This window comes from Artemia franciscana, chromosome 14, assembly GCF_032884065.1.
Source record: "Artemia franciscana chromosome 14, ASM3288406v1, whole genome shotgun sequence".
NCBI classification, from domain to species: domain Eukaryota; kingdom Metazoa; phylum Arthropoda; class Branchiopoda; order Anostraca; family Artemiidae; genus Artemia; species Artemia franciscana.
The window spans coordinates 5,327,740-5,387,054 of NC_088876.1; the positions used below are offsets into that span (position 1 = coordinate 5,327,740).

The 59,315-nt window shown below is 34.0% G+C and overlaps 2 protein-coding genes across 9 annotated transcripts; both read left to right on the top strand.

The window, feature by feature from the left end:
- The first annotated feature begins 2,314 nt into the window (after window positions 1-2,314).
- LOC136035220 (adenine DNA glycosylase-like) lies at window positions 2,315-36,782 on the top strand. 4 transcript variants are annotated; one of them, XM_065716835.1, is made up of 11 exons: window positions 2,315-2,369; window positions 7,140-7,325; window positions 10,720-10,907; window positions 16,319-16,507; window positions 21,991-22,100; window positions 22,614-22,729; window positions 25,369-25,417; window positions 27,584-27,705; window positions 31,514-31,683; window positions 34,855-34,968; window positions 36,612-36,782. In XM_065716835.1, exons 2-11 carry the CDS (start codon window positions 7,145-7,147, stop codon window positions 36,738-36,740), a joined length of 1,368 nt encoding a protein of 455 aa, XP_065572907.1. In that variant the 5' UTR covers window positions 2,315-2,369; window positions 7,140-7,144; the 3' UTR covers window positions 36,741-36,782. The 4 variants fall into 4 exon arrangements, with proteins under 4 accessions (XP_065572907.1, XP_065572905.1, XP_065572906.1 ...); XM_065716833.1 differs by having other exon boundaries at window positions 2,347-2,382; XM_065716834.1 differs by having other exon boundaries at window positions 2,351-2,484.
- A 1,209-nt stretch (window positions 36,783-37,991) lies between these two features.
- Window positions 37,992-58,391, top strand: LOC136035221 (ras-related protein Rab-7L1-like). Of its 5 annotated transcripts, none has more exons than XM_065716840.1 (6): window positions 37,992-38,012; window positions 45,442-45,527; window positions 46,907-47,107; window positions 50,860-51,032; window positions 57,331-57,455; window positions 58,228-58,391. In XM_065716840.1, exons 2-6 carry the CDS (start codon window positions 45,497-45,499, stop codon window positions 58,358-58,360), a joined length of 663 nt encoding a protein of 220 aa, XP_065572912.1. In that variant the 5' UTR covers window positions 37,992-38,012; window positions 45,442-45,496; the 3' UTR covers window positions 58,361-58,391. The 5 variants fall into 5 exon arrangements, with proteins under 5 accessions (XP_065572912.1, XP_065572910.1, XP_065572908.1 ...); XM_065716838.1 differs by lacking the exon at window positions 37,992-38,012 and adding an exon at window positions 39,801-39,978; XM_065716836.1 differs by lacking the exon at window positions 37,992-38,012 and adding an exon at window positions 41,378-41,495.
- Window positions 58,392-59,315: the final 924 nt, after the last annotated feature.

Below are 59,315 nucleotides of genomic sequence, written 5' to 3' on the forward strand. Positions count from 1 at the left end.
AAACGATCCCCATTTCACTATAGTTTATTGTTTAATATATAGTCAGTCAAACGAATACCTAAGATTATGCTTAGACAAGTCTTTAGGAAAATTTTTTAGCAAATATTCAATAGCCTTCGAAGCACCCGCGTTTCACAATCATAACTGGTCACTGTCACTACAGTGTTTTCAACTGTGAAAAAAAAGCAATACATTGCGCTTTTGCCCTTTTTAGTTGTTTTTTTAAGTATGGTAGGTTGCCCTAAATTGTGCTTCCTTACAATCCAGCTGGGACCGAGAAAAAGCAGTAGGTTTTTAGTATTGGCTGAGGGAATGAGGTCACAAGAAAACGTTTACAAGAAATGGGAAATCCGCGGTAGGAAGTAAAGAATAATATTCTAAATAAAAAAGATAAGGGAGGGATGTACACAGATGTGCTTGCCCATGTCAATTAGTATCAATCGGAGGAAATTTTTGTCGTTTTGTCAATAAAAATCCCCCCCCCCCCCAAAAAAAAGGGTATTTTCAATGAAAGTCTTCTGAAAAACAGATTTTCATAATATTGGGCAGGAGGATGGAGTTTCCAAGGAATATACCATTACTTTTTATTCCCCCTGCCTGATTGTGTCCACTAATACAGGATGCAGATAGAGGTAAAACAGCTTTGTACCATGTATAACCCATGGAAGAGAACAATAGGCCATTTAAAAGTCTCTTTTTTTCATTATAGTAATTCAACAGCTGCATTTTAACAGTCGCATCACTTTATGGATATGTGTCACCAATGTCGGTACCAGAGTCAATCTGGAAACCAAAAACACATCTGGTAGATTAGCCAAGCGATTCATGTCAGCTGACACCATCATCTGTTTTATATAGACCTTACCAAAAAAATCCGAACAGAAGATTTACACCAGTAGCAAAATATATACTTTTATCTTTCAATAATGATCCATCTACAACTTGTATAAAGCTCTTCTCATTCCTCTGCCACTTACAATTTTCAGCATTTTCCTTTTCCTCAGCTATAAACAAAAATACCTGAAAATGAGATGTTGATGGTATCGAGTAAAAAAAAAGTATTCTACCTCGTTTGAAACTATTTTTGTGTTTGAATACTTCAAAAAGTATCTAATTAGTATATACAAGTATTTTTGGGGAAAAGCATTCCCGCATATTTTTGAATTTTTTCGGATAGTATTAAATACGTAATTACAGACTTTTACAAAAAAATTGTAGGCCTTGACTAGTCTGGAGAAATCTTGACAGAATAAAAAAATTAGATACCTTTATATTGGAAAGTAGCAAGATTTAGGATTCTTAAATATCTCTTTAATTTTTTTTAATGGATTTAAAAATGGCTGAAGATTGATTCTTCATATTTGATTTGAGAGTTAAATAATGAACGCAAAATCTGACATTATGGTGGTTTTGGAATCGTCAGTATAATAGAGACGGTATAAACTTGAAAACAGATTACTTAAGCTACGTAGTGTAATTTTTTTCAGCATAGGTGATAAAGTAGCGCTGTTATACCGCTATTATACACAGGACTTCATTATTCGCAGTGATGTCTGGTCGTGTTTGATAGTTAAAACAGAGTTTGTCTATTTTTAATCATTCTTGAAAAGCCCTTTTAGGTAATATTAAATTGTTCACGATCTTTTCATTTATCCCAAGAACTCATACTGTCCAAATTAGGTCTGCCTAGGCAAGCAGCTCTCGTACCTCAAAGGAAAGGAGAGAGTAAGAAGTAGTAGCAGCAAGTGACATTTGATCCCCAGAACCAGCACTAGTAAGAAACATTTTTATCTTACCTCAGATCGTTTCTTAAGGGATCTATTGTTACGCAAAGATCGGTGCTTATTGTTTCCATAAGGATTGACTATTGAATGTAAGTTCCGCAGTCCCAATTAATATTTACGTGTGAATATAATTTTTGCAGTCATTACCACCTTTGGTATATCCGAACTCGAAAGCAAACATGTCTCAGAAAATCCACAAGAAATAACCACTAATTCCAAAAATTGAAAGCGTAATATTGCTTTACAGCCAGGTTTCCTAATAAACAATATGCAGAGCAAAATCAGTAGAAAAGGTCTAGAGAGCCAAAATTCTGTACCGGGCTGGACCACTATTTAATTCGATTTAGCTATGGCTCATATTTACCTAAGCCCAAAAGTTGTCCAAGATATTTTAGCTAGCATTAGACCTATTCAAATTAGGATTTATTTTATTGACCAATCCAGGACTAGAAAACTTGAATTTTCGCCCAAAAAATAAACGCCAAGTAAATTGGTGATTTTTCGACGATAGTGCCATTTCCGCACCAGCACAAAGGTTGAGCAGAAATTTTAAATATACAAGACATGGGCAAGAGCGTGTTTGGGGTAATTGTTTGGGGTAAATTTTGAATGGGATGGAATTGTATAGAGGATATTTCCTATGGAGGAGAAGCAAGGCTTTCTGGTATTATTTAAAAAACAATCAGAAATTAAATAAAAAGTAAGTTTTTTCAACTGAAAGTAAGGAGCAACATTAAAACTTAAAGAAACAGAAATTCTTTGTATATGAGGGGCTTTTCCCCCTCCTCAGCCCCCTTATGCTAATGTTTGAATTTATTCTGAATTCTTTGAGAACAACTCTTGAAACGCAAGGGCCATTTAATTAGAACAATAAGAAGCTTTTTTAAAAGTAGGCTAGCCTATAATCCTAAGCAATAAATCCAAAGACAATGCTTAGAATGCTAAATTCTTACTTGATAATGTGCAGTATGTTTCTTTTAATCAGGCTAGCTTATCATGTTTCCTTCCATTGCTATAACAGTTTTGAATAATATTTTTATGAAACAATTGTATATTAATGGAATATCTTGATATAAGCTATATATATATATATATATATATATATATATATATATATAATATATATATATATATATATATATATATATATATATATATATATATATATATATATATATATATATATATATATATATATATATGGTAAAATTCTAGTTAATTGACTTCTTGCTATCTCAGAAAGGGTTTAGGTTAGGAAAATGAAACTTTTAGGGATGAATCTACAGACTAAAGTATGTCCCAGGAAGGTATTTTGAAGCAACTACCTCCACTCCTTCTCCCTCTAGAGGGCCCTGACCTTTGATGACCTTTAAAAATATGTGTGCTATGAAAATGAAACCTTGCAATATAAATCTTCTGCTTAATTGAAATACAACAAAATTGTTTTAAGCTTCATAACTTTGCTCAATTCCATTTTATAAGGTTTTAAAGATATGCAAATACATTTCCTAAATTTTGAGAAAAAAAAACATTGATATGGCTCAAAATTCTGCTCAAATAACAGGAATTGCATTTTCAGAACTAAAGGCAGAGAAAAAGCAACTAGTAACTGAAAATTAAGGTAAAATGTTCTTTTGTCAAAGTTTCAATAGGTATAGACCTGTCATGTAGGCAAAGTTCAGGGCCCTCTAGAGGGAGAAGAAGTGGAAGTGGGTACTTTGAAATACTTTCCCATGACATACTTTAGCCTGTAAACTCATCCCTGAAAGTTTTATTTTCCTAAACTAAACCCTTTCTGAGATAGAAAGAAGTATATATATATATATATATATATATATATATATATATATATATATATATATATATATATATATATATATATATATATATATATATATATATATATATATATATATATATATATATATATATATATATATATATATATATATATATATATATTCAGGGAACATTTATCATTATTGCTATATCTAGAATAATTAGGAGAAAGAAGAAGGGGAGACACCTTCTCAGAAAAGAAGCAGGATCTACCACCTTATCTTGCTGTCAAATCCAATTTAAGGTAATGATATTTAGAAAGAGCATAAGATATAGAATCTAATAGGCCTAGTAATAATTTTATTTATTTAATAACTTTCCTTTAGAAGTAGGCCTTTTCAGCCCCTAACAGAGCATCTCTTCCAATGGAAACACTATAAAAAAGAGAAGTGCCCTTTAATTCCTCATTTTATTTTTACAATATGATAGTTGTATTTTTTACAATGCCCACCTCCCTAATGGTCTCTAATAAAGCCTTAGGATACATTCAAAGCTAAAAGAAAACAGTTAACTAAGGTAATTTTTACCTTATATTATACAACATGATACTGTAAATTGTAACTGCCCCATTTGTTTGCTTCATCTAGGTGTTAATATCTTAGATATAAGATTGTACTTCTTTCTGCTCAGATTATTGTTTTCTACTTCATTAAAGTTCTAAAATCTTACAGCTCACTGATTTTAGCAAAAAGTAAAATGTTTATGCCTAACAGAACATTAAAGAGAAAGCTTAGATGATAATCTCATCAAAGTCCTTAAACTGCTGATCAGAGACCTGTCAAAAAAACTTAAGATCTTAGCATGAGGATTTGCGAAAAATAGAGCTAACATTCTGTTTCCTTCTGTTCTTACCCACATTTAAAAAAAAATGTTTTATCCAAAACTTCTACTGAAAGCCCACAGACATAGTGGTTTTCACAGGCAAAGAATATATCAGACCTATTTCAATGAAGAAGATATGACACATCAAAGGATGATAAACAGCAAAGATGCTATTTATGACTATATCTGGATCATTGGGCAATGGGGTGCAATATCACAAATGGAGCAGTTGAATAGTAATATTAAAGTACCATTCAGCACTATCTCTATGCATAATCTCCTTTACCATGACATTTGTCCCCTGTGTCCCCCTCCCAACAGGAACATATATAGCTCTAGGCTGCATGCAAAGATTTTAAAGAAAACATTATAATGAATAAAATTCTTGCTTAATGTTTAACAGAAAATTAGGCTACTATTAAAATGACAAGGACAGTGAAATGTAATTGGATGAGTTGAATTGATTTTGCAAGTTACACCATAATATAGAGCCTATGTTAAAGAAAATAAGAAAAACAAGAATTTCAATGTCTAATAAAAAAAAGCCTCCATACCCAAATACACATTTTTCATTAAAATAGACACTAAATTAAAAAAAAAATATGGACAGAAAATCAGGAAAAATAATTTGGAAACAACCAAAAGGAAAATCTTAAAAAAATATAGTTTCAACCTTAAAGAAAACTATTTTCATTTTGATGTCTTAGTAGGCTGTATGATTATATTTTTGTCATGGTTCTTTGAAGCCCTAGGCTATATACAAAATTTCACTGATCTTTTTTCTTTTGAAAGTTTGCTTTAATTGGCATTATGAACCAAATTTTTGAGAAAGAAAAGCCCCAAGACTAATGATAATTAAATCTTAAAGACTAAAGTAATTATATTCATATTATGGTTCTTTCAAAGTGCTGTGAAGTCCTAGGCTATATACAAAAATTTTACTGATTTCTTTTTTTTTAAAGATGGCTATGTTGGGCATTGTTAACCAAATTGATGAGAAAAAAAACCCAAGACTAATAATAAGCTAAAAAGTCATCAATCTTTTGTATGTACAACATCCATTCCCATAGTAGGAAGGGGAAGAAGCTCTAATAAAGAATTTAATAGTGTATTTCTTTTTTTCATGTGTAATTTCAGTCCTATAGGTAACTTCCACCCTAATAAGGCCACTATAGCCCCTGGCTATATATGAACCTTTGCCTTTTTGTGGACTTACCATTATTTGTTGTGTTTTTTTCTCATCAGTAATGGGTTTGTAATATCAATCACAGCTAATTGGAAAAAAATGTACAAACCTTTTCTATAGGCTAGGGCTATATCTGGTCCAACTAGGGGCTAGGATGCAATTGTAATGGCAATGATAATTCTATTTAAAAATAGGGTTGATTAGGGAATATGATGGGTACATTTTTCTCTATTTGATCTCTGTCCTAGAAGCAACATTGAACAATTGTAATGTAAGACATGAGTTATATGGAAAAACAAAGAAGTGCACCATTCAATTGTGTTAACAAATACATTAATCACTACCATTGCTGATTACATCTCAACCCAGTCCACTAATGCACAAAAGTGCAAGGTTTAATATGCAATAGAAACCAAAGCTGCCCTATAAAACTGACTGTTGCCTATGTTTACTAGAAAAGTGAGTATTTTGAAAATTGACTGTCCTGATAATGCCCTTGTCAGCTCATATTTATAAACTAACATAATGAACTGTGTATAAATTACAATTCATAATTACTCTTCATTTAATGAAGATGTTTATAATCAAAATAAATAAAAAGGAGGAATTTGAATGTTATTACAATCCTTTGAGTATAATAGTCTGAATTCAAGACTAGAACCAATGATCAGACTTTCTCTCTTCTTTTAACCTGGATTCCTGGGCTAGAATTTTAGAGAAATTCTGATTTTTTTTACAAGTAGAGACCTATTTTGTATTGGACCTATAGCCAAAATGTAGACTTGGTGGTCCAACCTAACAGACTGCCTTCAATATTTCTCTGCTGGTAAGGTTTAAAAGGCTAGGCCTAAGGTTGAATAAAATTTTGATTAGCCAACACCATACTTGTTCATGATAAATGTTGCTAAGTTTCAGTGTTGGTTAGAGACTCTTCAAAAGTTCAATTAATTTTAATATTTAGTTAGTGATAGCTTGTTGAAAAGTTCCGTTTGGTTTTAACTTTTAGTTAACAATAGCCAAGCAGAGCTTTATTTTCAGTTTTTAGCTGTATAGAAAAGCATAGTAGGCTTAGGAATTTAAATTTAAACACTGATCAATGCCATACACCCTTTCTATCATCTTAAACAAGAGAGTATATTGTGAAAATCTTTGAAGACTACAAATATAACCTAAGCAGATATTTTGGCTATGTATGAAACAACTGCCATTAGCAAAATACACTACAAAACAAATAAAAAGAAAAAAAATTGATAAATTGTGAAATAGTCTCAGCCCCCTCATCTTACACAGGTTTAGCCAAGACTCTTGGCTGAACATATACAAGGTCAGAATTGCCAAGACTCTTTAAAAATTCATTGTATGACTTTAGTTTAAAATTGTATTCTATAATAAGATCTTTTATTATTTTTTCTTTATTTGTTTGATATTACATTTTTACTGATAATGGCTGTTGCATCAGGCTGTTGTGTATCAGCTACAAATATGTGTCTTTCATTACCATTTTTCAGGTACAATGACAAGAAAGACTGTAAAAATAGCAAAAGGTTGCACCCATGAATTGCATTATTTCAGTACTGAAGAAATCAACATCTTTCAAACTTGTCTTCTTGCATGGTATAGTAAAAACAAGAGAAGGTTACCCTGGAGAGAAATAGCTGAGGTGGAAGAAGATGAAAATAAACGTGGATATTGTGGTATGTCTGTGTCCCTGCAATTCTATTCAATATTGTTTATTTTTACCTTAAACCTTAGTTCCTCCAGAGCCATCAGTGGCGTATAGGGCATCAACAAAGCCTCTCCATTTGCCCCGCATTGATGCTGAAGTGATGACGTCTTCCCATTCAGGTACTAGTGAGGTACCAGCCATCCTCTTCCATGCAAAGAACATGTCCCAGGTATATCCGCCGCCTTCTTTTCAGCAGCTCAGTGACTGGAGGTTGACCTGTTTTTCTGTTTATTTCTGCATTTGTAATTTTTTGTTGCCAGCTTGTATTTGAGATTCTTCTGAGGCTCATATTTTCAAATGCAATGATCCTTTTTCAAGCTAGGTGTTTATTTTCCAACATTCACTTGCATAAAGGAGAATTGAGAGTACATTGCTGTTGAAGAGTCAAAGCTTCAGTTGCATTGAATGTTTGTTACTTCTCCAAATAGGCTTCAATCTATTGAAGGCATCTGTAGCTTGTTCAAATATACGTTTAATCTCGATCGAAATCCCTTTGTCACAGTCAATCCAGCTACCCAGGTACTTGAACACCTGGACTTGTTCTAGATCCTTGTTTTTGCAATGGAGAGCAAGTGGCAAGCTTGTGATGGCTATGCTCTTTGATTTGTCCATGTTTATCTTTAGCCTGACATTCTATGCTTTTTTGGTGATAGTGTCAAGTAGCTGCTGCAACCATTCTTTAGACTCTTTGAGAAGGACAACATTGTCCACAGAGTCCAGATTGAACAGTTGCTTGTTGCTTACTTTTACCCTGTAGCCTAATGCGAATCTCATGGCATAATCCATTATAATTATAAAGAGCATGGGAGAAAGTACACACCCTTGACGAAAACCAGACGTGATCTTGAAAAATCTGGTTGTAGTGTTTTTGGTCTTTATTCAACAACCTGATTCTTCACAAAATACTATCATCATATCTTCTATTTTCTTGGGAATTCTATAGTGTTTCAGAACTCTCCACAAGCAGTCTTGGTCAACTGAGTCAAATGCCTTTTGAAAGTCAATGAATAGGAGGTAGAACAACTTGTTTCATTCTTTTGGTTCTTCAACAAGCATTCTCAGTACAAATATTAGATCAGAACATGATCTCCCAGTCCTTAAACCATGCTTCTCTTCTTGTAGAGTTGTGTCTAGTGCTTTATAGTTTGGATGAAATGGGGTTAAGATTTATGCCTCTCCAGTTATGACAGTTCATCAAGTCTCCCTTTTTGAAGAGTTTAACTCTAATGCCTCTTCTCCAATCTCTTGGGACCTTCCCTAAGGTCCATATTTTGATAAAGAGGGAGAGCCAAATGGGTGTGCAGGTACTAATTGAGGACTTCACCATTTCTGCTGGAATTCCATCAATACCCAGGGCTCATCCATTTTTTAACTTCTTTGATGCATGCGGGATCTCTTCAGAACTTCGAGGACTTGCATTGGTGTCTAAATTCATAATCAGGTATATTCGCTTGGTCACAGGTTCTTGCTCTGTTAAAAAAATTCTCGAAATGGGAAGCCCATCTCTTGTGAATTTTTTATGGATCAGATATGATTAATCCATTTTCGTCCTTGACAAGGGTGATTCGGCTGCTATGTTTTCCAACCATATCATTTGTCAATCGATAGACAGTCTTGGAGTCACCCTTCCTAGCAGCTTCTTCAGCTAAAGCTGCTTTCTTTTCAAGGAACTATCTTTTGTCCTTTCTTGCACTCTTTTTTACCTCTTTATCTTTTTCTTTCTATAATTATTTTGTTGCTAGCTCTGAACTCCTTGCAGTAGCTATGAACGTGGCCTGCTTGAGTGCCTTTTGTTTGTCAATCAGTTTCCGTGTTATGTCAGAGGTCCACCTTTCCTTTGGTTTCTTTCAGAAACCTAGCTTTTCTTCGGCAATTGTTGTGTGTACACTTTTTATTTTCTCCCATTTCTCTTCGACGCTTTCTGAGTCTTTTGCTTCAAAGCCAAGGCTTCGAATTTGTTCCATAATGATATACAGAAATCTCTGCGGACTTTTTGATCCTGCAGCTTGTCTGTGTCATACAGTTTCTTCGGATCTTGCTGTGTCTTCTTTTGGGAACGTAGTTTGATCTGTATGTTGGTGACCTTGAGGATGTGATCCGACTAGGCGTCTGGTCCTCTCTACCCACGCACGTCTAACAGGCTTGTGCCCCACCTTCTGGTGATCAAGAAATGGTCAATCTGGTTTCGTGTTGAACCATCTGGAGATGTCATTGTGTACTTGTGCACAATTTTATGTTCGAAGATTGATTCACCAACAACAGGGTCATTATTTTAGTGTGAAGTGTACTAGAAATGTACTATTTTCGTTAATCTGGCCCAGTCCATGCAGTCCTAGGACTTCGGGACAGCACTTGTGATCACCTCCTACTTTGGCATTCAGATCACCAACAACACGCAGAACGCCATGTTTGGGGATGTCTTTGATGGCAGCCTGTAAGGTTTTATATAAGCTATCTTTGACGTCAGCCTCATTGGTGGGAGCGCAACATACAATGATAGAAAGTTTAGTGTGTGGTATAGCTAACTGTGCAAACAAGATCCTTTCGTTTATTGGAGTCCATTTGAACATTGTTTGGTATGCTGCAGGGGACATTATTAGTCCTACACCTGCACAATGATGGTTGTCCTCTCCACTGTACAACAGCACATATCCATCATCTAGTGTTTCTTGGCCTACACCTTTCCAACATATTTTGCTTAATGCCCGGATGTCAATATGATATTGCATTTTCTCTCTGAGAACTTGCTAGGTTTTTGATAACTGACTCATGGTTCTTACGTTCCAGAAGCTAACTTTTGGTGGTTATTTCCCAGTCAATAATCGTGTCCTGGGGCGTGCTGGGTTCGTTGTCAGGGGGAAGATAATTCGTTCAAGGCATTTATTGACGTTTCTGTTGCTGGGACTTTTTACAGGGACAGGTAGCAAACTTGTCGCCCAACCCTCCTCCTTTATCCTGGCTTGGGACAGGCTAAAATTATCTAAGACAATGAGAGGGGGAGTTTAAACCGATCTTTTTTGTTGGCGAAATAGGAAAAAAAAGTTTTTATTTTACTTTTTGACTGATGCAGACTTCGTTGCCTAGTTTGAAATTAATCGAAAAAAGTCTTTTATATTATAAAATTGAAACAGTTTCATCATGATTCATGGGATTAACTTTCCCTCTATTTTGGTATTCAACCTCTCCTCCCACTCAAAATTGTCTTTGAAGTTTGCTATTCTTTCCATTTTTCCTCTTCAGCATAAAGTAAAGTTTTCTTATTTCAGCAATTGTGAATTTTGTGTTTTTCTCATTTATGTATTAACGATTAAGCTTCGCATTTTGATTCTCACAGTTATATTTAATTATGGAAAAACTTTTAGTTTGGGTGTCAGAAATCATGCTTCAGCAGACTCAAGTGGCAACAGTGATAAGCTACTATAACAGGTGGATGGAAAAATTTCCAACTGTCAAGACATTATCTCAGGGAACACTGGAAGACGTGCATAAACTATGGGCTGGCCTAGGCTATTATTCAAGAGGAACCAGGCTTCTTGAAGGGGCTAAAAAGGTTTGCTTTAGATGCTTCTGAATACTTTGTTTGATTAATGAACCTACAATATACGCTATTTCAAAATGCAAAAAAAGTTCATTGATGAAAAAAAACTATAACTGATTCTCCTGCAAAAAAAACATTTATTTTTGGTGCTCTTTTATTCAATTATTTTTCCATTTCATTTAATTCGTCCTACGTTAATTACAGGCAGCTTTTCCTTATAGTATCGACAATATCTCTTTTGCCACATGTTATTTGTAATATTTTAAAGTTATTAAAATCTATAGTATTTTACTGGTATTGGTCATAACTAATTATGGGTTTCAGTTCTGAAAAAGGACAGAAAACCGTGTCAGGATCAGAAACATATAAATGGATTGCAGACTTAATTTACAAATTATTCATTATTTATTAGAATTTCTTTGACCATATATTACAATTGTCATCTCCTTTCCAATATCACTACATGTATATTTCTATACATTGTGATTGCTAAGAATATTTTCTGCTGATAATCCACTCATCTTACTAATTCTCATGGATAAGAACATTGATAAGAGTTAGGTTCAATGGTGTCAATTGACAAAAATGTAGCAGTGGGGGCAAAATATATTTTTTCAATCTAGGATAGTGGACTATGTTTTTTCTATTTTCAACGAAAAATACTCAAAAAATTTTTTAATAAAAATACCAATTTTTTTTCTAATTCAGGATATGGGAAATCTAAAACGGCAAATGCCTTCGCTCCCACCCCCATTGACACCACTGGTTACCTCTATTTGGTAAAATGGTTTTAAATTCTTAATTCCCATGTTAACTTCAGGAATGTTCAAGAGTGAATTGAGACTTAATCTGAATTGTAGTGGGAACACAAACTTTATATTCATGAAAGCAAAAAGCTTAGCAACTGAAGACACTTTTATGATGTAGGAAATTAGGTTGGTGCAAAATCGTTCTATTTGTATGAAGAGAAAATAGTTCTAGGCACCTTCAGGTACTGTTAATATTAAGCTGATTTTCTAGTAAATAGATTCAAAGTAATGAAACCCACATAAATGTTTCCAGTTTAGAGACATTTTTTTGTCCAATTGATGGACAAATTTTTATAAGCCTGTTATATCAAATAATCCAATAACAGTTGGATATCTTGTTATCCAATTGTTATCAATTGTTTAATAACTACCCCCCCCCCCCCAGGGGGGGAGTAGTTTAAAGGGTTTTTTCTCCTTTCCCTTACTGTTACTAATTACTAAAGAAGATTCCTAGGGGAGGTAAAAAATCTTTCCCACAAAAATTCAAAATTGGGGTATCATATATCAGTCGTTTCGTAATCTTTATAATTAATTAGGCAAAAGGGCCCAATTCGTGGTATTTTGTTCTCCCCTCTTCCTGATTTGGTTTCTTCACATGGGCCTTCTGTTCTTGCAAAGGGTACTTGCTTTGCTCTAGCGAGTTTTGGACCTTCGGCCCATGTATTGCTAACGCTGGAAACAGGTCCTCAACCCTTGTGATTGCGACTTTGTTTAGTCACGCCTTTGGCACCCACTGAAATGCTTCACCTCTATACTAGCTTTAGCTGCTCATTACAGTTGAAAGGATGTTCTTTTGGCCCTAGTAATAATCCCAACTTTTATTGGGCCTTCCTTAGACTATATAACAAATCTTATTCAAGACATCTAAGTTAAGTAGGCCAACAGCAGAAGATATCTGAGATACTAAATTTTCAAACTGTAAAAACATGGATTTTTCAAAAAGTGTTTTTTTATGTTTTATTTCGGCCAAGCATTTTCTTTGTTTTGGTGAATTTTTCAGTAGATTTTTTTGTTTCTGTAACCAACTTCTTTAATGGTTTTAAAGGGGTTTGCACACCATTTGTGATGGCTATTGACACAATGTAAAACCTTTTGTAGGGTATAGTCACAGCAGTACACATCACATATAGTAGGACTTACGAAAGAAATAAAGTTTGCCTCTTACTCACCGTTTTCCTATTATATATACTTCCAAATTATGTATCATTTATTTAGGATATATATTAATCAAACATACGCATGCATCTTATACACATATTATATGTTTGTCTGCTTAGTGTGTTCAACGATTCACTGCTCAACTAAATTTGAATTGAAGTCAGTAAATTTGAAGTATTTAACAAGTAATCCTGGAAATATGAGAATGCAGATATGTATCTCTGTTTAAATAAATCAGAAGAAAATGTATCTAAACTCGAAATGTAACGTCAGGAAAAAATAGTAGCGTGAGAATGCAATTTAGGTTTAAAAAATAATTGTTTTCAAAAAATGGCAAATACATCAATATTTTCATATATTATAATGAGAAGAAAATATAGTAGTGAAGCTATTGTTTTAAGAAAAATAGCCGTTAAATATGCAAATATGCAATAAATCTAAATGTTTTGCTTATACAGATTAACCAAGGGAAATATTTGTTATATATTTTACTCCAAATATATAGTAGGCTTTATAAATTTACAAATGCAGGGAACCAAAAATTCCTAAAAAAGGTAAAAAAGAAATCTTAAAACCAAATAAATTAATGCTTTTGGGCTATGTATGTTAGCTAATTTGGTTTTAAAGATAAATCTATATTTTTAATTTTAAAAATGTGTAATATATTTTAAAAATTAGAAGGTTCAGAATTGACATGTGTTTTCAGGACTGAAATGTATTTTCCGAAAAGATGGATCTATATTGTAGAAAAACTAAAATGCTACAATAGAATCTTTCACGTTATAGCTAGACAAAACTAGACAATATGTGTAAGACCGTATATGTAGGCTCCAAGTCTATATTACATAAGCTTGTGAAACCGAAAATAAAAAAATGAGTGGATTTAATTCTACAGTTATGTTCTTTTTTAGCCCTTCAGGAACGTTTCGTTTGTTTTTTTTTTATTTTCAGAGAAACCTAAAGAGATTGCCTCAGTATTCTCCTGGCTGTTGTAGAACCACTATTTAAAAAGCAATAGTAGTATATAACAACACTTAACAACGTCAAACCATAAGTAGATTTTTTTCTCCATATTCCAGCCGGCAAAATCTCATAAGAGGAAACTATTTTGACGCTGCCGCTGAAACGTATTCAACAGCTGCATGAATGTCCAGGATTACTCTGAAATGTACAGGTTTTCAGCCATGTCGCAGTATTGACATTTTATTGTATAAAAATATTTCTAAAATATTGAAAAAGTATTGATGATTAAAAAATTGTATGCTTAAAGTACACTTCATTGTCTATTACTGAACCTTTTTGCTACTACTTGTATCAATAATTTATTGAAAATATAAATTTGAATCTGAAATTCGAACTGAAAACTTTGATGATTATGCTGAATATATCATCATATAAGGAAATGCTCATTACTGATGTGCCCAACGATATTAAAGGTTGTAGATATGCTCTTATCTTTTTTCTGTGATTATGTTTGTTGTAAGGTTGTCAGTCCCAAACAGAAGAAAAGCTCAAACCAAGGTTAAAAAAAAACAATTAAAAGAAACATCAACTTGAAACAACAAGAACCGCCAAATAATTCAAATAATCCTTAAATTGTAAGATTCAACGGGAGTAAGGGGGAGGGTGGAGGGATTCCTTTAAGGCTTCTTTTTGGAACATACTCATGTTGCCAGGTTTTGCAAAAGGGGAACAGCATGCTACTAGGCCTAGTATTCTGGTTTGATCAGTCAAACTCGGGTCGGAGTAACCAACAAATACTTCTGACGCCCCTGTGAATTTAAAGGAGATAAACCAAGCTTTTGATGGTTTTCTGTGACAGTTAAAGTATTCATTTTGGTGGGAATTTCTTTCTAACGCCCTAAAGTTGCAACGACGCTTATGTATTTTCAGTTATTCAGTTTAGTCGTTGGGAAGTCTGTCAATAAGAGGGGTATGTCAGTAAGGAAGTCTATCAGTTTTGTATTTCAAAGTCGAATGCCTAACAAGTTTGAAATTCTCAATGTTAGGGATGGGGTGTACTAGGTACCAGGTCTTGGAGATCAAAGCTCTAGATGCTTTAATATTTGATGCATTGAAATGTTTCTCAATCGTTCAGCTGGGTTTATTTAGTCAAAAATAAGAGATGAACAAATTATCAGACACTGGTGTGTGCCAAAAGGCACATTGAGTCCCATAAACAAAAAATGTTCTTTACTAACATGCAGTACAGCCCCCTCTCTACTCTTTAACGTAACCAAACGCCTCCTCAATAATGAAAATGATAACCTTAACTCTAGGGATCCTTCTTTCTTCCATAGACGTACAACGACTTCACCTACATACAATAAAAACAAAAATATCCTAAGTGAAAGAAGATAATAATAATGTAAAAGTTCACCTAATTTGAATCAATGTTAATTTTGATAATTGACTAAATAGTTCCTTAAATATTTTTGAAAGACCCAAGGGAGTTTCTACATTTCAGCTGTTGTGGAAGTATGTTTCTCACTTTAACACATGCGAAATCGCAGGAAGTCAGAACGAACTATCAGAGCTTGTCTCGCAGGAAAGTTAAAAGCAGATTACATATATCGATTATTTTGTTCTGATATCAATTGAAACAGATTGTAGAAATGGGATGGTCGGAAAATTGCGCAAGACACGGTAGCAGAGCATAAAAACACAAGAAATATCTATATAAAAAGTTTTGTGATAAAAATGAAAGGCTAATGTAGTATTGTATACTGTTAAACCGAATCGCAATCGCATCGCATCGTTGTTCTTGCATAGATGGCACTTCGTAGGTTTCTTAATCAACGAAGTCAAGCGGCTCTCATTCGTGAAATAGCTGGCAGCTGATCTTGCAGTGTAGACCAAGCAAGTCTGGAAAAGCCTGATTCTCTGCTATAATTACACGTAATCAACCAGTGGTTTGGGTTTATAATTGTCAGGTTGACACTATATAAAATTGCAGGAAAATAACAACATCTAGTCTGAAATCCGATCCTCAACAGATGTCAGAAAACTTTAAAACGAGATTTCAACTTCAAAAGCGGAACACTGATCTAAATTCAAAGTCCTTAAGCTCAGATTTAAATTTGCATTTCGTTAAAATAAACAAATTGAGCGTTGAAACCATCGCTTGATGGTTGCCTCATTTAGAAATTATGTAAAATTTTTTATTAGAATGGAAAACTCGCTTTGTAATGTAAATTTTTTATCTTATTTAATTTGCTTTCGCCTTTAAATGGTTTGCCTTATTTTTAGAACTGAAGTTTTTTTTTCCGAATTGAGGACCAGTTAATTTGTTAAGTGTCCCAAAGCTCTTCTGAGCTAATTAAAATACCCGAATTGGTATCTCAAAATTTATATTAGAATACAGAACACGTTACGCTGCATATTAGTTTCTTTTTACTTAATTTGGTTACGGCCTTAAATGATTCACTGGATTTTGGAATTAAAGCTTTTTTACAGATTGAGGACCAGATGAATGGTCAAGTACCCCAAAGCTCTTCTGAGTTAATTAAAATACCAGGAATTGGTCGCTATACCGCATGCGCAGTGGCTTCTATTGCATATGGTGAAAGAAAAGGTGTCGTTGATGGTAACGTCCTAAGAGTCATGACAAGGCTGCGATTAATTGGATCTGATGTGACTAATCAGGTACTATTATACAGAATCTGTTCATTTACTTAAATAAGTAAATACGTCAATAATAGAAAGTAAGAACCAAAAGGCGCAGCTCAATTTTTTTTTTTTTTGAAGATAAGCCATTTTGTTCGTGAGATGTTTAGTGTGTTAGCTATGCAAAAAAAAAAACTATACAAAAAAAAACATGAAACCGCTCTGGGTAATAAACGGTAAGTAAAAAACAGCGTGAATCAGTTAGAATTGTAATTCTAAAAAAGATAGTTTACAAATAATATATATGATAAGATGTGATAAATATCATATGATAACATAAATATATTTGTGTTTTGTGTACAGGCATATTTATACACATTAATTTATATTTTGTATAAAGTGTTTTAATCGCCATCTTGACAACGGAGCCGAACAGATGCGATATTGAACCTTATTTCGCTCCGAAGTGCGAATTAAGGTAATAAAGCAAGGATAAGATTCTATTAATACCACAGAAACTAAACCTTCAACATGAATAATCAAATACCTTTGAACAAAAACTAATTAAAGACAAAAAAGGAGTAAAAAAAACACATACACACACAAACTAAAAAGGCAAAAAACAATCAGCCACCCACCACTGATAACTCACCAAAAATCAACTTAGAGCCAAGTGCCTCGCCGATTAAACAAGAAAAAACAAGCAATTCCAACTTGGTTAAGAGACATCAACCACATGTGGGTGTTAAAGGAAGAAACGAAACAACAAGTTAAGTTGAAAAAATAACCATAGATAAAAAGTGTTTTTACAATCTTTTAAAGGCACTAAAGGAATGACACTTTCTAAAAAACTCAAGTAAAGTATTCTAGACAGACTGACGCTAAAGGAGGGATGCTAAACAAGATCAGAACCCAGTTTCTTAAAGAGTTTTAATGGAAGTGTTTCAACCTCACCTGTGTCGTCAGAGGAACACTATGCTTATTTGCCTTCACTGAAAAGATTAGCAGTAAATTTTTCATAAATGCTTTCAATTGTTCAGGTTATTAATAGAAAGATAGTCACGGCATATAGCAACATTTGGCCTGTTTAAGGGAATTGAATACATTAAAATCATTTTTGAGCCTCAAAACGACTGACTGTCTAAAGGAAAAAGGGCCCATTGGTGATTTGTTCCAGGCGACTAGCCACTATTGAGAGTTATTACGAATCTTTGGTGTGACTGTGAAATTTGACAATAAAGCCAATGAAATTTTTAAGTTCCCTGTATCATCAAGGTTTTGAATCAAAGCGGGTGACACCCCATGGAACTCCCAAGGCTGCCAAATAGTTCAAATGATATGTCATTTGAGCTGATTATTTGTGTTTTCCTACCAGAGTGTGCTAGGGCAGTTTTAGAGACTAGTCTCTCTGAACTTCTAAAAGAAAATTCTACTCCGTTTAATCGAAAAAACTGAATTCACAATTATAATGGTGCAAATTTCATCAAACCTGAATATGGTTATCTCTGGCTCAAAACGGGATAAGTACATTTACTTTTCTAAGATTTCTGGTAAAGCAGGCGTCGGTTTTTAGTTTTCTGTCGTTTATTCGGATCTCTTACCCAAGCTCTGCAAGCTATTGCAAGACTCAGTCAGTTCGTGATCTTCTACGGTATCGAATTCCCTTAACGTGTACAAATATGCCATGTTTTATATGACTTGAATGCATAGAATTGACTTGAATGCAGTAGCTTTGAACCCTAAGGCTCAATAAATCTGAATATTATCTTGGAAAATGGAATGCATACACGGTTAATATTCGTACTCTTGTGACTTATATTGAACCATGCTTCGGATTTTTTTTTTTTTTTTTTTTTGTATTTTGGTGATTGTCCCTCGTTCTCTTAAACGGATCAATAGTTATTTTATTTCTGCTGGACTAAACATGCTTTCGGATGAGCCGAATATTTCACTAAATTTAAGGATGGTTAGGATCTGTTAATTTTTTTGCTAATCAGTATTTTTAGCCTAGGTTTTTTACTTTCATAAGGCTATTGCGGATATTGTATGCCTGTGACAAAGTCTTATTCGATATATTGCTCGGAAGCGGTCCTTCTGAAGTTGTCCGCACGTGGTAATAATCTTAATTTTAAGGAATCACACAAGAATTACAATAATTTGTAAAATGGAGTTCTTTGGAGAGAAAGCAAGACTACTATAAAAATAAATTTTATAATATTTAAGGAAATCCTAGTAAATCTTGGAAGGTAATTAAGTTGGTTATTAGCCTGAATTGCTAGTATTCCCTTAAATATCATTTAAGGTGTGTTTACACTTGATAAATCTTGAGGATCGTGTCTTTAGTCGGATATGATTGTTTTGCGAATATAGGCGGTAGTGTTTCTTGTATATGTCTGTATGCTTGCTAAATGTTATATCAAATTTTAAAATATACGAATGGTATTCTGCCGTTAAAATGAGACTAAAAGATTTTTTTTAAAGAAATGACATGGGGCTGATTAAAGAAATGTCTTATTTCTACCAGTTATTACAAAGGTATTCGAAAAGAAAAATAGATTTTAGTCAAGCTCATTAATCGTAGAATTGTAATGTTCCTGGTTGATACAGGTTTTTTAGTTTGGGTCAGTCTGGTTTTATAAGGGGTTTTTCGACATGGGGTTCTTCGTTTGTTGATGATGCTTCGGGCAAGGGAATGAATGGTGATGTTTCACTCGGTTGATAGTGATAATTTCATTTCGAAAGATTTTAACTAAAATTCAAGGAGGTTTTATAGATTTGAGCGTCCCTTCTGAATGAAGTGGAAGCTATTCAGATGTTTTTATTGTGCATAAAGTTATTTTTTTAGTGGTTGACTTTGGGTCTGTTTTTGTTTCTGGTGTATAAAAATTATCTTTCTAGTATAATAATAATAATATACTAGTGCCCTCTTTATACAAAAATGCACGCTTATGGTGCATTGCTTGAAGAGTAAAAAAAAGGAAGCAAGACAAGAATTACACAAGGCCAACAATAAGATTTTCACTTTGCAAAAACACGAAGTAAAAAAAAAATGATTTCACTCATAATCTAGTATATCTGGTACTGTACCTTCGGATTTAACTGATGATAGTAATAACGCTAGAACAATATTGTCGTGTTTCATATATCTCTTATCTGACTGCTGGTGCCAAATACGACGTTGAATTCTGAAATGTTATGTCATAGACAATTCATTGTGTTTAAGAGTGGATGTGGTTAAATAAATTAAAGATAATTAAATTTAGGGCTAATGCTCTTTATATGGGAGTTATTGTTGATGAATCACGAGTTACGATGATTGTATTGTATGTGTAAGTAGTGATTCAGCTAAGATTGTTGGAATCATAAGAAAACTGGAGCTTATTTTCCTTCGTAATATATTGAGAAGGTAATTTGTTTATGGCGCCCTGGATCTGCTGCATTGTTTTTTGTCTTTCTCAAACAACACGTCCGATTATTCCTCTTGGGAGTTCTGATTAGTAGTAACCGGAATTTATCAGCACAGTAAGACATCATTAGAGTAAACTTCATTTACTAGCTTTTGCTTTTTCATTGTCTCTTTACCGTTATCGAACTTGAACTTCTCATTTGATTCTAGGTCAATGAGTTGTATTCGGTTGTATTCGTATTCGTTTAATGAAATAGTAGCACTCAAAAATGAATGCTAAATTACGCTACTTTTACAATCACAAATGGTTTACTAGTTAGATACACTTCCGAAATATGGTGCAACTCTCAATTCTCTTTTTAATTGCACTTACGAAATATGGTACAAAGGAGTTTGCGAATCTGTCGTACGGCACTTGACTGGTTCTAGTTTGGTGTAATGTTGTGTATGTTTGCTGATTGATGCGTATAGTAGAAGTATGGATCGGTGCTTCTTGTTTGTTAATAGTGTCAGCCAAAACTATAAATTGTTGAAGTTCTACTGCTTTGAACCGTATGTCAAAATTATTATTTTTGATTTTAATTTTTTGGAACGGTTGTCAGTGTGTTTGTTCGGAGTTTTTTCTTTTGTGTAGCTTTCGTCACAGCTACCATTGGGACCCTGCGTTGCTAGAAATAATCAGCCCATACGTCCATGATCCAGCAAAGCGTGGCCTGGTTCAGGTAGAAGTAAATATGTAAGTCCAGGGACAGTCCAAAGTCCATGGTAGCTCAAGTTCATTTTGCCTCCAAAGAAAGTTGGATGCAGTCAGTTGAAATAATCCTCAGAAGTACTGAGAAAAGAAGCAAGAAAACTTTTTGTAGTTTATTTGAATATTCTCAATTAGGTGTCTGATCATTTGTGAGACGTTGATATCAAATAGAACAATAGCAATCAAGTGAACGTTCATCATTCGACAAATAAATGTTTTTTAAACTAGTTGTTGCAGTATTTAATTTTTCAAGTTGAGAAAAGGGTTTTAGCAAATAGGATTTTTGGACTATACCCATTAGGAGCGATAAATTGTAAATTAAGTCCAATATTGGTCATATGAGTTCATCAAGTATATTTTCAAACATTTAGTATTTGTTGGCTGATGGGAAAGGAGGCAGGCCTGAGGATCAACAAAACTTACGGCTGTGACAACAATAGCATTGCGGCCTAAAAGTGGCGTTGCTTTAGGGAAAAATATGTTTTCGCCACTCAAATTGCACTTCACTGAGACAAGTCCCTCTTTTTACGTATAAAAAGGGCACTAGAAACTAAATTTTCATTGAAATGAGCCTCTCCCAATGTCTTATGACTTTACTCAATATCACCACCACCAAGAACGGTAAAAGCAGATAAATACGCAATTTTACCTCAAAAGAAAATTTGAACTATTTGTTCCAGGATTTTTTTAACCATAGTGAATCTAACGGTGTAAATTACATAAAGATTGCACCCCGTTTTGAGGGTATTTAACGTTTTTTAAAGTGATGCAAAATGTCTTATTCTAGTTACAACTTTTGTTTGTTATAGAGTATTGGATTTTACATTTACGAATTTTATGCTTAACATGCATAAATTTTATACAAAACAGGTTCATGGGATGCACAATTTTATCAAGATTCACTTTTTAGAGTTTTGGCTACTATTGATGCGGTTACTCGTTCAGAATGTCATGTCTTCTTTTCTATTGGATGAATCTTTCCTAGTGGCGGTTCTAAGCCTGGGCAGGGGAAAACTGACACCCTCCCAGTTTTCTGATGTATGACATCAAATTCCTTTTATTTTATATTTTTACAGTCCTATAGTATACCTTGCCTCCCGCCCCACACAATGAGGCCTAAAACTGCTACTGGTCTTCCCTTAGCCAGGAAGAAATTATTATCTTAAGTATTTCATTTAATGAACGTTTCTTATCTTGGTGCAACAGCATTATAATAAAACATATTGACCATTTTATAGCATTTAATTGAAATAAATTGGGAAATGTTGTTTAGTAGTATTCAAATTTTACTACTCGAAAATCCCCAATTAGTAATGCTTAATGACGCTGTTAAGCTAATGTATTATAGGTTCTTATATCTTATAGGAAACAGTAGAGCATATATGGAGTCTGGCAGACCAGGTCGTTGACCAAGATAGACCAGGGGATTTTAATCAAGCTGTAATGGAGCTGGGAGCCGCGGTATGCTTGCCAAGGTAAAAAAAATAAATTATGTATATTTTTGATAAATTCTTTTGAGAACCCAACTTTTTCCGAAAATTGTTGGTTGCTGGATTAGTTTAAGCTACCACAGCACCGGTGTTATTTCACGATAATATAGGGAGAGAACAGTGTTTTTTTTCTATTTTTCAGTGAAAATACCAGAAAATAGTTGTTTTTAAGGAAAATACCAAAACGAAGGTATTTTTTGATATATGGATGGAAGCAAAAAATTAAAAAAAAAATATATGAAGGGGAGTAAACGCCCCTCTTAAAAGAGAAAATGAAAAGTAGAAATCCGCTCGTATTCCTGAAAAAAATTACAAATTTTGAATGAAAAGTCGATTACGTATAATTGATATTTTTTATAGTAAAAAGTTATTATAGCCATTTATGAATTATTTAGCTCTGAAATTTAGCCTCCAGAAAGCAATTACTAAATTTACATCACCCTGTTTATTTCAGCTTCTTTTAGTTTCCTGATTTTATTATATTTTTTTTTCTTTTAGGAACCCTCTCTGTGCTGCATGTCCAATCTCTAGTATTTGCAAAGCTTTTGAGAGGACCAGAATTCCAAAACCGAAGAACAAAAACAGAAAAGAAAAGGCCAGTTCTTTGTACGACAGTAAGGAATTTTAGAGACAATTAGAAAAAGTTTTCTGTGGCTCAGTATTGCCTGCTTATTCTTGGAAAGTGTTTTCTTTAATCCTCTAATGCGAAGCATGTTAATTGTCATTAAGAAACAATGCTTCTTCATGTCGAAATATTGTAAATATAAGATCCTAAATTACTATTCAGTGACAGGAATTGAAATTTTTGTAAAAAATCTTAAATTCAAGTAAAGTGCTAGAGAGAGAGAGAAAGAAAAAAAGAACAGGTGGGGGAGGGGGAAGACAAGGCTAGAGGGGATGGCGAGGGTGGATAATGATAGACCACTTATGTTTATCCTTTGGTCAGGATTTTTTTTTTCTTTTTTGGGTACATAGAACGTAATGAGCCTTGGTGAGGAAGGGTGGTGTTATGGCACCATTGTCTCCTCCTAACGATCTGAAATACCTATTTATTTTCTTTCCCTTGTACGTTGGTAAACTCAATAGTTTAGTAAAGTTGTTTTTTCAAGACACTCTCAAATTCAAGAAACTCGGCTTAAGCTTGAGCTTGTAAGTATCCAGCGCAATTTTACAATTTTTGAGCTTAAAAGTACCCAGCGCAACTTTACAATTTTTGAGCTTTTAGATACCCAGCGTAATTTTATAATTTTTGAGCTTGAGTAAGTACCCAGTGCAAAACACATGACGTGAACACAAACAAGCACTACCAACCATCTTGGTTGACATTTTGTTAGTGGGATTTTATTGATGGCTCTGTGTATACTGTGGCCCAAAAGTTGCTTTATTTTCATCATATAGACTATTTACAAGGTTTAGAATGAAGTTACTTACTTTATAAGAAGGTTTATAATGCATTATAAATTTCAGTAACATAAGTTATTTTTGTAAACAGTTTCAACTATTTAAAAGATAGTTTAATAGCTGTAAACCTACTTTCGGGTCACCCTTTCTATAGAAGCTGAATTTAGTATGATTTTATTGTTTGAAATCAGTAATACGACATAATTTATAGTTTTTCTGATTTGAAATGTCAAATTTTTCTTAGGACTAAGTAGTTTTTCAAAGTTCAGTTTGCAATAATTTAAAGACAAAATATGCCTAGCTAACGAAAAGCAAATCTTTGAGAATTTTTTATCATTCAACTATTTTCTACTTATAGTTCTGAATTGAATGTGTTTTAAATTTTCGTTTTTTTCTTCTTTTTTTTTGTCAACATACAAGCATCTTGCTATAGAAAAAAAACAACAAACAAACAAACAATTAGGCAAGTGTGATCGAGTTACATTTGGTTTGTGTGTAATGATCTCTACTTTTTTTTCAGTTCAACTGTTCACCCCTGCACATTTTTGGCACTAGTAGGTTTTAAAATAGGTTAGGTTGCCATAGATTAAATTTCCTTCAGGTTGTTATTTTGCTATTAGTTTCATCTAAGCGTATATTTTGAAACTTCACAATTAGTGAGGGCTATTGTTTTTACTCAAATAGTTTTCGCTGGATAATTTTCAAAGATAGTCCTATAAAAACAAAATAAAACTCGTACATGATTTACACGTTAACAATTTTAATTGTTTTCACTTTATCAAATATACGTTGATGAACTCTGTTTGATTTCACTATATTAGTAAAGCAGTGGAAATATCTAAAAACTCTACTGGATTAATTACTCCTTGGGTAATGAGTTTTTTAAGGTTAAAACAAAACTGTTATCTTAACTTTTTATTCCTTAGTTATTGCCTTGGAAGCCCTCCTCCAAAAAAAAACTTTGTAAGATACTTAAAACACACCTGTCTTACAAGGTGCATATTTGTTGAAAGGAAAAAAAAATATATTAAAAACTGTTAACCTTTGTAGCACCTGTTTGGTAGAACGCTAGAATTCATTGATTCGGTCGAACCTAGAGATATGTATTGAAATATCATATGATCCTCTCACAAAGGACACACACAGAGGGAAGAAGACGTCTGTAATCAGCCCCCCCCCCCCATAAAAATCAAAATGTATACGGTCTTGTTCATGACTTGCTCGTTTATCCGAAATAAGGTGGTTACCCTATATGGTTGTATCATAGTTGTAGTAAAGCCGTGGAATTATTGAAATAAAATTTAAAGAACTTCTAGAGGTAAAGACGTTTTAAGATAGAAAAATGGAGGCCTATGGAGCTAAATGCAAAATGCCTAAATAATGCTTTGTTATAAGTGGCTAAATTATTTGCTAAATATGAAACAAAGCAAACCTAGTTGTATCTGTTTTGTCAAAATGCCAGAATTTATAGATTTGGCTGGACTTATCAGATATTATTCCTGAAGTGTTGTGGGCCTCTCTAACCATAGATACAAAAATATATGTACAATGCTGAATTTTACAACGTTTGATTTTTAAAGAAAATATTTTAACCTTGGCCTCCTCCTTAAAATGCTGTGCATGCTTCACCCTTCCCAAGAGTTGGATTCCCAAGGAGACTCGTCAAGGTATCTTTTTTACTAGGAAATCCTGTGTATTATATCGAATTGTTATCTTCAAATGACGTCCCAAATATGTAAAATACATGGGATATCTTTTAATTTTTTTTTATTTATGTGAGTGACCTAGTTGGTATTTTTTTTATTTTTTTTTTTTTTTTTTTTTTTTTTTTTTTTTTTTTTTTTTTTTGCAGTTGAAGATTGCCATTTATGCCTTCCAAAAGAAAATCCATTTGTGACCGCGTGAGTACAAACCATTAATTAATATGTATGTAGCAAGGATCTGGTGTATTTGTAGAGACTATACGGACCAGGAGGAGGGACGTCAGATCTTTTTTTTACCAGTGTCCGTCAAAAGCGTAAAAACAGATTTTTTTTTTTTTTTTTTGATTTTTTTTTGCAGTTGAAGATTGCCATTTATGCCTTCCAAAAGAAAATCCATTTGTGACCGCGTGAGTACAAACCATTGATTAATATGTATGTAGCAAGGATCTGGTGTATTTGTAGAGACTATACGGACCAGGAGGAGGGACGTCAGATCTTTTTTTTTACCAGTGTCCGTCAAAAGCGTAAAAACAGATGGTTTTTTTTTTTTTTTTTTTTTTTTTTTTTTTTTTTTTTTTTTTTTTTTTTTTTTTTTTTTTTTTTTTTTTTTTTTTTTTTTTTTTTTTTTTTTTTTACTTATAAAGGAACTAGCCAAAGAGTCTGTCTAAGGATATAAAAAGAAAAGTAAATAGTCGTAAATTGAACCTGAAATCGATAAAAAAATTAAAATTTTCTATATTCACTTGTTTCAAACACATTTTCAATGTATTTTTCAATAAAAAAAATGTAGAGCAAGTTTTAAAAATTCTATTCTGTAAAGAATAAAGCTGAGTCTCAGATTTTGAACTGCAGCAAAATTGTCGTCTTATGTTGAACAATAATATTTGAAGTCTTACACAAGAAACTTAAACGAAAAATAAAGTTTGCTAAAAATTCTCGCATAGCTAAGATATATAAGATTCAGTTATCTTTTGCTCATTGAGAAGCAGTTTTCTCTCTATACTTCCTTTATTTTATTTTGTTTTTGTGGAGTTTCTAAATTTTATTGTTCGTTTATTCTTTAGAATCCTCATTATACAAGCAGATTTCTCTCCAGCCAGATTCTCTTTTTTCTCTTTCTTGTGAATTTGTCTTTTCTTTAAGTGTCTCTTGTTAAATTGAACAAAAAACAAGTTTTTCGGCTGAAAGTACGGAGGTAAAACTTAAAAACAAACAGAAATTATTACTTATAGGAGGGTTGTTGCTCCCTTCTTAATGTCTCGCTCTTCACGCTAAAGTTTTGTAGTACCTTGGGAAAAGCTGCTTATTGTTCTAATTAAATGGCTCTTGTTTTTCATGAGTCATTTATAGAAAATTGGAACAAAATTCAAAATTTAGCGTTTGAAAAGTTTGGAAAGTTTTTTTTCTATGAAGAACTCCTCGAGGAAGGTAAAATGAAATTGCTCTTGTAATTGTGTAAACTTGTTAGACAGCCCCAGGAACAAAATCTAAAAAATGCTGACGTGAATATTTGAAAAATTAAGTTATGATAGTATGTATTTCAGGAGGGTGTTCATTCATATCTGCTTTCAATTTTGAGATTCATCATTATCTCACATATTTTCAAGCTTTTCATGGAGTTTCTAGCCTTTATTTCTTTAATCGCTAGGTTATTAGTTTTTTTTTTTGTTTTTTTTTTACCGTCTTTTTTCAGTGCTTGAGATAACAACCATTTCTTTGAATACTATTGTCCTTATTCTTTTGCTATATGTTTAAAAATCTTGGAGGTTCCTCATGTTCGATTTTTCTTTTTCAGTTTTCAGTTTTAGCCATGATTCGCCAGTTCAGTCTTAAAAGTGCTGCTGATTGCTAAAAAAGAAAAAAAAAGAAAAAGAAATTGAAAAACTGAATGGGACTTTTAGCCCACCTTCAAATTCCTTCTTAAGACTATGTATTTGTGGCTCTTTAGGCAAAGTAGTTTCATGAAATTATTTGTATGCCTTAGGTTATAAAAACAATTTAGCATCGCCAATCTATATTTTCTGTCTGATGAAATTTTTTACTACCGAAACGTTTGAATTTTTTTCCAACCCACCTTGATGGTGTAGGTTATTTCTGCATCAAATAGGAAATTTTAAGCTGACCTTTTATCGAATTTGCCCTACCCCTTTAAAGAAAAATTGGAAAAGGTCTTGGCTCAAGCAGACTCCTTTTAAGTTAACTTGACTTCGTCCTCAGGCCCATCAGATGACGTTAATGGCGTCGTCGTCAGTTGCCTATACTATGCGTTGTCAAGCTAGGGGTGCCCTATTGTAATGTTTATCTGGTCAAGGCTGTAATGTCTATTTAAGGCTGCATTTGTCTGACTTTTTTTTACGATTGCAGTGATGGTGTTCAAAACTACCCTCGGAAGAAGAAAAAAACTGCTGCAAGAGAACAAAAATATTTCGTCTACATTGTGCACAAAAAAGAAAAGGAATTTTTGGTGTTCCAGCGCCCTTCTGAAGGTGCATAGTTTCTTTATTTTACTATTTAATGGCTGATCATTATTAAAAAAAAAGTATTACGAGAGTAATTTTATCTTTTGGCCGTGTTAAGTACTGGACCTGAGTCTTCCCTCTAGATATAAGAGGCGTCTGCTCTGCTTGCCCCATTTGAACGTTCCTTTAGAGATTGCCAATTTTTTACTGTAAGTCTTGTAATTAGGAGAGGATTCAATTGATTACATCTGTTTTACCAAAAATGAACAGATATTGATGAGATGGCTAAGAAAGGATGAGACGACTAGGACTGATTCTGCAATGAAGGATGGCAGATTGCCCAAGATTGTCCATGTCTGTCAATCTTCTAGGACCAAACGAAAAGCAAGTCGTCTCTGAATGGAGCGGGAGGATGTCGTGAGGAAAGATTGAAGGGTAATGGGAACTTTGTTTTTGGGGGGTGGGGTATAAAGAGAGAGGTCTTGAACAGATTGCGACGGATGAGGAGCTTACGTAGCTTTGCTGACCTCAGGTGGCTTGTTATTGCAGTGAGTTATTTGTAGCAGTTGTTGTAGCAGGTAGACTATAGATCCGAGCTTATACACTCATAATAATACTTTCTGATATGACTTATGTCATGGCATGTGCGCAAGGAATGTCTAGTTGTCTACAATGGGAGGTGTCGTGATTTTGTGCAATAAATCCTTTTGTGTGTGATTTATTCGATACCTTAAATCATTTTACCAGCCTCAGCGACGGCTGACTGTCTCACAGACAAAGGTTCCACTAGGAAATTCTCCCTGGGGACTAGCCACAATTGAGAGCTATTGAGAGTTTGACTGTGAAATTCGTTTGAAAAGACAATGAAGCTTTACGTCCCCTGAATCGGCAAGGTTTTTTTCTCCCTAGTGATCTCTCTTTTTTTTTTTCTTTTTCTCTTTTTTTCGTGGGTGGTATTCAGAGAAAGGGAATTGTTCAGGCTATTTCCTTTAGTATCATTCAAGTTCAGTGAGGTCGACCATGCTATTTTTCTTTTTCTCCTCCTTTTTTTCTCCTTCTTCTTCTTCCTTCTTTTTCTGGTTGACAGCAGTGTAATTATTAGATATTTTTCTTTGAAAGGTTGTTAAGCCTAAATCAGGTTGCTTTGGTGACTGATAAATTTGTTTGTTTAATTTAAATATAGCCCTTATTTATTAGTATATTAAAGCTTGTAGCACCACGGGGAACTCCAGAAGCCGCCAAATTGTGTTAATGATATTATCAGCTATTTTTAATATTTTCCTTGAAAGTAACATTTTTAGCGACTCCCATTTCCTGAATTCCCCAAAAAAAATTCTGCTCCGTTTACTTGAACAACATAATTCACAGTTTTTAACGAGGTAACTTTTGTTAAAACTGAATTTGTCTATCTCCTGAAAACAGAAGACGTTAAACGGTTTTTCTAAGATTTTTGGGAAAGTAGGTGTTGACTTTAGTTGTGTGTCATTTTTTCGAATCTTCAAGCTCTAAAAGCTATGTCAAGTCCGCCCAATATATTCCATATAGCTTGGCCAAACAAATTTAAAAAGTTTAGAATACACGAGATTGAGTGATTTTTTAAGGTACAGAATCGCCCTAAAGCTTAACATAATAAGAGAATAAGGGGGCAAGATTTACTTGTCCGATAAGCTGAACGCTACTCTGTTTAAATAAGTGATTATAAGCTTGGAAATCCTCTTCAGTAATAGCATAGGCCATTAAGTGGTCATCAATAATTATCCCCTACAATGATGATCATTTCAATTATATTCCATTTTATTCATTATAGTCGTTATTATGATAATAGTCACAATGCACCGACAATACAGCAGAAGATTTGGCTAAAAATGCTGGAACCAAAATATACAATTCACCATTATACATCTTTTACCTTCGTTTACCATCGCTCCGCCTCCCCCATAAGGTTAAAAGTTACACAAAATGCAGGGGTGAAACATATAGCAATGGGGAACCCCCCTCTCTAAAACTAAAATTCTTTATCCTCCCTGCCTGTATCTGTGTTGAATGACGATTCTTTATATTTTGAAAGTTTATTTGAAAACATGTTTTTAGTTTCTAGTTACCATAGGCTATGGTTTGGTCGTTACTAGGTAATACCTTTTGCCATGAAAAGCAGAACAATAAACGCTGTCTAATATTGCGTAAATTTTACACTTTACGGGCAGCTGTAGTAGATGGCGGTAGATAGCAGCTGTAGTAGATAGTAGCTTCATTTGTTTTTTTTTGTTTTTTTGTAGGCTTTTTCTTTTTTTTTCGTTTCTGCTTTTTACTGCTATGTTACTATACATGTGGTACCAATAGTTTTCAAATAATAATTTATGTCAGGTTTTTAAAGATGAGCTAACATTCAGCTTCCTTTTGTCTCTTTTTTAGCTATTAAAAATAGGTATGCTTCGATTTTTTTTTTACTTTTTAGACTGTTATGTCAGGTTTTTAAAGATGAGCTAACATTCAGTTTCCTTTTGTCTCTTTTTATCTATTAAAAATAGGTAGCTTCGATTTTTTTTTTTTTCTCATGGCTCTGACTATTTCCCCAAAAATTCCTAAGCTTCTATGATTATATTGTGATTTGTGTTCGTTTTGCCCCTGATCTATTTGTTGACTTCATTTCCGTTCGTCGTAGGTTTAATAACTTCTTTTAAATAGTTCCTTTTGTGAAAAAAGTCTTTAAAATTAATTAGTAAAAATATAATTAGTCACAATGCAGCAGATGAATTTGCTAGAATGTCCAGAATTAAAATTTTCGGAGTCAAAGAATGTGCAGAGTCATTCATCTTTTATGCTCATTGCTAGTACTTCCAATATTTCTGAATTTTTTGGGATTTTCCTGAAAGAAAATTGGGTGCTCTGAAACATTCCCGAAAGTTAAATAAATAAAATAAATATAAATAAATATGTTCGCAAATTTGATGGCAGGCCGTTAAGCCTCTACAAAACAAAATCTTAATTTGCATTTCTTCTAAATTTGCATAAGGAGAAAATGTCACTTGAATAATATTCGTCAACTTCCTTCTTGAATGTCCGTAGGTTTGTGGAGCAGATTACTCTTTCTGGTAAGTTGTTCCAATGCTGAACAACTCGATTGCCGAAAGTCCATCGGCCCATGTCCTTGTAAAAACGTTCCATAGTCACTTTGTACTGATGTCCTCGGAGATGATTTTTATTGAACTGCACGATTCTCTGGGCTGGTACGTTATCATAGGCTCCATTGCAGAGCTTGTACATTTCAATAAGATCACCACGATGGAATCTATAGGCGAGGGTTGGGATTTCAAGCTTTCTAAGCCGCTCTTCGTAGGGAAGGAAGCGTAACCTGGGAGAGAATTTAGTTATCCTCCTCTGAACATTTTCGAGAGCATCTATGTCCTTGTTGTAGTATGGTCTTGTAGAACAATGTCCATACTCAAGAATCGGGCGGACAAGGGACTTATAGAGCGTAGCAAGCATTTTGTCGTCCTCGCACGAGAAGTTTCTTCTGATCATACCAGCAACTTTGGAAGCCTTCTTGACGACAGCTTCATAGTGGCTACTGAAGTTAATGCTCGTAAATGCACCAAAGATACTGCGAAATACACTTATTAATTATAAGCAACATTAATTTTTAAGGAAATTTAGGAAATTCATTTTCATCTCAGGGAATCACTCAGAAAACCCAAAAAATTTGAGGCTAATAGAATCACTGCTGATTTGGGGAGCGCTGTTACCACCAACCTTTCAAGCCTTTCAATTTTACATGTATACTATTTACTGTATCACTTAGATTGTATTTTTAATAAAAGTGAACTTACTCTAATAGGATTGTTTGCCAACCTATGGGAATTTCCATGCATAGAAGCTGATGAAGAAATGAAGGACTCCATATTTTTGGAAACAATTGGGATTAAAACGAGTGCCGCCATCAAATGTGGTGAAACTTTCCATAAACTGTCTCACATTAATCAATATTATATAGTAAACGAATTGAAGGTAGTTATTTCATTTCTTACTAAGGTGTATGTTTTATTTCATTTTTCTAATATTGATGCTCTGTCAAAAGTGCTTTTTTTTCTACAGTTTCAAAACTTGGCTGTATTTGCTTCAAAGCAGAAATTTCTGGCTGATCCTTCTGATCTGGTTGATTCTTTGGATGAGGATAGCTTCTGTAAATGTAGCTTCTCAAAGTTAAAGAAAAAAAGGAAAGTAAACGAAAAAAAAAAAATCAAAAAAAGGAAAGTAAATGAAAAAACAACAAAAAAGGAAATGGTAAAAATAACAGTTTTCAAAATGATTCTCAAGTGTTTTGTGCCAAGCGTAAATACGAACCCCGTAGCAGTATATTTATTCCAAAATATATCCTAATACCTTTAGATTGTTCAGAATGTCACTCATAGCTCATAAAGCAACAGAAGAAGGTGAGAATTATAACAGATAACAGAACACCTCTCTGAATTTTAATATCAAATGTTAAAAATAAAACATCTTCACATGTTTTTAAATTATTGTAAAAGGGGAGAGGGGATAATAAAGATAAATAAGTATTTTGCTTAAGCCAAACCGCTAAAACCACATGTTCTATTTCTTTCTTGCTTCGTTATTATTTCCATTAATTCCTTACTATCTACCTTTAGAAATACACATGTCGAAATAATTCGAGAAAATGATGGCTAAAACGGCTACAAAAGAGATTAACATTTACTTTTGATTTCTAGTTTCTCACTAACTCATTTTTGAAAATGTTTTGTGGTTTCTTGAAATCTGAAAGGAAATGAAATGTTGGTATTAAGATACTCATCTCAAAACTGGTTGAAACAAATTTTATACCCTAAAAAAGCTACTGTTTTGGAAGGGAGGGAAAGGATAGTAATTAATAAAAAAAAGTATTAATTTTTTTGGGACCTTGTCACCTTGACAAACCTCCTGATATCAGCTTCAGATCTCCTGATATCAGGACAAGCTGAATTATCAGCTTCTCCTGATAATTTTGTTGTGGTAAATCAAAATGCGTGATGTCGTAATATCATACATAAGAGTAGTAAAACGCCTTGACAGATCTCATGATACCAGCTTCAGATCTCCTAATATTAGGACAAGCTGAATTATCAGCTTCTCCTAAAAATTTTGCTGTGGTGCTCCAAAATGTGTGATGTTGTAATATCGTACAGAGGAGTAGTGAAACTTCTTGACAGATCTCCTGATTTCGGCTTCAGACCTTCTAATATCAAGACAGGTGGAATTATCAGCTTCTCTTGATAATTTTGCTATTATACTTCCAAATGCATGGATGTTTTAATATCATACCGAAAAGTAGTGAAACGCCTCTTGACATCAGTTTCAGATCTTCTAATATCAGGAAAAACGGTATTATCAGCTTCGCCGGATAATTTTGATTTGGTGCTTGAAAATGTATGATGTAATATTGTACAGAAGAGCAGTAAAACTCCTTGACAGATCTCCTGATATCAGCTTAACATCTCCTACTATGAGGACAAGCTGAATTATCAGCTTCTCCTGATAATTTTGCTATTGTACTTCAAATGCATGATGTTGTAATATCACACCGAAGAGTAGTGAAACGCCTGAATGAACTCCTGATATCAGCTTCAGATCTAATATCAGGAAAAACGGTATTATCAGCTTCGCCTGATAATTTTGATGTGGTACTTCAAAATGTATGATGTTATAATATTGTACAGAAGAGTAGTAAAACTCCTTGACAGATCTCCTGATATCTGCTTCACATCTCCTAATGTCAGGAAAAGCTAAATTATAAGCTTCTCTTTATAATTTTGCTGCTATACTTCAAAATGCATGATGTTGTAATGTTGTAAAGAAGAATAGTAAAACGCAAAATCTGTTTTGAGCTTTTTGACAAAATAAGTTTGCATGAAAATCTGTCATACGGTCAATCCCTATTTAGCAGTTTTCGCCAAAATGACAATTCTATTCTAAATAGAGACCGGAATTCCTTTTTTAGTCTGGTGGATTGCAGAAGAAGCTACCAATAGTTGAGACGGCTTTGTTAAAGACAAAATATGGTTTTCAATTTGCAGAAAAGGCCAATTGGCGATTAGCTTGTATGTCTTTAAGGCACAAAAAAGCGTTCAGAAGCTCCAACTTTTAACTTCTCCAGAAGCAAGAAAGGAGATTCTTGCAATTTATAAAATGCCAAATAAATAAAATTTTATGTATAAGTATAAATAGACATAAAATCGCATAAATAGATTAAATTAAACAGTATTAACTGTACTGTATAAATGAATAAAATGCAATATATTTTACTTTATAAAATTCTCAAATAATATTTCTAGGCATTTTCAAAGCATAATTTTGTCTATTTCATCAGCTGAGTTTTTAGCCAACTTAACATTACATTGTTTTTTGACAGAAAATATCATATAAAGTCTTTTAAGTACTGTGACCAAAATGCACTTTACCTGCAGTAAAAACAGAAGAAAGAAAATATATGAAATAAGTAAAAATTATATGACAAATTGAAACCTAGGTCAGTTGTACTTCTGTACTTCGAACTTCTTTATAATTCAGGATATTCTGTAACCTGACGGATGAGTCAGACCTTTCATGTTAAATAAATTCCCATAATACATCCATCAAGGCCTTATGCACATTAAATGGCCAGGAGGAAATTTTTTCTTAATATTGTGTCGTAGCTTTGATGTTATTTTGGTCAATCATATCCTTATAAGGAAAACTATATATTACTTTATTTATCCGATAATTTTCTGTAACTGCCAGCTGACCGACAGTCTTCAGCTATTGAAAAATCTGATGATGTAGTATAATGGGCATTCAAAGCTCGAAGGCAAGCTATTGCTTCTCATTATAGGTATTGCATAAACTCTATATATTTCATTAAAAACTGCCATGAAAAGGTGACGAATTTAGCATGTCATTTAGTAAGTATACCCGGTTTTGTCTTGGGCTGAGGGACTGATTTGAAGCTTTCACAAAAATTTTTTTGGGGTTGGGGAGAGGTAAAGGGTCGAATTAGACCTTTATGGTTCATGAGTCACTGTTGCTAAGACATTTAGTCTTAAGTCCGTGACAAACAAGTTTCATGTTGACTTTTGCTTAAGCTAACTAGTTTTAAATGTTTCGAGCTCTTTCAAAGATATTTGAATTAAATTTTATGGTTTTAAGGTTGACGGAGACTCCCAAATATTACTGCCATCTACTCACCAAAAAATGGAGTGGTTAACGGAAGAAAAGATAAAGTCGTCTGTTGCTTCGACGGCGATGAAGAAAATTTTTCAGGTATGTTTAGGATGACACATTGAAAAACATTTATTGCAATAAAGAACGACTAACGATCGTGTTTAACTAGCAGAGATATCAGATGACCCGCAAAAAGGAGCTTTTTGTTGAAGGAGGGGAGGTAGGGGATTATCTGGCTTGATCAGATGTAAGTAGCGGAGATATAGTTAATTTACGCATAATTGTTTAAGGATTATATGTTGCAAAGGCCCGTGTAGTTATTAAAAACATATTCATGTAAAAGTTGTGTTTCGTTTTCCTTCACGGAATTTTATTAACGGTATTGTTGTTTTTCCCTTTTTAACGTAACTTTGAATCAATTAAAATTTTATCCTAAACATGCTGTATTCTACTGTTAAAGATTTTGCTTTCCTGTGTTATATCCTGGGTTAAGCATATGATGTATTTGAAATTGGTCTTTTAGGGTTCTTTTTTTGTTTGTTTTAATATTATACAGCTACTACTAACAACTCACCCCAGCATTAAGCTGCCTGAGGTCAACACAGCTACGCACGCTCTTCCTTCATCTCAATCTATTCAAAGCCTCCCTCTTTACACACTCCCAGGAAGTTCCCATTTTCCTTAAATCTTCCTTTATAAAATTCTCCCACCCCAACCGCGGACGACCGGCTTTCCGTTTATCTCCAGACGGTTGGCCGAATGGGACAATCTTCGGCTGTCTGTCGTCCTTCATCCGCAGAACGTGCCCTAATCATCTCAACTGTCTCTCATTATAAACCCTAGAAAGCGGGATTTATACACATTTTTTGGACAGGCTACTGTTTGAAGTACGGTCAGTCAGCCGGGTACCCAAAACAATGCGTGAGAATTTCTCTGGAAAACACCTAGGAATTTTTTTTTACCTTCTTTTTACACCAGTAACAAAAAAAGAGATCAGACATCCATGTCCATGAGTTTGCCAACTTATCTTCCTATTCTTCCAAAAAAATTTCAACTGTGAAAATACACACTGAGCCTGGGCTATTGTATTTTTAACATTTTCAAATATGTAATTTTAAATAATTTTCAATACGAAACCAGCTACTAATCTCATATCCCACCTTAACCGCAGCAGTGTTATTCTTATACATAGCACTAATTACTTTAATGTATTTTGGGGCATGTGCTATAGTCCTAGTATTTATATCTAATTTTAAGAATAAAATACGATGAAGTACTGCACCCAACATCCTGGTTCGCTCCAAATGTAATCCTAAGATCCTAAGTGAACTTCTTAAGAATCTTTGCAAATATGAGCTGTTATTGTTTAAATTTTTGGAAATTTAAATATCTTGTTTTAATATCTGATCTTTCTTAATACTTTGTAATGACAGTTTTTTTTTTTAGTTAAGTGTTTCTTATATTGTTTATAAAAAGAAATGGATTAAGAAAAACTTCGAGCTAAAAGTTGTATCTAATAGAGAGTAAAGGACAGGAAAAGGATTGAAAAAAAAAGAGTCTTAACGACTCGCTTCTTCTTTTTAATGCAGCTTAGTAGCCGGTTTTGGTAATTTTCTCATAATTGGAACCTCAAAGTATAACAGCGACTTGTTGATTTATGTTTAAAATGTCTTGATTTATCTGTGCATATGGCCACATTCCTTGTTTTTTGTCTGTTTTGTAATTTGATTGTTTTTTAATAGGAATGGAAGAACAAATTAGAGAAGACTGTAAAGCCAGAAATTAGGCGTAAAAGAAAAGCTGACTCAAAAATAAGTGGAGGTGATATGAAGAGGCAACCCTCAATAAACTCTTTTTTTAAAGCTGAATAAGTTTTTTTTTTGTAAATTCGTAAGTAAATTTTATGCCTGTCACTCTTTTGAGTTTGATTTTACTCCCATGCTAGAACTCAGAGATTAGGAGCTGTAATTTTTTCCACTTTATGTGCATCTTCCCTTCTTATTTGCAGTGTTAAAGTATTGCACTAGACATATGCGCTGTCTGCTAATCCAATATATATATATATATATATATATATATATATATATATATATATATATATATATATATATATATATATATATATATATATATATATATATATATATATATATATATATATATATATATTTCTTAACGACTTCCTCGTGATCAATTTTTGGAAAACGTGTTTCACAATAAAGTATTTTGACGAGAGCATGAAGAATGATATCAAAATCTAATTTGAGTAGAAATATATTCATAGTGAAATTCAAACAAAGTGAAAATTCAAAATAAAGTGAAATTTCAAATAAAGTGAAAACTAAGTAAGTGAAAATTTAAACGCCAAAAAAATACTATGAATGAATCAATGAAGCCTTATACGAAAGTAAATTTAAATGGATAATCTGGCGGGATTTAAAACGAACATAAAATAAGTGAATGAATCTAAAACAAACACAAACTACCAGAAATAATAGTGAAACTACCAGAAATAATATCCAAAAATAGGTGTCGTTTACACTTTACTGGTATTATAGTTTGCTTAGAACAGAATTTCTTTTTCATTCCAACATCAAGCAATTAAATACTGCTCAATTTTCCAGAATATTTTTCTATAAATATCATTTATTTAATTTTCTAACCTTTCCTTGGAAAAAAAGAGAAAAAAACAGGTTTCAAGATAATACAAAATGGGTGGAAAAAAAACAGGAGAGACGACCACTCGTACGACTGCCTTGTATTAAAATTGCCGATATGTTTTTGAATGGCGGGTTGTGGTTCTGTCACTTTATAATGAAGGCTAATATAAGAATTACGTATCAGAAAAGGTGGCCTCATTAGGTAGTTTTTATAACGAAAATAGTAGGACTGACATGCTTAATATCTGATTTCTGAAGCATTCTTCAGAAAGGTTTAACATACAGAATATGCGGCAGCATAGTTGCGTTATATAACCTATCTAAAATCATGTAATTGAAACTAGTTTGTTTGGTTCAATTTTACCGTATGACGCTGAAATTTGGTTTTGCAGGTGGGTAACTATGAGCAAGCAGATAGCTTGCATGGAAGTCTCGATGGGGAGGATCTAACACGTTAACGTGGCCACTGGCTTACTCTAAAACGTAATAATTTTCGTCAATATTTTTCACTAATATCCATGAAGAATATGAAGCAGCAAAGTTCCGTTAAATAACCTATCTAAAATCATGTAATTGAAACGGAGTTTGTTTGGTTCAATTTTGCTATATGACTCGATGCGGAGGCCCAAATAAGTTAACGCAGACACCGGCTTAATGGTAGTATCATTAAGTAAAATAGATAAATTAGTCGAATCTTTCCAATTACAAAGAACAATCTTAAACCTGACTGCGTTGAAACTGAGACCAATTTTCCGGTATTAATCAATTAATATTTTATAATTGTCTTCGGAGCATATTTGAAACAGTCAATTCAGCATTATTAGTCTAAAACGTAATAAATTTTCATCAATCTTTTCTTCATTTCCCGTTGTTTTCTTTTCCCATGGCTAGTACATCCCTTTGAGGGGGATAGGTAATGTAATTGTAAATGTATAATGTCAAATTGTCAGTCAATATAATACTGTCATCAAATGGAATCGGAAAGCAAAAAAATATAATGTTGATTTTTACCCATTAAGTGGAACAGCTGGAAGAAGATCAAATTTAATATCACCTTTTCAGCCCTAAAATCTTGATTTAATATTAAGTTTAATGTGTTAAGATTTAAGATCTAATATTACAGCAAAAATTAAAGAGGGGATACTAGTAATGCAGCTATTGATGGTGGATGAACATGTACATGAGTTGTTGAGTGATGTTGAAGAAGTTGTATGACTGTCTCTCATAAATGTTTGCAAGGATTTTTTAGGCAGAAATCTGTATTTCTTATGAATTTGTTTTCTCCTTTTGTTACTCTCAGCCTAAAAAACTTGTAGATTACAACAAATAAAGCTGCTAAAAAACACTGTACAAAAAAAACATTAAAAACGGTTAATGGATCAAAAATTTGTTTATATGCATTTTTTCTACGTTGTTACGAGTCTGACAAACATTTTTTTGGTAAGAGGGAGGATCGAAACCCCCTAACCTTCCTCCTAAGTACTTTTATTAGATTAGTTTATATACTAGGTTTGTATATAATTCATGATCATTAGTAACTTTTCCTATCTGAAGTACAACCCGAGTGCTTTTAAATAGTGGTGGCATTCATGTTTTTTGGATCCCTTTTAAAAATTGGCCGCGAGGCAGTATCCATGGGGGAGGGTTACAGAGTGTGAACTCCCGTCCCCCTCCAAAATTTTTTTGACCCGTAAAAACGTAACAAAAATGCATTCAAGCAAATTTATGATTCGTAAAAAATTATAAAACCTCCCGCTCCCCCCCCCCCCAAAAAAAATCTCAAAATCCTGGACATGCCCTAGGTTGGACGCATGAAAATTTTAGACAAAACACAATATCGCAAAGAAAAGAAGAGCGAGGACAGTTAACAGCCAATGAAAAAATGTTACCCTTTCACCGTTACTGAGAAAGGGTCATCATATTTTAGTTTTGTGTTTTGTTTTAAGGTTTTTTTTTTATATTTTTATTAGTTTATTCTGCACTGAGGACGGTCAAGCAGAGGTCTTGACCGAAATATTTGCATAATTTTCAATTTTTTCACTGGCTGTTAATTCTCCTCGTTCTTCTTTTCTTTGCGATTTTGTGTTTTGTCATGATTAGCCAGTGTGGTCTCAGAAACTATTTAAAAATTTTAGGATTCGTTTTAAAATATATACATATATATATCGGATTAATGCCCCCTGATTAGGTTGTACCCTGACGCAGCATCTGTTTTGACGCAGTTCAAACAAATGTGTTTTTTGGCTTTATTTAATGCTCTTCGAATCTTATTAGGGTGGAGTTAGATACAAAGATAGTAAAAGAAGTCTTGTCTCTTTAGTCTAATGGCCTCATCAGTGGTGGCAATAACAAAACGAATCCTTTGCTTTTAAGTCAGCAACGTCTTCCCTCAGGATATCATTGTTTGATGTACCTTATCCTTTACGTAAACCCGTAGAAAGAAGTCCAGGTAAATGATATTTGTCAAACGCTGTGTCCATAGAATTGTGCACTCTAATATTGGATAATTTAGGCTATTATAAAATAATAAGTTGAACTGCCGTATATTCGATAAGCAGATCTGTAAACATTTGCAATAATTTTTGCTTCGCTGAAGAAAATGATGTAATTATTTGATTTGAAAAAATTACACATTCGCTTTCAGACTATTCCGGCGAAGCTCCCTAGTCACATAGAGAGGGGCTTCTTAAACCACAGATGCTCGCATTATATTTCCTAAATTTTCAAGAAACATGGGAAGTTGCCCGGTCTCTAAAACAAACTTATTTAAAGGAATACTTCCTCCTCAGAGATGTGTTTCTGCACATTTAATGCAAACTTTTTTTTATTTTGGGTAGTCATTTGACTCTAGCCCCTTTAACACATACGCTAAATTAGCCTACAAGCCAATTAGCCAAAACACAATAGATTATAACATAATTAAAACATTAAAATGCAATCATTAAATAAATCATCATTTTGAGTTTAAAAAAAGATATCGAATCATCTGCCTTGAGAATATCTATTTTTAAGTGTAAGAGACTTTAAAGAAGTGTTAGAAAACTTTTTTTGAGTAGTCACTTGACTCAAGCCCTTTTAACAGATGCACTAAGTTAGCCTACAAGTAGAAAATCTTATAAAAACACATTAGATTATAACATGATTAAAACATTAAAATTTAATTATTAAATATTTCATCTTCTTGTGTTAAAAAAAAAAATATCTAATCATCTGCCTTGATGTTACCTTATTTAAGTGTAAGAAAACTTTTTTTGGGTACCCTTTTAACAGATACGCTAAGTTAGCTTACAAGCAGAAAATCTTACAAAAAGAAAACAGATTATAACATGATTAAAATATCAAAATTCAATCATTGAATAAATATTAAAAAAAAATATCTAGTCATCTGTCTTGATAATACCTTTTTTTAAGTGTAAGAGACTTCAAAGAGGTGTAAGAAAACGTCTTTGGGTAGTCCCTTGACTCAAGCCTATTTAACAGATACGATAAGTTAGCCTACAAGCAGAAAATCTTAAAAAAACACACAATAGATTATAAAATGATTAAAATGTAATAATTAAATAAATCATGATCTTGAGTTTTAAACAAATATCTCATCATCTACCTTGATATACAATTTTTTAAATGTAAGAAACTTCATAGACACCTTTTTATTTTACATTGCATTCAACTGTGTCAATATACAATTTGTTAACGTTTTAGTCAAACGCATTCACGCTCGATTGTTTTCAAAATAAGCTTGTTCAATATTTGGAAGAAACTGCATATGGCTTCCTTCATAGAGAGGACCAGGATATGGCTTCTCTCATAGATAGGAGCAGGATAATCTATAACTCAGAAAAGCTTTTAGTCAATACTTTGATGTGAAACAATTATGAATTCCAATGGTTGGATATCGGTTACTGAGCTCAATAAATTAAGAACAAAACATGATGTCTTGACAGGATCTAATAGAATTACTGAATGGTTTACATCCTGTTTGGAGATCTTCATACTTTTTGTTTTTTACTATGATATGGGATATATATATATATATATATATATATATATATATATATATATATATATATATATATGGTTTATATATATAAATGGTTTACATCCTGTTTGGAGATCTTCATACTTTTTGTTTTTTACTATGATATGGGATAGTTGACAATAGCCAAAACTGCACTACTAATACTACTGCTGAAAGCTCATAAATATGCACAACACACACACACACACACATATATATATATAGGTATATATATATATATATATATATATATATATATATATATATATATATATATATATATATATATATATATATAGTTATTCATTCTGTCTATTTTAATCTTGCAGGCCAGTTTTAAATCTTTTTTTTGTTTAAAACTTTGTATGATAGTTTCGTCCTTTTTTACTCTGAAATACGAATTCGGGCCTTTGAGGCTTGTGATAATGATTTCTAATTTTTAAATAAGTGCCTTACTGTATCTTGTACCTACGAAATTGTAGGGATCTATTACCGTTGTATTTCTCATTACCATCACAACTTGGCCTAAGAGGTAGTGCCATCTATCCCTATCTCTACCAACCTGGAATAAAAGTCTCAAAAAAATTGCTGTATTTCTTACTGGAATTCATCTGATTCGCTTCTTTCTCAGCCATTCATTCCTGCTAGGATATACGTTGTGTCCCTTACCTTGCGTTTTTTAGTCATTAAGGATGGAATTAAAATTCTTTTGTTGAGTTGAATTCAATTATTGTAACAAAATTAGGATTCTATTCTTAACAAAAATAGCAGCTTTCTTATTAATCATGAGTCCTCCCCCCTGCTTGTACGCCCTATTCTTCCCTGCCCTATCTTATACCTTGTCCTATCCTCCCCACTCCCTGCTTATATACCCTATCCTTCTCTGCCCTATCTTATATCTTATCCTATTCTTCCCGCTCCATGCGTATATACCCTATCCTTCCTATCTGAATTTATAACATTTATATCACCTAACCTTATGTTTCCTAACACTAAGTAATGAGTTTCTAAACTTCTATAAACTTAGGGAGTAGAGTAAAACTGAAAGTGACTAGAATCTATAAAGTTGAACTCTTCTGGTTGTAATGAAGTTAAGTTTTTTTTGTTACTTCAATTTTTAGCGCAGAAGACGAAATAAGCTGCGCTGAAGAAGCTATAAATCATCTAACATATCTTAATGGTAAACGACAAACTCGTAGAGGGTGGTGGTTTTCTTCTTGAGCCTTAATTGATAACAGAAAGCTTACCTGATAACATAGCATCATTCGTTTCTATTGGAATGGCATTTGGTCGTGAAACGATGATAAAAAAATGGCCTGGAGGAAAAGAGGTGACATGAACGTGTCTCAGCAGAAATGGAAAATAATAACAAAAAATTTTTTTTTTTATTTAAGTTTTGAATTCTGGATTCTAAAGTTTATCATCTTGTTATGTTTGCTCTCTTTCTGAATAGTTGATTCTCTTTCCTACCTTCTTTTTTTTGTTTTTTTAGCGTTTTGTAACCTAAAAAGGCTTTTGGAGATAATCGTTGGATTTCCGACACTTTGTCCAATCGCTTTTGTTATTGGTAATCTTTAGTCCTCGCTCCTTATCAGGCCAAAACATAACTGTTCATTTTTTTCCCTCTTTTGTAAGAGAATTGAATGAAAAATGGAAAAAATCGGAGAAAAAAAAGTAGCTTCGAAAACTCAACAGCTTATGGTTTCTAACCTTCATTGATAAAGCCTTTTTGCCTGCAAGCTAGTGATGAGCTGATTTTCAAATGCTTTGCAGACCTTTCAAAACGAATATCTAGATTCGTATCCGTAAGCAAAGAATGCTGCGAATATATTACAAAGTTTTTCAACCTTAAATTGGCTATTAAGCAAGGACGGGTAAATGAAAAAATACTTTTTTTGTCAAAAAAAAGTCAAATCAAGCTGCTCATCTTGCTGCTGATCTGACATACTCATCTTGAGGATGGGAGTATTTGTTATATCTGTCAACAAGCTTTGACCGTTTTCATAAGATGTCACCGCCAATAATTTCAAGTGAGTTTTGAGGTTTTCTTCAAGATCCTGTTCAGGTGTAATGTGCTGCTTTCCAGACCACTTGTTCCATTCCATGATAAGATAGAAGTCTTCGGCCACTCAGTCGGGAGTATATAAGTAGGTTTTTGGAAAAGTATCATATGAATTACCCAAGGGGCCATGTGGGTGCGAAAGTAATGGGAGGATGGGAACTATCATTGATCATACCCATTCCAGAAGTCAGCAGGCCTCTTCTTCTATTTTTTATTGCTTTGTTGGTGGTTCCAGTAATTATTTACTGGAGTCGTCGTTCTGGGATGCATAAAGTTTACAAATAATGCTCCATTTTGGTCATAAAACCGTCTTGACTCCCTTCAAGTAATTGGTGGTGACATTTTATGAACGGGGTGTTTGACATTTAAATTCACAGAAATGACAGTTGCCACAACATTCAAGGCGATTAGGCAGAGAAATGTAAATTTTAATGTAAATTGTCTCCCATGATTGAAGTTTTTGTTTTTATTCACCTGTTTTCCCTCTTTAGTCAATCAGAGGGTTAAAAAAAACTTGCAAAAACAAATTGTTGCATCTAAGGCTTTCTTTTGGTAATCAAACTTTTTGGTTTGCTAACCCAGCCAGTGTAGAGTTTCTTAGTCTTTTCAAGGTCGAACCTTGTCTTTAAAAGTCTCCCGCATCAGATCTGACTTTTGAATCCAATGGTTCAAGTTGTCTTTCCCCGATATATTGACCATGTCCAAGTTCCGTGCAGTCTTCTGGTCTGGTTTTATAAGTCGCCTTTCGCCTGAGTATCACCATATGTTACACTGAATTTATTACCGCTTCATCGTACTTAATACCACTTTTGCCTTGAAACTTTAGAGGTCAATGTTTCTTTAATGGAGAATAAACTTTATTCTCATTACTTGCAGTAGAGTGTAAAGTTGTTTACCCAAGTTTTTACAAATCTTTATCAGGATGAGCAAATAGGGGTGGGGGAAGAAGGGGCAATTCTGTACTAATTTGATCTAGTCCAGGGTTAGTAAACCTTTGAAGAGTTAAAGGAGATCGGTGAAATGTTTTCAGGTACAAAAATATATTCCACTGTTGTGAATCACTTATATTATTTTTAGTTCATTAGCAAAAAATAAACGAAAATTTGTGTTAGTGATTTCATAGTACTTCATGTCAAAACCTGAAAGGTCAGTTTCAAGTCAAATAAGTCTGAGCTCTCATCTGTTACTGCTTACCCGCTCAATTGCTATAAGCGTTTCGCCGTTTTCTTAAGGTTTTCAAAATTTCTTAAAGTTTTCGTATGGGGTGTGTGTGTGTTAGATCCTTTTTAAAGTTTTTTTTTAAATAACAGTTCCCTAAAAAAATGTATGTTGACGAGCCACCTACTCAGATCCATTATTCAAAACACAAGGGTTGGGTTATTTACTTGACTAAAATGTTGGTGATTTTCTGCCAATTGTTCAAAAGAGAAACTTCAGGTACGTTGGGGAATGCAATAAAAGAGCAGTATTTCAGTTCGGTGGATTAGCCCTATAAAAAATTATAATAGCAAGATAAATCAGTTTCTCAATAAAAGAATATAAACATCCTAACTCTATCTTTATTTTACAGTCCAGCATGAGAGATATCAGTCAGTAATATATCAGGTTTATTTCTTTCATTCAAATTCTTAAAGAAAAGAACTCTCGATGACAATTTAATTTATAGTTAGGTTCTTGGGAAAAGAACAAAGTTATCAGGAGACTGAAATCCTAAACTTTTATAATTCCTAATGTTTAGGAGTAGAAACAACCAGGCCCTCCTGAAGTATTTGTTGACTGTACCTATGACTATAGTTGTAGTACCTAACATTTTTTTTTTCTATTCTTCTAAGGTCGGGGACGGAGAGTGAGTTAGCTGAATCACAACCACTTCTGAGAGAGCATCATATGCACGAGGAAGTTTCTGATTTCCCATATGGTAAGAAAGATCACAAAATGTTCATTCGCGCTATAGCCTGGCCGTCAAACCTGTTTGTTATGTTTTTTACTACTACTACTATTAAAAATAATAACTCACCGCTGCTAGCCACCTGAGAACAACACAGCTACGCACGCTTTTTCTCCATCCTAATCCATTCAAATTCTCCCCCTTTACAACTTCCCAGGAAGTTCCCATTTCTCTAAAATTCTTTCTTTATGATATTCTCCCACCCCAACCGCAGACGATCTGCTTTCTGTTTATCCCCAGACGGTTGGCCGAAAAAGAAAATTTTCGTCAATCTGTCATCCTTCTTCCGCAGAACGTGCCCTAGCCATCTCAACCTTTCTCTCTCTATAGCCCTAGAAAGTGGGATTGAACCACATTTTTCGTGCAGCCTGCTGTTTGAAATATTTTCAATTAGCCGGGTACCCAAAACAATCCGTTGGTAATTTATCTGGAAAACATCTAGCAATTTTTTTTATTGGCCGAATGGGTTGGTGCGCTGGATTCGGGATCCCTTGTCTGAGAGGACGCGGGTTCGAATCCCGGTGTACCCAATTCTTCAGTTTGGGACGGGGGTCAGTGGCGTGACTCTGTAAGCTTAGCCAGAGTCGACCCAGCTCTAAATGGGTACCTGGAGAAATCTGAGGAAGGTAAACAGGAAGGGTTTGCGAAAGCACAGGATGGCTGGCCCCCAACCCCCCATTGCAATTCCTGGCTGAAGGGCCAAGAAACGGAGATCAGCACCGCCGATACGGACTGTAAAGTCTAATGCCGTATACTTTACCTTTTTTTTTTACCCAAAACAATCCGTTGGTAATTTATCTGGAATACCTCTAGCAATTTTTTTTATATATTTTTTTTATACCAGCAACAACAACAAAATTGTACTGGTTGACAAAAACACTTCTTGTATCACTTGAAATAACCCATTTACAGCTATAGAACTGTATTAGACTTTCTTTACACTAAATGGCTTAAAAATGAATATTTGAAACCATGAAACCTAATCTAAAGCAAAATAATTAGTTTTAAAATAGTTCGTCGTATAGCAAATTAATTACCACTACTAATAGCAACCTGTTGCACAACCAAGCCGAGACAGTCGCGCTTGCTCTACCTACACCAAAAACTTTTATTATATAGCCTTACTAACTAGCTTCCTGATATCCACAAATAAATAAAACTCAATAGTATGAATTTAAATGAATATAAGTAAAAACGTTAAAAAAATTGTTGAGGGACATATATTAATTAGTATATAAGGGGGGTGGGGTTGGCTGAATTATGTGATAGGCTCGAACAATATGTTTTTGCTATAATTCTTTGTTATAATGTTTTTGCTATAATGTTTTTGCTATAGATATTTCTTTTAGAATATCTGGTGCCGAGCGAGCAAGTATTCAAAGTTATTGTCGTAGGGGATGCTTCAGTTGGGAAGACAGCTTTTGTGCATAGATACACGCAGCAGAAATACGACTCAAAACAGAAAGCAACTATTGGTGTTGATTTTGGCCTTAAAACTTTACGCTGGTCCCCGTTCCACACTATAAAACTTCAATTATGGGACATTGCAGGTAATACTAAAAAACATTTTGCCTTTTGCAGGTAAAAAACATACTTCGTGATTTTTGTACTCAAAAGGATTCTTTGGTCAAATATATGACAAAAGTAATGACTCATTTGATAGTACGTTTTTTTATCTGTTTTTGCACTTCCTGTCTTTTTCTTGATCTTGCTTATCTAACAGATTGACTGTTATAAGCCTTGACTGAGCATTCAAGTTTGAGATAACCGGCAATATATCAGGGAGATGGTTTTTTTCTGGACATACTAGTAGGGACACAAATTTTTCAAGTCTATAAAAAAAATAAACTCAGTTTGAACCAACCCTTGAAGTAGGCATGTAAACTAATGTATATCCCTCATAGCTTTAATCTTTTGGTTTTCCACGAAAGTTGAGAACAAATTAAAATTTGTTTATAAAATACAAACTTGCCTTTTGACGTATCAAAATTACGAAAATAGAAATTCTTATATAAATGTACATATATATATATATATATATATATATATATATATATATATATATATATATATTATCTCTTTAAATGAGCAATAATTGTATATTTATTTACATATTTATCAAAAAAAAATTCCTCGAAAACAGCTCCTTTTTTTTGGGGGGGGGGGGAATTGGCATCTTGGGATTTTCTAGCTTGAAAAACCGATCTAAATAGGTCACGGGTTTGATCAAATTCATTTTGAGACCTAATTTGGGGGAAAAATTCACATGAGTAACGTCACATTTATGAACATATTTCAAGAGCGTTTAATACGCCATTTCTACCACACAAGTGCTTGTATTTTTTTTTTTAGTATCTATGATGCATGCAAAATTATACTATAAACATAGCTAAGTATAAAATACCACGTGTAATAAATGTATTTATAAAAGGTGTTTCCAGCAGTTTCATAATACCTAGAGGGAAAAAATAGAATTAACTTTTGGCGATTGAACCATCAAATGAGACATGATCATGAGAACGATCTGAGAAATGTAGATTCGCGACGGGTGAAAATGAACAACCTAGACCATAAATATGACAAGCAGCTAAGGCAAAGGGCATTAAAAAAAGTATCGGAAGTAATGGTGAATGAAAATGAAGAAAAAGAAATTTTGGTTATAAGACTTGCAAAAACGATAATTAAAACGAGTTTAAACGAAAGTAAAAAACAAAGAAATATGCGGTTAGAAGACATGCAACAACGAGAATGAGGACGAATCAAAAATGAAAGTGAAATACAAAAAAGTGTTTTAAGCAGTTTCAAAATACCAAGTGGACAAAAATGTTTATTAACAATGCCTCAAAATGAACAAACTGGACCATCAAATAAGAAAATATCAAAAGGGAAGCCTGAGAAGTCTAAGTACACGGGTAAAAATGAACAATCTAGACTATAAAATGTGGCAAAACTAATTCGAGCAGGTAAGGCAAAGGTCATTGAAAGAAAATATCTGAAGTAATGACAAACAAGAATAAAGAACAAAAAAGTTTGTAGTTAGAATATTTGCAAAAACGAGAATTACAATGATTAAAAACGAAATTGAAGAACTAAGAAATACATGGTTAAAATATAAGCGGCAGTGAGAAGTCAAAAAACAAAGAGATGAAAAAAATATGTGGTTACATGCAACACAAGGATCAGAACAAATCAAAAATAAAAATGAAGAACAATGAAATGTATTGTTAAAAGGTAAGTGGCAGCGAACGTGCGTAAGGACGCGTATATAAACGGGAACAAGAACGTGTGAAAAGTGTAAGGGAAGAGCAAAGAATTGTGCAATAGCAGACAGACGCAAGTGAGCATCAGAAGATATTCCACTGCGAGAACAAAGAAGTATGCGGTCAGAGGGTAAGTCGCACCGAGAAGTACAAGAGACAGCGAGAATCAGAACGTGTAAAAAATGAAAATGAAGAACAAAGAATTATAGGTTAGCAGACACGCAAAACCGACTATCAGACGTATTAAAAATGAAAGTGAAGAACGAAGAATTGTGCTGTAAGAAGACAAGTGAGAATTGTGCTGTAAGAAGACAAGTGACAGCGAGACTCGAAACGAGTCAAAAATGAAAGGGAAGAAGAAAGAAATATTATGTTTGAAAAACAAAGCCACTGTTATCTTTGACGCCAACAAACTGCGGCGCAAAACTCAGTACATACCTAAAAAGATGTCTTAAGTGTCTACTATCAGTCATTGGGACCCTTTAACGTTCAGTTTCAGGCTGTTTTATTTTTTACAATAATTACAACATAAGTGTGACCTACTCCCGGCATAAAGCATAGCATGAATAGTACGGGACAACGTTGTATGTATTCACTGTGGAGTCTTTCATTTTCCGTTTTGGTTGCTGCTTGCTTGGTTGAATTGTATTGCCACCTCTACAATTTCCAAATGAATTGGTTTGGCCTTTTATAGGACGTCAATTGCTCTCTAAAAGGTTCCAAAAACAAATCCAAAACTTGAACTTATGTTTTACCTAAGCTTCATTCAAGGCAAGCGACGATCGAACCATCAATTGTCGCTAATTTTTTCAGCTTCAAAGTAATTAGACAAATTTATTGCTAGCGGTGCATCCATCACAAAACTCTGAAGGAAATTTTGAACCATCTTCATATGGTCAAATGTACTTTTTAGGTCCTGATGAAGCTGTTGAAGAATATCTTGCATATACCTTTAAATTATGGGATTTTTCGTAACACAATGGATCTCTTGGAAGAATTATTGCGAGGCACAAACAACAATGCCAAAGGTTACATGAAAATGTGAGCAGTGGATGATGATGTAAATAAACATGCTGCTTCACTGGGACATCAACCTCGGTTAAAACACAAGTGACGATGAGAATCTATATATAAAAGCCTGCTGCGTATCAGTGCCGGGGATTGGTGGTGAAGCCGCCGATCTCCCGGTACTATATATGCATATACTACTTTTTTTATATTAAAAAAAAAGGATTCAAAAATAGCAAAGTAATGGCGATACCAAGGGTATTTTTAAAACAGCAATACTAAATTAAATGTTACAAATGCCCTTATGTTCAGTTTTTTTTTCTACGAAACCAAATCAGTGTTTTTGTTATTTCATAGTCTTTTAATTTAAGCATAAATATCACTAGGCTTTAGAGGGTTTGAGAGTGAACTGGTGATTGGCCAATTCTTGTTTGAGGTAGATTCTCTTCGTTAGAAGTCTGACTAAGTAAGGGTACTTATTTACTATACGCCACTCACTCAAGTGCTTCTTTTAATTAGAACATGTTTTTTTGAGGCTTAATCCTACTGAAACATCACAAATATGATGAAAATATAATTGTTGAGAAACAAATTTCGGCTATATATTTGCAAATATGTTCGCTAAGCAAATATATTCGCTAAGCTGAAAGAAACTAACAGAGAAACCGGTTTGTACTCGAGTTTGAGACAGCGTAAACTTGAGTGAGTGGCGTCTAATGGACAAATTACCCCTTTAAGTTTGACTAGTTTTATTGGAATTTACTTTTATTTATTTGTATTGTTTATTTTTATTTTACCGAAAATTCAAAATACTACACAAAGTATTAAATGTAATGTAATAAAAAAGTTCATAATTAATAGATTTTCATCAAATAGCTTTTCTAGGGAGTCTAAGACGAGTTGGAGGTGGGAGGAAGTGGGTTAACTCCTTGCTTATTTATGGTAATGTCTGTTATATAAGTTTGAGAATTTTATAAATTTTGGCTTCTTGACGAAATGGCCTGAAAATGATTTAAAGATAGCTTGAATTTTAGGTCAAGAAAGGTTTGCTTGGGTGACAAGAGTGTACTATAAAGAAGCTCACGGTTGCCTTGTAATGTTCGACCTTACTCGAAGAGAATCTTTTCTTGGAGCAATCAGCTGGAAGAGAGATATAGATTCAAAATGCATATCGTCTAGCCTACCATGCCTTCTCCTTGCCAACAAGGTACTGTTGAATTGATTTCTCCAACTGCACAATTTTAGGTTGAAGGCTACTGAGTCAAAGAACACAAATTATCATGATCAGCATAATTATAAAATTCCTGAAATCAACAAAAATTCCTCAATGATAAAATTCCTGAAATCAAAACACCTGTGCTCGTTTCCTATAGCTAGATTAATTTACAAATTATTCGTGAGAGATAAGATAACAACAATTCCATTACATATTTTCTCTTTCTAGAAAATTTTATAGCCTACAGTTCGATTGAAAAACCTGGAATACCTTTGGTAATTTGTTTTGTTTAATGAAATATTGAGATAGCTTTGAATTTTTTAACAGTTCATAAAGATAAGCATAGGAGGCACGGACCAAGGGTGGACCTTGTCTCTGGGGGTCCATTATATAAACTGGGGCACCCTTACCTGAGGGAATAAATACAGGTGAAGGAGGAAGAAGGCTCCTCAATTTTACACTCAACAGGGCCCACCGGCGTGTCCACACGTCCCATGAGTTATAAACCTTCTCCCAGTAACGGGTTAAATTGCATGGTGACGCAGAACACCATCATTGGAGGATCCTCTATAGGAGGACAACTGCGGCAGGGTGAAAGATCAAGATCTATGGACAACCGTCTCTGCAAACGGCTGCCTCGACCCTTTCGGGTTACCTGCAAGACTGGGACCTTGCGGTTAACTCTATTCTCACTTCAGGAGTGTCGTCCCTCGAGGAAAATATAGCCTAGTAATCGACACAGAATTTGCACGGTATTCTGATTAATGGATAATTCTTTTGGACTTGGTCTGTTTTAACAGGCGTTTTCGAGCTGAAAAACCTCTTCCTAGCTAATTTATCTACTATGGGCTGCCTCCCCGTAGTAGCATAATATTTGTAGGCATGTATACATAATGATTCCGACTCTTGTTGATAGAAGAACATCGCTAAGTGCTGAAAACCATATTTTGACCAAGGTGGGCCCAGGATTGCACAAAGCCTCCATTCATACTGGAGGTCCCAGGGACTTCTTGCTGTCTGGTTCTAAGCTTGCTTATGCGCTTTGGTGTAGAACTGAGAAGATATGTTGATCCCAGTCCATCACTGCTATCCGGGATCATTACTTTTCCTGAGGCCAAAATAATTTCTATGATTTAAAGAACACGAAAATTCGAACTTGGAATGTTACGACGTTAAAAAAAGACTATCATATCAACATTTTGACTGACGAATTCAGACGATTCGAACTTGACTTATTAGGAGTTTAAAAAACTCATATCCTAGGGGTAGGAAGCATGAAATTAGGTGATATAATTTTTTTTTTTACTCAGGCAGGAAGGACGGGGTGCATAGACAGCGAGTAGGGCTCATGATGAATAATGAAGCTGCTAAATCTTTTTTAGGCTGGGGAGGTATTAATAATAGAATACTGATTACTCACTTTATGACTAAGAAGTTGAGGGTATCAATTATAGTAGTTTGTGCCCCTGTTGAACCGACTGACGGATATACTAGTTAATCAGATGAAATTTACTTACAGTTACAGGAGCAAATTGACAAGGTTCCAGATAGAAATAGGGTGTTTTTACCAGGATATTTTAATACCCAGGTCGGTAGAAATAGGGATAGATGGTATCCTAGCCTAGGTAAGCTTGGTGTAGGAAAAGAAAACAGTAATGGCTATGGACTTTTGCAATTAAGCATGACAATCTAGTTATAACCAATGCGGTGTTTGGTCATAAAATGGCCCATAAGTTGATGTGGTATTCACCTGATGGTAAGACAGGAAACCTTATTGATTATGTTATAGTAAACCGAAAACTAGTAGGATCAATACAAGATACTAGGGTATATAGGAGTGCTGTTATTGGTGTTAAAAGTAAAGATCACCATCTAGTAGTGACTAGGGTTTATTTAAAGCTGAAATTTCGGAAGGGTAACTACCTCCGGGAAGCTGTGATGTTGGTAGACTCCGGGATGAGAATTTGAGAAAAAGTTTTCAGAAAAAGTTGAATGCTAAACTTGAGAGTTTAAAATTTGACAATGTGGAAGGGAAGAGAGTTAAGACTTCAGCTAGGAATATTAGTGAAAAGGCTTTATGTTTAATAGAGAGGAGAAGGGGCTTATACAAGAATTATCTGAGTGATAGATCATATGAAAACAAAAGGAATGTAAAGAAAGTGGAAAAAATTAAAATATAAACTAAGGAGGTGTGAAGTGGAGGCCATAGATAAAATTGCCGAGGACCTAGAAAATAGAGCTAGACAGCATAATAGTAAAATATTGTACTGGCATGCTAATAAATTGAGAGTCAATCCGGACTTGTCCCAGTTAAAGATAGGAACGGGCCCACAATCAGTGACAAGGAAAGAGTTGTCACAAGGAAGGATGGGCGGAATATTTTGAGAATGTGCTAAACCGAGATACAGTTGCAAGAAAAGATATAGAGGAAAATGAAAAAGTTTGTCATACCTTGAATGTGAAGGAAGATTTGTTTTGTGAGGAAGAATAAACGACAGTACTAAAAGGAATGAAAACTAATAAGGCCCCATTTGCTGATAGTGCTGTAAATGAGTTTCTTAGATAAGGTGGCTCTGAGGTTAGAAATCAGTTGCTGAAGATTATGAACATGATTTTCGAAAAAGGCGAAGTACCTAACGATTTCAGAAAAGCCTTAATTAAACCACTGTATAAGAAAGGTGATAAGAGTAAGTGTTGTAATCATTGAGGCATTAGTCTGTTCTCTGTAGGTAGCAGAATACTTAGAAATACGATACTTTGTAGACAGAAAGATGCTATAGGCAAAGTTCTAAGAGAAGTACAGTGTGGTTTTTAGAAAAGGTAAAGGATGTTTCTACCAAAATTGTCACTCTTAGGTTAATAACTGAGAAGTGCCTTAGTTGTCAAACACCTTTGGTCTTTAGTTTAAGCAAAGAAGAGCTTTAGCAAAGGTCTTATCCTTATATGGTATACCAGGAAATACATTAAATTGATCAGTGCTATGTACGAGAATAACACTTTCGCGGTTGTGGTAGGAAATGAGCTTAGCAGCTGGTCTTGCATTAAATTAAATAAAAAAAAACTAGTTTTTTTTTTAACTGAAGTAAGGAGTGACATTAAAACTTAAAACGAACAGAAATTACTCCGTGTATGAAAGGGGCTGCTCCCTTCTCAACGCCCCGCTCTTTACGCAAAAGTTTGACTCTTTCTCTCAATTCTACTTTATTAAACGGTAAAAAACTTTAGCATAAAGAGCGGAACGTTGAAAAGGAAACAGCCCCTTTCATACACGGAGTAATGCTTTATTTAATTTTTGAAGGTTTTTGAATTAATGCATGTTTGATTTTGGCTCTCCGCACGTAAATTATTAAAATGAAATTTGTATATTAATTCTTTTTTTTGCTAAATGGCTTTTTCTTAGTTTTGATCAGACGGTTTTGAGAAATAAGTGGTGGAGGAGGAGGCCGAGTTGCCCTCCAATTTTTCGGGTACTTAAAAAGGTAACTAGAACTTTAATTTTTAACGAACGTTTTTATTAGTAAAAAATATACGTAGCTTAAGAATTAACTTACGTAACAAACTTCTATATTCTTATATTTTTATTTTGTGTATGAGGGGGTTTCCACCCTCGTTAATACCTCGCTCTTTACACTAAAGCTTATGTTTTGTCCCTATTCTTTGAGAATGACCCCTGAATCAGAAAGACCGTAGAATAAATAGTTGAAATTACTAGAAATACTTAAGCATAAAGAGCGAGGTATTTAGGAGGAGAAGAACCCCTCATATGCGTAATAATCTCTGTTCGTTTTAGATTTTAATGCTGCTCCTTACTTTCATTTGAAAAAAAAATCATGTTTATTTTTTCATTTTTTTTTTATAGTAATGCTCTAAAATCCTTCACCCTTCATTGAATTTCTCTTCCCCTGTGGCATATTACTCCAAGGTAAGATCCTCCCAAATAGCCCCATCCCCTCACCCCCCCCCCCCAAACCAAAAAAATCCCCCTGAAAACTTCTGTACACTTACCAATAACCATTACTGTATGTAAACACTAGTCAAAGTTTGTAACTTGCAGCCCCTCTCCCGGGACTGTGGGGGTGTAAGTCATCCCCAAAGACATAGTTATTACGATTTTCGACTATGCTGAACGAAATGGCTATCTCAAAATTTTCATCCGTTGACTTTCGGGAAAAAATGAGCGTGTGAGGGGGCCTTGATGTCCTCCAATTTTTTTGGTTACTTAAAAAGGACACTAGAACTTTTCATTTCCGTTAGAATGAGCCCTCTTGCGACATTTTAGGACCACTTGGGCGATACGATGATCCTTGGAAAAAAAAGGATTCGTTAAGATTCTATGACTTTTAGGGGGTGTTTCCCCCTATTTTCCAAAATAAGGCAAATTTTCTCAGGCTCGTAACTTTTTATGACAAAGACTAAATTTGATGAAACTTATATAATCAAAATCAGCATGAAAATCCGATTCTGTTGACGCATCTTGTAGTATCGAAATTCCGTTTTTTAGAGTTTCGTTTACTATTGAGCCGGTTCGCTCCTTTCTACAGTTCGTTACCACGAACTGTTTGATCAAGAGTTAAGCAGGATTGTGTTCTCTCCCCCTTTATATAGATCGTTTTGATGGACTTTGTCTTAAGGAGCACAGGAAAGGCAATTGGAGACCACGGAATTAAACGGAGAGAAAAAAAACTCTCCTGGACATAGATTATGCTGACGATTTAAGGATCCTAGATGAAAGTGTGAGCAAAATGAATGAACTTTTAGAGATTTGCTAGAACAGGTTTGAAAATTAATGTTAAGAAGACTAAGTCACTAAGGCTAGGAATAAGTGAAGATGAAAAGGTGACAATGGGTAACGAGAAGATTAATCAGGTGGGCAGCTAAAGACGGTGGGAACAGCGAAGATGTTAAAAGTAGAATAGCCAAGGCTCACTGTGTTTTTTCACCGTTAAAAAAAAATTGGAAGAATTGGAAGATGTCTGCAAACCAAGATTAGAATATTGGAAGGTACAGTGATGACAGTTGTCAAATATGGCTCTGAAGCATGAGCGTTCTGAAAAGCGGATGAAGATTTACTAGATCTTTTACCGTGAAATTGCCTACGAATTGTTATGGGTACCCAGTTGACTGACTGTATTTCAAACAGTAGGCTGTACGAAAAATGTGTGTCAATCCTACTTTCTTGGGCTATAATGAAATAAAGGTTGAGATGGTTAGGGCACGTTCTGCGGATGAAGGATGACAGATTGCCGAAGATTTTCCTTTTCGGAAAACCGTCTAGGACTAAACAGAAAGCAGGTCGTCCTCGCCTGGGCTGTGAGGATGTCATAATGAAAAATTTAAAGGAAATGGGAACTTCTTAGGAGGATTGAAAGAGGGAGGCTTTGAATAGATTGGGATGGAGGAGTGTGCGTAGCTGTGTTGGCCGCAAGTGGCTTGATGCTACGGTGAGTTGTTAGTAGTAGTTGTAGCATTAGTGTTGGAATCAGAATTTCATCCTTCATCCAAATATAACATTCATTTGCGTCTCAAACTTAGTTTATCCCCCTCCACCACTAATTGTCGTGGGCTATATCTTTTTACGGTATCTATTGCACTCTTTCAGAAAGCTAAGGCATTATCAGATGATATTGAAATAGCTAAGAAACAGACATACCTTTAGAATCACATTCCCCCCCCTGAATCAAAGCATAATATTCATTTGCCCTGTAAATGAACATAGTCACCGCCTCTTCCCTAATATTTATGTCTTTGCAAATTTATAAATTTGTTGATATGCAAATTTGCAATGCAAATGAAATTTGTTGATATGCAAATTTGCAATGCAAATAACTGTTTTGTTTGAATTCAGGATAAAATTATATTCTAATGGTATGCCTTCTGTTAATCAGAAAATTTACCTACCTTAAAACAAAGAGATAAAAAATCTCAATATGTACAAACAAACTGAACTACGATCGATATTTCCGAAACTACGGAACTAAGATGATATTTTGCCTGTATGAAACAAGGCAACTTCAAGGCTAAATGTAGACGAAGAAAAAAGATACTATCTAAAATAATCTATAAAACCTAAAATCAAATAAAATGCAAAGTTTAAAGCAATAAGAAAAAGTAAATAAAAACGGACCGATATCTTTATATTCAATTAATGCTACTGGAATTAACGAGAATTTATTCACAATTCCCGCTTTTTCTTTTTCTCTCTTTTGTTTTGTCATGGCTGTCCAGTTCGGCCTTAGATCTTTTATTTACCTATCTTTGAATTATACACTTACAAATTAATTTGTTTTAGTGTGACCTTATTGCTCAGAGAGCTGTGGCACAAATAGAGATTGAAGAAATGTCTAATAAGGAAGGCTTTACAGCGTGGACAGAGGTATCTGCCAAAAATGATCTTATGGTATCCGATGCTATGAGGTGAGACTCTGAATAAATATGTTCCTAAGTGGGAGAGGGACTGAGACAGAAACAGCGAGAGAAAGGGGGCATTTACGTTTTTCCTGAAAGAAAATTACGTTTTTGCTGTTTATTACATTTTCGCTGTTTCTGTAGTGTATGAGTCAAATATATAAATTGCTTGTTCTTTATTGATGTTTGTTCTTCTGTCATCTTATTTTCATTCCCTGTTTTCTCACCAGCAGTTTTTAATTTTGTTCTTCAGTTTTGGTTCTTGAGCTTTGCGTTTGAGCCCCCCTCCCCACCAAATGTTTTCTTTTGATTTAGCCAAGATTTTCTTTCAGAATTTCGTGTACGTTGGTTTTGGTTTTACTTCTATTCCCGTTCTCGTGAAACATTTTACTGTTCCATTATACATTATTACGTTATATTGACTGTTTCAGTATACATTACATACACCAAAAAATGAGTTGCTGAATCACTACAGGAATCATTATGAATTCGGACACTTCGGAAACTTTTCACAATAAAATTCTGAAGGTTTTGTTTTTGGCTCTACTTCGGTGGCTAAATTTGGAAAAGCCGCAAATATTATACTTGTATACTTTAATCCCCGACTCAAAATCTCTGACAGAGGTAACTTCCACTTAATGCCCTTTTGAAAATTTTTATTTGTTGTTGTAAGAATGTGCCAAATTCATTGTGTTCTTTACAAAATTGCGAAATATATGCATAGCCTATTTATTTTGAACCTTATGTAAAATTGTGAACTATATATTGTTTTTCTTTTTAGATATCTTGTAGAGCTTATGCTCGGAAAAAGTGAACTGAATTCTAGCGGAAGCTATGAAACTGCCTTTAACGACAGCATCAAATTAGAAAAGGGACCACTAGTTGAGAAAAAGAGAAAGTTTTGTTTTTGTTAAGTTATCATGAAAAAATAAAAAGTTATATTACTTTCTGAGTCATGAATCAATTAAATCTACTGATTATAGATATAGTCTCTTCTGGTTGCTATAACTTTATTTCTGTTGGTTTCAAGTTTTCATGTCGTTTCTCGCGTCATAAATGACGAAAAAGTTTTTTTAATTAAAGTAAAGCGCAAAATTAAACCAAAAAAGAAAAAAGATTTCTGCATTGGAAGGGATAAACAGACCGTAAACTGCTCACTGAAGGAGTATATGGATGGGCAGAAAAACTACTTAATACAAGTCAAAACCTCATGTTTAATACCACTTCAACCGAGGTGTTACGGGTTTATTTATAAGTTTCCAAGGTTACTACTATGGGTTTTGACTTTTTTGGTAAATGGGAAAAAAATTCAGATATGTGGCTAGTTAACCGTTTCTTTTTATAGCGATATGGAATAGAGATTTCAACAGAAAGGTTCAGATGGCTAGAACGAGTTCCTCTGATAATGGACGACAGATTGCCAAAGGTCGACGTTTTTCGGCCTAACAAAAGCAGGTTGTCCCTGGATGTGTTTGGGAGGATTTTGCAAGGAAAGACTTAATGTAAAAAGAAAATTCATGAAAGGGTGGAAAGAAAGAGACTTTAGTCACTGTTTATGGTTTCATTTGTCTGTGTTAGTTATATTGGTGTTTCCTCGTGTACTTTTAAAGGAACTTTTTTGAAATCGTGGGATTTGCTATGCTTGGTTGTGATGATTCATAGTTTGACTTGTGTATGTTAGCTGTGTTGGTGTTTCTTGTCTGTCTCTGAGGGACTTGTTGAGATTTGTTATGTTTAGTTGTGGTATTTCGCGGTTTGATTTGTGTATGTTTGTGTGTGTGTCTCTCTGTGTGAGTTAGCTTTTTTCGTGTTTCCTTCTCTATTCTCTATATCGAGTTGATTGAAAAGTTAGGATCTGGTATGTTTAGA

Bases quoted from the DNA above. Each gene is read 5' to 3' on its own strand.
- LOC136035220 (XM_065716832.1), top strand. From the start codon at position 2,394: ATGGGATGGAATTGTATAGAGGATATTTCCTATGGAGGAGAAGCAAGG. The intron at 2,449-7,139 runs GTATTATTTAAA...ACCATTTTTCAG, and splicing joins AGGAGAAGCAAGGCTTTCTG to GTACAATGACAAGAAAGACT. The intron at 16,508-21,990 runs GTACTATTATAC...TATATCTTATAG, and splicing joins GATCTGATGTGACTAATCAG to GAAACAGTAGAGCATATATG.
- LOC136035221 (XM_065716836.1), top strand. From the start codon at position 41,404: ATGAATTCCAATGGTTGGATATCGGTTACTGAGCTCAATAAATTAAGA. The intron at 45,528-46,906 runs GTAAGAAAGATC...TATTTCTTTTAG, and splicing joins AGTTTCTGATTTCCCATATG to AATATCTGGTGCCGAGCGAG. The intron at 57,456-58,227 runs GTGAGACTCTGA...TTTTCTTTTTAG, and splicing joins ATGGTATCCGATGCTATGAG to ATATCTTGTAGAGCTTATGC.